Source organism: Solanum verrucosum, unplaced genomic scaffold (genome assembly GCF_900185275.1).
Source record: "Solanum verrucosum unplaced genomic scaffold, falcon-dt-bn FXZP01000106.1, whole genome shotgun sequence".
Taxonomy (NCBI): Eukaryota; Viridiplantae; Streptophyta; class Magnoliopsida; order Solanales; family Solanaceae; genus Solanum; species Solanum verrucosum.
Window position 1 is genome coordinate 1,139,079 of NW_026020130.1, and position 72,089 is coordinate 1,211,167.

A 72,089-nucleotide genomic window follows, 5' to 3' on the forward strand; every position below is an offset into this window, starting at 1 on the left:
CTCGATAGGGCATATACATTGGACTCCACATTTAGCTCATGTCATTTTGTGTCGGTTATTAGTAGCTCCCATAATTTAGTTAGATTCTATTGCATTGACCATGTTATCAGTACAGTCAGTATTCACTCCCCGTATGTTATAAACTTGGTCATTGCATTCAGTTAGCTCATGTTCAGTATTTTCAGTATTCTTATCATGTTCAGATTATATCATTACTTTAATGCTTTGTTTAGTTATGTTTTTATTCAGCTTTATACTATCCTGCATGCTCAGTACCTTTCAAGTACTGATGCATACTCTGCGCTACATCTTCTCGTGATGTAGGTTTAGGTCCTCAGCTTCCAAATCACGCCTAGATCGGTTCCCGATCACTAGTTCAACAACATCAGTGGTGAGTCCTCATTCTTCAAGGACGAGTGACATGATTATCTTCCTTTCCTTTTAGTTATAGTTTCAATTTTGCTAGATCTAGTTGGGGCATGTCCCAGCATTTCTAGTCAGTTAGAGGCTTATTTCAAACATAAATAGTTTTAGTTTTAGTTTTGAGTTTCATCTTCAGTTGTTATTGAACTCTTCTCAGATTGTTTATTCATATAGTATGTGGGTATTCCCCATCATTTCGGTTTAACTCATGATTTAGCTTCCGCATCGTATATTTTATTCAGAAATCTTTTAGTATGCTTATGATATGCCAGCTCAGGGTTAGTTTGGGGTCACTCGTGATCCTAGGTCCCGTGTCCGTATCCTAGGGGTAGGTTCGGGGCATCACATCTACAATTGATGTTACAAAGTAATATTGAATTAGAAGAAAAATATATGTCTCCTAAATCTTACTATTCACGATGGTCTCTTTCCCGTCGACTCAACATCCCAAAAGAACCTCAAGCCTACTTTGTAATCATCGATCATATTTTGATTCATTTCTAGTATTTCCTAACAACTTCTGTACAAAGGGTGGAACTTCATCCCAAATGTCTTCCAATGATATGTCTTTTCTTGAAAATTGCAAAAAAAAGGTGCGATCAAACACAACTCTAGTTTATACTTTAAACATCAAAGCCAATGCAATAATCATGCAATAGAAGCAGAAATAATTAACGTGTAATGGATTCACCATAGATGTAGCAAGCACAAATACTTGATGTTTGTTAAATATATGAATGAGTATTTTTTTTTTGATAAGTATTGGTGTAAAGTCACTTGCTTAAAGGAAGGTGTGCAACTACGATCCCTCAAAATGTAACTTTCTTATAAATAAAAAAATAAATGTATTTTTACATCTTCTAGCTTTAGAGGATATAGAAGATGCTATAAAATATCTCGTCATTATTATTATTAATAAGTTAAAATTGTTGTTATTAGTTGAATGTGTTTAATACAGATCAACAATTTGTACTTGCAAAATCTTAGATAAATGCATTACACCCTAATTATTTCTACTTCTCTAGTAGGATGATTGCGTTGGATTTGATGTATAAAGTACAAATCGGAGTTGTGTTTGAGCACACCTTCTTTTTGGAATTGGATAGGAAAGACATATCATTGGAAGACATTAGGGATGCGGTTCCTCCTTTGTACAGAAGCTGTAAGAAAATACTAGAAATTGATTTAAATGTGGTCGATGAAGATAATCTCGGTCTGTGGTTCTTTCGTGATATTGAGTCGATGGGCTACATATATTTATAATCTAATTAAACATTACTTTGTAACATCAATTGTAGAACATATCACTTTTTTTTTCTAGGTGGGGTTTGGCGAACAAAGTGGTATATACAAACTATGAAATATACCGCTAAGGTAATTTTTAAATTAGTGTTATGATTTCTTTCTTAGTGTACTGGATATCATAAATTTATGGATATGTATTGTCTTCTTCTTTCAGTAATAGTTAATTAATATTGATAACATAAAGTAACAAAATTAAGGTCCAAAGAGAACCTACTATTGTTTGATAATTGCATCTGTCCATAACAAAAGTCTCACGATCCAATAAACTTTTTAGAGATCTGCAAATCCCAGGGAAATCCAATTGATCAAAGGCTATGATAATCTGTAAGAATTTCTTGCCTGATGGTAGAAGACGCCACCCGTCCAAATCCAACAACTAAAATATGAAACAGAGGTAGCATTTGATAGTTTATTGGGCGAGTTTCAAACTCAATTCACCCCTAGAAAAATACACCCCTTTAAAATTGCAAAACCCAAAACTAGAGGAAATTGATCATGAAGTATGCTACTATGCAACATATTGTCATAGCATTAGTGTATTAGTTGCTAACACTTCCTTTCCTTGATTATATAATCAGTTTGTGTTTGATACAAAAATGGTGAGTTGTTGCGTGTAAAGAAAGCAATGACATGAAGGTTCAAAAACAACGGGAGATGAGAGTTGTTGAAGAAATTTATCTACCTAATCCTTCATTACTCCAAAGTACGATAATTTAATCTTGTGTTTTTTTTTATTTCTATCCAGTTTTGATAATACGCTCTTGCGTCGAGTGTCTTGGTTGAAACATCTTCTCTATCCTAGAAAGTTAGGATTAAGGTATGCGTACATTCTACCTTCCCCGTATCCTGCTTGTGGGATTACACTGTAACTGTTGTTATCATTGATTTGTTTCTTCTAAAAATATTTCCATTGATCTTATTTTAGTTGTGGATGTTACTTCTTTTAAATTGGTGTTTGGTTCCACGCAGTCCTTCTATAGGTTCTAGAGATGAGACTCTTCATAATGATCAACTTTTATACCAATAGCTCCTATGCTTGAACAAGAGTTATGGGTATACCAGATGTGTGCCGATCATTATAAAAAGTCTCGTCTCCCGGACCCATATAAGGACTGTGTGGAAATAAAAACCAATTTAAAAGAAGTAATATCCAAAAAATAAGATAATTGGAAAATATTTTATTTTAAAAAATATCTTTTAAGAAGAAACAAACCAATAATAACAACATACCCAATGTAACCCCCAAAGCGGGATATGGGGAGGGTAGGATGTATACATAACTTTCTCCTACTTTTGTGCCATGGAGAGTTTGTTTTTGCTAAGAACCTCGACACAACAACCAATTATCAAAACAAGACAGAAATTTAAAAAAATCCCCAAAGATTGAAGTAACATACTTTGGTGGAATTCAAGATTCCGTGGATAAATTGCTTCAACAACACTAATCTCCCGTTGTTTCTGAACCTCCATGTCATTGCTTTCTTCGCCCGCTACCACTCTCCATTTTGAATCCAACACAAACTAATTAATTATCAAGGAAGAGAAGTTTTAGCAACTTGTACACTAATGCTATGACTACCAGCTGCATAGTAGCATGCTTCATGATCAATATCCTCTATTTTTGGGTTTGACAAATTTAAGGGGGGTATTTTTTTATCTACAGATGAAGTGAGTTTGAAACTCCCCCAAAACAATTATCAAATGCTACCTCTGTTTCATATTATACATACTTAATAAATAACATGATAACTATTGAACAATTCAAGGGTTTTTTGGATATCTAAAGATGGGCTATTAAGCACTTTAAAAAACTATTCATGTGTCTTAAAGAGAATTATCAATGTAAATGCATCTCACATTGACAAACTATTTATTCTCCGTATTATAGAATTCCCTCCTTTTTATTAGAAATATTAAGGTGGAAGCTGACCCTTTAGTGCCAAAGAAATCTAAATTTTACAAATTATTTAATCTCAGTGTTTATCATCCAAAATTTTGTCGGAAAGGTCTTAATTAAATTACTTTCCACTTTGCAACTAAAACAACAATAACATACCAAGTGAAATCCCACAACCTTCCACTTTGCAATTACATTTCTATAAGAATGTATTTTTTTAACGTTAATCAAATTGTTATTATATCTTTCTATATATTATCACTACTAATGTTAATAAACCAAAATATTTAATAGCAATTAAGAAGTCCAAATTACAAAAACAAATATATCTTGAATTTTGTATAGGGTAGAGTATGAACAAGCCTCAATGCAACATGGACGTAAATATTTCTCAAGCATATCCGTCGACATGACCCTTAAAGATTAAACCCTTCATTATATGGGGCTGATATTTCAAGCCATACTTTACATTCATTTAATTTTATTTTCTATGGTCAATTTTTTTCAATTTCACATTGTTGATTTCCGTATGTTGAAATATCCCAAATTGATCTAATTCCAAGAACTCCAAGTTAGAGCAATCAAATAATACCTTTTCCATTACCCCCTCCATCAAATACCTGTATCTATTAAAGAGGAACGAGACCACTCCATTCATATTAGTCGAAGGGTTCAATTTGTGATACTCTAAAACCGAATTCTTCAAGGATGTATTCTTATATACAATTTGAGGAAACTCATATGTATCCTTAAATAATAAGTCCAGAGTAAATTTTTCAACATTAGCAGGTTTCGTTTTGAAATATATCAGTATATCAAAATCTTTAAGAAATTTCTCCAGGAAAATATAAAAAACCAAACTAAAATTTTGAACTTTTCTGGAAAAACATCCAATAATGAAGCTTGTTTCGAGTGGAAGTCACGAAATCTAGAAACTCAATTTGTTTTCTCACTAGAATGGGCTAAAAAAGAGATTAAAAATTGTGTGATACCTTAACGTGCTTGGAAATAAACCTCAATCGCATTGATATTACACTACATTTCACATTTTGTTTTGCTTCTGGCAAGATAGAGAGGATGTGGATTAGGATTGACTCCGGCTAATCACTAAGTCGGTATCCTCCCACCATGATTCTTCTGTGCAATTCCATGAAGTAAAACCTTCAATTGCCGTTTTGTATGGTTGGCAGCTCCTTTGAGTTTATGATGATATAACCTAGGTTTGTCCAGTTTAGACCAATTGAAAAAATGAGGCATTAATCTACCTAATGCTAGGTTTTCAACAAAATGTTATTTGTCTCTTTTACCCTTCAAATAGATTTAACACTAGACATGATAGTCATATTCTTATTTTCCTTATATGTAGAACTATGAAATAAACTAAATCTTTGTATACTAAATACTTTCTTATTTGAAATATGTAAGAAATCTTACCATTATATAGTATCAATTACATTATTTAAATCACTTTCAACTAGGTAGCATAGGGTGTAAAATATAATTATATTACCTTAAATGTTTATTTTTCTAATATTGAGAACCATTAATTAAAAAAAATAAATCTATTTATTAAATTTTATCCTTATTTGATAATACTAAAGTTTTGCCTATACATGTATACTTTGAGTCTTTGAATAAGACTCTAATTAGAACTTTGACTGAACCACATAGTTTTGATGACAACAAAAGGTCCAAAGATATCTAAATAGACCCCTAATAGATCAACCAAAACAATAAAACATTAGGAATACAATTTAAATGTCATGGCAAGGAAGTGTACGGGAATCAAGATAGATCAGAAGCCATACTTGATGTTATTCCATAATGTGCATCTAATTAATCAAAGACGAAAAAAAATTATATTTGATTGAATGAAAGACTCCAATGTCGATGTGTGAGAAACTAATTTTATCTTATATAAAGAAGAGTAATTAAATGTTCTTGTGGGTGACTTTTTCAGAATTATGTGGAGTGTTTAATTCGTATTTTTTTTTTGCAAATTAGCATGTTCTATCATTAGTATTTTATTTTTCCAACTCAATTATGAATCAAATCTAGAGATAATCGTGTTTCATTGTAATGACTCAAAAATCGATCATGAGTGTGGCTACTATAAACCCTAGTAGGCAAGACAAACCCAAGATAACATACAATAAATAAAACTAGAATTAACTATAGTGGAAGGAATAATTAGATAAGAAAGAGGCCTTGGCGTATACATATGCAAACCAGTATAAAAAAAAGATGCACCCAAAAGAGACTGAGAACGATGAATATACACAAGCACCATACTGGTTTTACCAGTATAAGAGCACGTAAAATACGAGGATAAGACTATACAAAATATAATTTTCTAACGAAATACAAAATATAGACAACAAATAAAAAAGGCAAAGAAGCAAGCTTCTAGATGCAATAACTCACAACCAAGAAAAACAACAGGGCCTCAAATGAGAGAGGATCAAGAAGGATGACTTGTACTTGGCATTGCATCAGAAAAAGATAAAGAAGTGTAGTATGAGTATCAAAATATGAGGTACTAAGTAGGCATCATGGCTGACCAAGATCAATAGACAATATATAATATAAAAAGCATGATAGTAATAACAATAAAATCCAAAACTATACTAAAAATTGAACTCACAAAAAATATATAGTGAACATAATAATTGTAAGAAAAATCATGCTTCATCTATGCATATATATAAGAGAATGCCATGCATTATGTGAAGGTTCAACACATGTGTGACTAATGCAGAAAAGTAAAAAGTCTCGAAACCTCCTTGATGGCTGTTTATAGGCTCCTCGAGACATTCGATTGATCCTGTTGGAGCTCAACTACAGATGGAATAAAGTAAGTCCCAAAATGATCTCTTGGGCAATCTGAAATGATTCATCAGACTCATAATAGAGAATAAAAACATGAAAGGATCCCTTAGCAATCCAAAATGTGTGATGGACTCATAAAAAATATAAACAATGTAAGAGTCTTGGTAGAGTCAGCGCAAACCATATGTAAACGTATCATATCTTTCAAAATCATAGAAAACCTAGTGAATTTAAGGGGAAATCTCCTTAAAACCTGAAGATCTCATGAAATTGGTATATCTTTCATAAAACCATGTTCAAAAATAAAATTTGTGATACGCCCCCTCAAAACTTAAATCTAGTAAAAATTGAGACATATTAGTCTTACAAGAATAAACTCAATATTTCTTGCCTCTAACTCATGTTATGTGATGAGTGGTAAATTTACACTCATTTAAGACCTATTTAGCTCAATAATTAGTTTCCTCAAAGTCTAATTGTGTCATATTCTAATGATGTTTTTATTATTTGCAACTATGAAGGCTAAAGAACAAAGCAAGGATGAATGTTTGAAAGAATGACAAAAAATATATAAAGAAGTGTAAACTCCACATTGTTGATCACCTAGAAAGAAGGGCGAATCTCCCAATGGGTATGAACTTGGCCAAATAGACAATGTATAACCCTTGAATTAATTGGGAAAGGTCAGCGAAAAATGGGAAATTCGAACTCGCCAAATAAGAAAGGAGAACATGATGATCATCACTAAAAAGAACAGTACATGAACAAAAATTGAATGCGAACGAAGGTGGTACTCGGTGATATGCCACATGTGAAAGGCAGACTAGAAAGAGCTTGCAAACTGAGGTTCAAACACCTGAATCAAGAGAAAGCCAATCTGGAGAGCAGTTTGCAATTTACCTTACATGATCGGTGAGCCCGACTAACCTCTCCCAATGGATCACACATTGAGTTTTAAGCCAAATTTTAGGGAAATTATAAATAGTCCAAAGAAGAGAGAAATTAAGAGTTCGGAAATTTCGAGTCCTGAAAAATAGTAGAGAATTCTTAATCTATTCTTAGAGAGAGAAACACTATACTTTGTGAAGAACACTTTTAGTTTTGGGGGGTTTTCCAACTTTGCTCCTAAAATTGATAAATTGAAGTTGAATTTATAGTGGATTTGCTTGTAATTGCTTAATTCCATAATACACATGGCTGCATTCATAAAAGATATAATTTCTTTACTCTTTTTGATGGGTGGCTACAATCCCATGATCTAGGACTGCAATAATGTGGTTGGGTGTTGATTTAATGTAGTGAGTATTGTGTTATGCTCTAATTTGCTATTTTTCATACATTGTTTTGGTCTAATTAGCATTGATTTAACTTATGGGTTAAGGTTGCAAACTTAATTTTATTTCCGATCTCCCATTGACGCTCGAAAGAAATTGATTGGAGTGGGTAATTAGTTTTATACTTGCAATTTAGGTTTGATGTATGTAACTTGCTTTAAAATAGAGGTTCTGGGTCGGATCTATTTGTCTTATTGTTGCATCGAAAGAGAGAATAGTGTAAGATATTGAATTGTTTAATATAGGACATAGAAGTGACCGAAAGGAGATTATATGAAATGATGCTATGAGATCTAAAGAAGATTAGTGTCATTTGACAATGACCCAACCTATCTATGGATTTTTATCATTATAGAGAAACACAATTATCCCTTTGTGACATCGATTTCCAATCCCCCCATCCTAGATTATTTTTTACCTATTTGAATTTATGAAATCTTAGCTTAATTGTGACTTTTGATAACAAATTCTGTTTATTAAATTTTGTGGAATCATCCATCCACTTGTTTAGAATTCCTTGTCTTGTATCATTCTCTGTGGAACTCGTCTCCGACTATTCTATGTTTTGATATTGAAAGATGCGGATTGGTAATTACCTTTCCTATGTCAAATTGATAATTGACTTTAATCTACTCCCCTGAGATTTAGACATAGCACCGAGAGGGCTAGAGGTGGAGGCTTAAATAGGGTAGTCTCTAGTAGTAACCTCTAGTCCCAAACTATGCGCCCTGTAGAATGTCTTAAATGACCTAACTAGTGGATCCACTTTAGCAAATGATGATATGTACTGATTCTACCTTGGCAAGTATAGATTCCCCTTCTTGCGGTATGAGGGTATAACGGATTCCATAATGTAGCTCTCATGGTCTTATTGTCGCTTAAAACCACGATCCCACAAATTGATTTTGTTTTCTTCAAGCTTTTGTTATGTCCTTTATTTCAAATGCATTGACTATATCTTATTATTTTCATGTTTTACTTCGTCATGTTTAAAATGTCCAAATATTTATCATGTCTACATGTTTTAAACCATTTATACAATCATGTTCATGTTAATGCATACTACATCATAATTAGTACATTCCATGTATAAATGCATACTTGTGCCTACATTATCTCATGAATGTAGGATCCGGCTTTCCTACCTCGCACACTCATGGATAGACATCTATTAGGTGGCTTAAGTGATTTGTGAGTCCTCATGTTCCGAGGACCGAGACACTTTATAGCTTCAAGTCTATTCATTTTAGACTTTGTATGTGATGTATGGGTTACACCACAATCACTTTTCTGATGTATTAGATGGCTTTGAGACTTATGTTACACTTCCGCCTTTTTCAAACTCTTTTGATGTATAAAAAACTATCCATTAAACTCTTTATTTCTATTATCTTGTATGATGTATGCTAAGTGACTTGTGTAGGGCTTCTCGGGGTATAATACCCCATGTCACGTCAAGGGTGTACTTTGGGTCGTAACATTCCCATTGTCTTTAGCTTATTGTTTCTTATTGATTATCTTCCACATGATAGCCCGTTGGTTATGATTCTGGGCTAAGAGTTAGGCTTACCTACTAGTGGAATGTAGTACGCACTATCATGACCTGACAAAACAGGTTGTGACACCCTAATACTCGACCTCGACCTGACCCTAATCCGGTTGATTTGAGGAAAATAAGTTGATTTGAAAATATTTTAAAAATAGTTAGGCCAATCAAACATGAGAATATTGGAAAACATTTTCCTTCATACCAAACACTCCCTGAACAAGATGAATAATTAATTATTGAAGGTGATGGCCTTGTAGAGATAAGATTTAGAAGCAAAAAAGTATTTAAAGTAAAGTACAAAAAACACATCTTAATCATTTCTAAACAAAGTTACAAATCCCAGCATAATAAAAAATTCAACGTTTCAAAGTAATGCAAAACTAAATTTAGAGAATGTGTGTCATGAATTAGAAAACACAAAAAGTCATATATCTTAAAAAAACAAATTATAAAAAAGAGCCTAAAATCCCCAAAAAAAATGATTCCAAAATTTAAAAAGATTAGTCAAGTCAACAAGAAACAATATATAAAATAATTTTTTTCACAAGACCTTAAACAAAAGACTCATTCCATAATAAAAATTAGACAAATATGTTCTTGAGTTAGCATTCTTATATGTAAAAAAGAGTTAGCATTCTTATGAAATTAACATTTACTTTCCTAAATACATAACTTTAATTTTTCCAAAGCTAAGAAACTTTGTTTCATCCTAATCTATCTATATAGGAGAGGAAAAAATGCCACATGTCAGCACCACAATTAATCTCAAAATTTCAGTATTTAAAAAGTCAATCTAAAAAAGATAAATAAAAAATATGATTTTCTTTAGAAAAAAAACACATGTCAGCAATTACTAAAAAAACTGCATCTTTCTGTTCTTCAAAATTTGATTTTAAAATATTTTTACAATGTAATTTTACAGTTAAAGCCAACTGTCAACAATAAAATATTAAATTAATGAATTATTAATATTAATTTAAAATCTGAAATTAAAATAAAAATTATTAACACTAAAAAAAAAAGATTTTACAAAAAACAAAATACAATATAAAATAAAATAAAATCAAAAAGTTACGTAACTACATCTTAGGTATCCTTTTTTTTACTTCATTTTTGAATTTTTTTGAAAATGATAGTTATCCAAATCAATATCCAAACGGATAAGTTTTTGAAATTTGAGTGATTAATTTTAAATTTAAATTTTAAAATATAAATAACTAATTTTATTCCTAGAAAATAGTTAACTGCATAACACACGTTTAAATAACAAAAATCATTCTTAACTGCACCATTTACATCTTCTCAAAAACTTACTCATTTCAGAATTCTTATTCTCTTATATTTATTCAACTACTTAAACATGGTAATATTTTTTGCTTTTTGTATTTGCTTTTATGATTAGTTCATGAGTATGAAGAGAAGATCATTTGATTTAGAAGAGTTCAAAAATAGATTCTGACAACATTGATATTTCTTTTAAGATAAGTTCATAGTTTTTCATATTAATGAAAAGGAGTATGTTTAATTTTGTTTAAGATAAGGAGTATGTGTTATACTATTAATCAATATGCTTATTTAAATATATACAATATGTATATTACATAGAAATATGACTTTGTTCTCTTATGAAAAAAGTATTCATCCTATTTCAATTTATGTGATGTTGTTTTATTATATTTAAGAAAAATGTGAATACTTTGTAGTGTTTCAAAACTATTCTAAAAATAAATAAATTTTTAAATACAAGACCTATTTTTATGAAATTATATCAAAATATTTCTAACTACACATTACTGTTTCATGTTGGATTCCTAAAAACCTGGAACCATAAATCAATGTATGTTTAGGACTTCTCTACTTTCTTTTTATTTTTGGAATTAATCAAACTTTTATATCAACTATTTAAACTAAAAATAAATTGATTATCTTTATATAAATTCTGCATACAAACAATTGTTAAAAACTTTCAAAATAGAAAATAAGAAAAAAGAATTTACAAGATTCTGGAAAAATATGAAATCAGAATAACTGAAATTTGTGCCATACTTTTCTACTTATAGTTATAGTTATTTTTATTTGATACTTTTTTTTCTTTTAAAAATTTCATAAAGGAAGAGTATTTTAATTTGTAAATTGAATCCAAAAACAAAATTTAACAAATTAAAATAAAACATTGTAAACTCAAAATTAACGTACAATACCACTAAAAATTAAATCACACTTTTTAAAACTCTATTTTATATCAAAATAGAAATTACTTTTTTATAACAATTGCAAGGTCAGTTTTATCTCCTAAAAGGGTTAAATTGATTATTTATAACAATTGGAAGTTTAAAATAAACGAAATTTTACTAGAAAAATTAATTGTATTGTATTAAAGGAAAGTAATAGACCAAAATATTAAAATATTGAATAACAATCATATAAATTCAAATTCAAAATTTATTTATACATATAAAATATTTAATTGATATTGCACAAAATATAAAAATAATTATCAACAAAATTGATATATCTTAGATCAATAATGAATTGGATATTAGAATAATTCCAAACAATAACTGAAAGTAATATTTAAATTTTAAAACTAAAACAAGCCTAAATTTGTGCCATACTTTCCTACTCATATTTATTTTCATTTCAATACTACTTTTTCCTTTTAAAAATTTCATAATTCAAAGTATTTTAATTTGTAAATCGAAAATCCAAAAAAGAAATACTTCTTTTTCCTTTTAAAAACTCATAATTCAAAGTATTTTAATTTGTAAATCGAAAAATAAAACATTACAAACTCAAAATTATAGATATCACTAAAAAATTAGATCACACTTTTCTTAAATCTATTTTATAGGAAATTAGCAACTACTTCAATATAGCAATTACAAGGTCTATTTTATCTCCCATGGGATTAAATTGATTTATTTATTTTTAAATTGAGATATATATTTTAAGTGTTATTGTAGTTACTTAGAATTAATAAATTATTAACATAGTTTTTTTATTCAAATGACATAAAAATAAAAAGTATAGACACGTAAAATTATTTGAAGTATTTGATGTTTGATTATCCTTGACAGAATTCAACATAATATATATATATAAAAAAAATATTTTATTAGTTATTTTTAATTATAAAATTATTACATTTTAAATCATCCGCGCAACGCGCGGGCATGTATACTAGTATAATCAATAGAAACATCATTCATGTTTTATTTGGCAAAAATAACGAACTTTCCTAGAATGATTACATGCTTGAGAAAATATTTTACCAATGGTAGTATTGACTTATTTCTACATTTTGGTAAAAAATAAGAAATGATATTGATGGTCTTCACTTGTAGAAATGGGCAGTTAAAATTACGTGTCTCAAATCTGCTGCCTCGTTCTCGGTTTGATTGCATGTTCTGCATGAAAAAATTCGCTACTTTTAGAAATAAAGTTACGCTGGATGTTGTATGAATTGATATGTTCCTTGAATCTAAAAGTTCATCACCACTTCATTTTATCCACAATAACCCTTTTTGGTTTTCAACATTTTATCAACAATCCACAATCACCATCAAGCGTTAAGTCGAGATCATCCAAATTAAGACACCAAAAAAAGGACTGGTACCTTGACGAGGTTGTAATATAAGAAACACGTTTGTGAAAACACGCAAACCTTCTCTGCAATTGATGTTACAAAGTAATATTGAATTAGAAGATAAATGTATGTCTCCCAATTCTTACGATTCACGATGGTCTTTTTTCTGTTGAGACAAAGCTAGATTTGGATCCATTTCTAGTATTTTCTTACAACTTTAGTACAAGCGTGGAACCACGTACCTAACGTCTTCCAATGATATGACTTTCCTAGGAAATTGCCAAAAAGAAGGTGCGATCAAACACAACTCTAGTTTGTACATTAAACATCAAAGCCAATGCAATCATCATACAATAGAAGCAAAAATAACTAACGTGTAATGGATTCACCATAGATGTAGCAAGCAAAAATACTTGATGTTTGTTAAATATATTTTAATAGTGCCCACTGGCTTCTTCATGTTTGAATTTGAAAATCTATGAGGCCATTTGTTTATTAAATTCAATCATGATAAAGCTAATGAGTCTTGTGTGTTGAGGGAGTTGTTTTTATTAGTATGCCAAGAGATCATCCACCCTTAGAACACTCTCTTTGTTGCTTTCTGAAACCATCATAAAGGTTTTTGCTCAAATATTCTTAACCTTTTATTTAATTTATATACGCTATAATTTTTTTTTTTTGTAATTTTGTTGTTTGTTTCAATATGAATGAATTTTTATTTTTTGATAAGAATAGGTGTAAACTTGATTAAAGGAAGGTGTGCAACTACGATCCCTTCAAATGTAACTTTCTTATCAATAAAAAAATAAATGTGTTTTTACATCTTCTAGATTTTGAGGATATAGAAGAAGAAGCTATAATAGATCTCGTCATTAATTTTATCAATAAGTTAAATTTTTTCTTACTATTTGAATTTAATTAATACACATCAACAATTTGTACTTGCAATATCTTAGATGAATTCATTACACCCTAATTATTTATGCTTCTCAAGTAGGATGATTGCGTTGGATTTGATGTATAAAGTACAAATCAGAGTTGTGTTTAAGCGCACCTTCTTTTTGGAATTGGATAGGAAAGACATATCATTCGAAGACATTAGGGACGCGGTTCCATTTGTACAGAAGGGGTAAGGAAATACTAGAAATTGATCCAGATGTGATCGATGAAGATAATCTAGGTTTGTGGTTCTTTTGCGATATTGAGTTGATGGGCTACATGAAAGGGACCAAGATTTACCCCAAAGTACCATTGTGGACAGTAAGAATCATGAGACATATATTTATATTCTAATTAACATTACTTTGTAACATCAATTGTAGAGCACATAACTTTTTTCCTAAGGTTTAACTAGTATTACCACTTGGTCAAGGCACCGGTCCTTTTTCAGGTGTCTTAATCTTGATGATCGTCCTTTAATGCTTTTTGATAAAAATGTAAAAAGCAAAGAAGTTGATTTTGGATAGAAAGAACAGGTAATGACCTTTTAGATTCAATGAACATATCAAATTCTTAGCAAATAATGTAAAGTTTTACGTGAACAACAACTAACCTAGGTGGGGTCTGGCGAACAAATTGGTATATACAAACTATGAAATATACCGCTAAGGTAATTTTTAAATTAGTGTTATGATTTCTTTCCTAGTGTACTAGATATCATAAATTTATGTATATGTATTGTCTTCTTCTTTCGGTAATAGTTAATTAATATTGATAACATGAAGTAATAAAAATAAGGTCCAAAGAGAACCTACTCTTGTTTGGTAATTGCATCCGTCCATGACAAAAATCTCAAGATTCAATAAACTTTTTAGAGATCTCCAAATTCCAGGAAATCTAATTGATCAAAGACTATGATAAGCCTGATGGTGGAGGCCGCCACCCATCCAAATCCAACAACTAAAATATGAAACAGAGGTAGCATTTGATAGTTTATTGGGCGAGTTTCAGACTCATTCACCCCTAGAAAAATACACCCTTTTAAAATTGCAAAACCCAAATCTAGAGGAAATTGATCTTGAAGTATGCTACTATGCAACAGATAGTCTTAGCATTAGTGTACTAGTTGCTAACACTTCCTTTCCTTGATTATATAATCAGTTTGTATTTGATACAAAAATGGCGAGTTATTGCGGGTAAAGGAAGCAATGACATGGAGGTTCAAAAACAACGGGAGATGAGAGTTGGTGAAGCAATTTATCTACGTAATCCTCCATTACTCCAAAATACGATAATTCAATCTTATGTTTCTTTTAGCCAGTTTTGATAATACGCTATTGCGTCAAGTGTCTTTGTCAAAACATCATCTCTACCCTAGAAAGTTAGTATTAAGGTCTGCGTACATTCTACCTTCCCCGTATCCCGCTTGTGGGATTACACTATATGTATTGTTATGGTTGATTTGTTTCTTCTAAAACCATTTCCATTTATCTTATTTTAGTTGTGGATGTTACTTCTTTTAAATTGGTGTTTAATTCCATGCAATCCTTCTATAGGTTCTAGAGATGAGATTATTCATAATGATTAACTGTTATACCTGATTAATGTTTCAAGGACACTTCATCCAATTCTAAGTGTCAACGATTAGTAGTCAGTATAATAACCCAACTAAATGAGTTGGGGTCGAATCCCACAGGGAGTGATATATGTTTAAGATTTAAGAGTAAAGTATAAATATGCTCAAGTCAATCATAGGAATAGACATTTACGAGTAAAAACATAATTCAAATTTGGGGTGACACGATTGTCAAATAAAGGGGGTTTTGGTTTTAACTATCAGCTACAACAACAACAAATAACATGAATTTAACAATAATGAGACGGGTTCTTGGGATGTGATTGGATTATAGGCTAAGGTAGACATGTGGGTTATTACAACTGTTAGAAAATAACTGTAAATCAATGAATAAGCTAGACTTTAGTGGGGATAAACTTTATCTCGAACAATTTACCCCGAATCAAGTCGGTTTCTCTCGAACACCAACAAACATGAAAATAAGAAAAACCTTCGCTTTAGTCCGTTCACTCTTTGGAGCTGAATGTGTGGAAAAAGGTTTAGGATTCACTCTCTCGAGCTGAACCCATGACAAACCAATATCCACATACCATCAATTTAGTAAACTTGGTTTTAAAACCTCTCTCTCGAGCAAGCAAAAAACACGAAGGTAGAGTTTCATTTGCAACTACAACCCTTTAAATTAAACCACAATTACTGAATGAAATCACTTCTAAACAACATTTAAACTAACAATCAGCAATACGCATAAGCTAAATCAACCCATAGTCACATAATCACACCCTAAGAATTGGGATTTTGGCAAGACATCATAAAAAGATAGAAATCGTTACCAAATTGTGTTCCATCAACTGGGTAAGATTAATTTCATCTTTACAAAGGTCCAAATTGAAGAATCTCAAATACCCACTTCCAATTTCTCAAAAATGGAAAACTTCAATTCTTCAAAGCTAAGGAAAAGTTTAGTCTCAATACTCAGAGTTCAAAACTGAAAATTCTAAAAATTGAAACTAAGATTATGATAAAAGGTCTTAAAATTAAAGGAAAAGTTTAGTCTCAATACTCAGAGTTCAAAACTGAAAATTCTAAAAATTGAAACTAAGATTATGATAAAAGGTCTTAAAATTAATGTTTGAAAATGTATTTATAGTCGCTAAAAATATGATATGAAGGGCCATTCGGCGCAGTAAGTTGGGATCGCCGATCAACTCAGCGATTCGCCCTTTGGCCAAGTTCATCGCCTTTCTGCTTTGGCCTTTAGTATACTCAAGTTCTATAACTTTGGGCGATCGAACACTGCAACACGGAACTACTCGGCGACACGCCGACTGCTTCTTTCTCTCGTCAAATTGATTTTCTCCTTCAGGGCTTGGCACACTCGAACTTTAGGCGAGGTAATGGCCATTCGGCGACTCGCCAAAGGGACTCGTCGATCACTAGGCTTTCATTTCTTTGCTCTTTCAGCTCGCTTCGTTCCTTTGTGCAAGTTAGTGTCCATGCTTTGTTCCTCGATCCAAATACCTAGAAATCAAGGGTTTTACATTAGTTATTGGCACACAACAAGCATTTGAGGACACAAAATCTATCCAAATAAAACCCTAAATGAGTCCAAATCGTGGACTCATCAACACCCCCAACTTAAACTTTTTCTTGTCCTTAAGTAAACCTCAATTTCAGCAGTTCAAAAAGGATGTCTCAAACAGTGCTACATAAGAATCAATCATGAATGCACACAGACAGACTCAACTTACTCATACAAGGATCAATTGTGCACTCAAAGTCTCAAGTTCACCATACTTGATTCAAATGCAAGTTCAAGCTCACCAAAGGTACTCAAATGACCTTACACCAAGGATGATTCCATATTCACACAATGGTTCAACAATTTATAGCTCCAGAATCACAATCAACACTCACACTCACAAAGATGAACACATGCATGACTCCACCCATAGGTTTGCCCTTATTTTCCAATCAACACTTGTTTCAACTCACTCAAGATCAAAAAGGTCTTTTCAAGGCTTGTAACATGGCTGAATGTAAATGTATGGTCATTTAGGCTCAGTGGCTGCTATCCTCATGAAATGTGGTATGAACAACACTTTCTTTTCTTTTCTTCATCATTCTCATTCATGCTCACAAAGTCACTCCATTATTCACTTTCCGTGAAACTTTGGACACCCCATTTTCTTTTTGCAACTTTATTTCAATCTTTTTAATTTTTTTTTAATTTTTTTTATTTTCTCTTTTTTTTTGTATGGAGGGGTTCCATCTTTTTCAAAGCCAAGGGTCAAAGGGAACTTCTTTACATTTCTTGATTTAGCTTCTCTTTTCACCACACCCCCAACTTAGGCTTTTGGCCTAAGTTGGCAATTCAAACAAACCACATTCCATGAGGATTAAGGGTGAAGGGATAGAGAAATGTCACAATTTCATTAAGTTTCTTCCAAGAAAAGGCTAAGGCTGAAAAGGTTCTCAAGCGAAGTTCACACACTCACAAGGTAGGCCACAAAAGAGGTATACTGTCAAATTGTTTCACTCTTTTAAAATTGTTGCCTAAGATCATTTCAAGAGCTCACATCACTTGGTCAACTAGACCAACAGGGAAAATTCTAGGTGTCATCACATATGGTTCACGGTAAGCTCATCACACAAGGCATTGACAACAATGTCAAACAAGACTCCACACTTTCGCTAGTATGCAATGTTCATCACAAGAAACTCAATTTGATAATCGGCTAGTCACAATGAGATGCAAAAAGTTCACATATTGCCTATACAACTTCATTTGGCCTCATCGTAGCCGCTCATTCACTTTTGTTCGATTGAGAGCACTATTCAAGTCATCGATATTGATCATAACTGATATTCAAATTTGTATAAGAACAACCACATTCAACACAATTAAGAGGTGGCACAAAATTTTCAAAAAGGGTTCAAAAAATCATTTGCAATTAAAACAAGGAGCCACAAGCTCAAATATCCACAAAAACAGTATCAAAAAACAATATATAGCTAAAAAAACCCAATATATACAGAAAATGTCATAAAAAAAGGTGGGTATGAAAGTACCTCACCCCACCACAAACAAAAAACAATTTGTCCTCAAATGCAAGAAAATATCCAAAAAGTCAATAAAAGAAGACAGAGATGGAGGTAAAGAGAAATCATGTCTAAACAGTCACTCCATTTGTCTGGGCATCAATGCTCGGTGCATCACTCTGATCTTGGGCATCAGTGCCCGGAGTAACCTCAGAATTACCGGATCCACTGGGAGCTGCCATGGATGTCTCTATCAGCGATGTCTAGATCACCGACTGTACAATCATCTCGTCTAGATCTGGCAGGTCTCCATATATGCTCTCCTCCCTTACCTCTATCTTCTCCTCATTGGTCTCGACCTCCAACTTATCAGCTACTATGCCATCCCAATGTACCTTCCTGGTGGTGATCGAAGGAATCTCAGAAGTATCTGGGGCATCTACATCATCCATTGCCTCCATTAGTGAAGTGAAGTCTATAGACTTTAGATAGTCTACATCCTTCCTCAGATCTGCCACTTCGGCTTTCAAAGCTGTAACCTCAGAAGTCTCCCCCTGTCTGCTCTCACAAGCCTCAACTCACGCAGTGAGAGTGTCAATGGAAGTCTGGAGGGGAGTCAGTGCAGCAAGGATGGCACTCTTAATCATCCATGGGACCACAACCTCTAATCAGGTCACCTTTACGTCAGCTGAATGAGCCAGGTGTCCTATCTTCAAAATCATAGCCTTAGTAATCTTGGCAGGCTGGGAAGATGTGGAAGTACTAGGGCCCTGGGAGGAAGAAGTGGGAGCGGATGTACCTGAAGGCCCAGATGCCGGAGTAGGAAAAGATGCCTCTGCAGGTATAAATTCAATGTCCACCTTCAGAGATGTATCTACCGGGGCTGCTTTCCTCCTATCGGCCTCCTCTTGTGTGTACTCGGCCTCTATACGCCAGATATCTGTGGAGAAAGTGGAAGTCACCTCAAAATCTCTCATTTCGTTACGAGGAATTCTAGCACGGCGACACAACTCTGTAATCAACATCAGGAATGGCACGGAGGTCTGCCTCTATTTGGCCCTCATGGCCATCTCTTGCTCAATAATAAGTCCCATGTCGATGCTCCTCTTAGACATAATCGACCCGAGGCAGGCCGCCTTAGAATGTCAGATAATGGACTCATTCTAGGATGGCATAATTGAGCTACTGATGAATCCAAACTAATATCATGCAGCTACACTCAAGTCCCTCTTTTCGATCGGGACTCCTGCCTCAATCGTGGTGTCAGAGACGAGGGGAGCCAGCCAACCCTTTAGGTCATCTAATGATGTGGTAGTGGTAGCCAGATTAGGGTAGTCAAAGTCTGACCCCCTGTCAAGTACCGCGTTAATGTGATCACGGCTACAGTGCACTACTGTCCCCCGTACCATAATGGATCCCACCAGTCTGAACTCACTAGCCTTCTTCTTTCTTTTAGGAAACAGATCACCATATGTTGAGTAAAACTCCCGGACCTATGTAGGGATGTGTGGATCCCGGGGCCTGGTGAACTGCCCAAAATGATGGTACTGGAGTGCCTTCCTCACCTCGGAGTATTTGCTCTCTGAGCCCTCTGTAGAAAGTAGCTTCTCCTCAAGGATAGTCCTTAATCCATCGACTTTCAGTCTGTTGAGTAGCCTAGGAGGAGGGACCAGTGGTGGCACTGGAGCTACAGGAGGTGCCAAAACGGGCAATGTATCTGTCGGAGAAGAGGCTGCTGGGACTCTAGCTAAGTCAGGATGAGATCTAGTATGGATCTCTGCTCTCCGAGATTGTAAGGGCTGTTCGTCCTCCAGTTCAAATAACACAGCTTGGAAGTTAGGGGCTTCTCCCTCACTGCTGGAGTTGCTCACCGGAGTCCCAGATACATAGGTCTTACCGTTGCCTTGTCCTCCCTTTGGAGGCTCTTGCCTTCACTTTTTGGGAGGGTTGGCTCCTTCTTCGTTTATAGTTATACCCCGTGCTCTTTTACGGGGTGGCATGTCGATGTTAGTCCTGGCCATATCGGCAAAAACATCATAGAAAATGAGAAACAGTTCAAGCAAAATTTGCAGAAAAATAGTTGCAGACAGACTCGCCGAATCACTTTGGAGAGCCAGATCGGGCTCACCGAAAGGATTGACTCAAAATTTTCTCAGACAAATGGCATGTCGGCGATTTGACAGCATTCGGCGTGCAATGATTAGCCCGCCAAAAGTTACAGTGCAATTTAGGGGTTAGAGGAGCAAAAAGGTCGATCAAGAAGGACTTTCAGTGAGTCGCCGACTGCACTCGGTGAACTCATGCTTCTCGCTGAAATTTACAGAGCCCAACTTCTTATTAAGCATGAAATTAAATGCGATAAGGGGGATTCAACGAACCGCCAAGTGGTTCGGCAAGCTCGACCCAGCTCGCCAAACGACTGAACGTGCTTATTTTCAACCCCAACTTCCAATTTCAACCCCGCAGCCCCCGAAACAAAATCAAACCATGCACCTATTCAATTAAACCTATATCCATACTACCCATGCCTTGGGTATACTCAGACTTCTCCCAGTTTGGCCAAATTTGACCATTTGACTACTTTTGCCCTTAAGAATGACGTCAACCGCTCCATCATTGGGCAAATTATGTCATTTGGCACAAATTTGGATTACTTAGAGTTCACCCGACTAGACCCAACATCAACAAAGCAACAATCAACAATTTTGACAAATTTTAAGGAATGCAACATTCGGGAAATCAACGATATCGACAACTTATGCAAGATATTCGAATTAAAATAGGCAATCAAGTATACAATTACGATCAGAGAGGCCCAACACTCAACACTAAGATAAGAACAATTGCAAAAGAGTTCAAATCACTAATTGTAAATTCGGGGTTCGGAAAACCAACCTTAGAAGCCGAATAAATACTTTGAAATGCTAGGTGACAAAGAAATCCAACTCCGAACACAAACTTGACAACTAAAATGCAATAAAAACACAAAAATATAGAATACTATAGTGCGGGTGTGAATTTGGAAAGGTGAAAAGTGAAAGAGTTTGAAAGTTTAAACTTTTGGCCTTTAAAAACCGTCCAGTTCTCGCCCATTCAACGACATAAGTTTTGCTCGCCAACCCACTCAGCGACTTGCCGAGTGGGCTCTTATCTCACCGAGTTTTACAGGACCTCCAGTTAAATTGGGGGTCGAAACGTCGACCGAGTGGTCGGCGATTATCCAATTTACTCTTGAGGTCACCGAGTTTTACAGACTCCAATTTCAAAATGTCTTGAGTCCAACGACGGTCCAAGTCGTGCTCTTCAGCGAGTCATCGACTGGACTTTTAGCTCACCAACCTGCACTTTTTAAACACCTTCCACACTTTGACCTGCATAATCCACACACTATTATTTCAAACTAAAAAAGAAAGCAAATAAAACTTGGGTTGCCTCCCTAACAATGCCTTTGTTAGCGTCGCAGTACGACACAAGTCCACGCTCATTCTTGGGGTTGGCCATAGTATCACTAGGCAACCTCCCTTGTTGTCTCAGATTTAAGTGAGATGATATATGACCCATTTGGGTCTCCAATTGCTTGATTGAGACGGAATGAGAGGTAACCGTCTGGCTAAGGGTCGACACATCTTCTTTCATTTCTTTCAAAATCTTGTCTGACCCCTCAACTTTGTTGAGGATACGAGAAAGTATATCCTCAGATCGAGCACCTTCCGAATCCTTTGGCTTCTGACGCTTGTGGGGAGGCACATACCTATCTTTCTCTCCATTCTTCCAATTGGGATTTTGATCCCTCAATTCTCTATCACGATCCTTCCAACCTTCATCCCTATTCCAACCTTGGTTGCCACTGATACGCTCAAATTACACCTCCTTTCAGAAGCATAAGCTATCGTTATCAAGTAAAGAACCCAACTTGTAGGTTGGGATCGATCCCACGAGGAAAATGGTTTAGACTTTACTTTTAACCAACAATTATATTCAATTAGTCAAATTATTTCCTAAAACAGGTAATAAAAGAGGGGGTTGTGCTTGTGTGAAACAAATAGTAAGAACTTAATAAGTAATCAATAATCAAACTCAACTTTGGTTGTTATCAAGATAAGAGAAAGAACTAGGGTATACGTGTTCCCCACAATCTCATAATGCAGTAATCCTAGTAATAGCAATCCTTTCCTAGTGTATTACATGCAAAGTGATAAGTTAGGTATCTCTAAATCCTTGGTCCGGCATCTAGAGAATTTCACCCCGCACCTTGGTACGGCTACGTGTGTATAATTTACTAACCCTTACCTTTACCTCATATTAGATATCATAATCGATGTTTGGCTTAGTTATTACTTCGCACCAATCGACACTAGCCTATTAGATAGTATCACACTAAATCTATGTTGATAATTCTTTTCTTGTTAATTATCTCCTTGGTCCGGCAAGTAGTAACAAGGCGAGTTCTAACGTTGGCCACCGTTAAAAAGACTTCTAAACGAAAGAATTATCAATGCACGCAAAATACTAGTCAAGAATTGCTTATTTACTATTCATACTTTGTTAATTGATCATGGTTCCCACAACCCTAGTTGTGGATTTAGTTACTCATATTGGCAAGAACACAATTCATAATTGTAGATGAAGAAATCATGAACTTACGTAAAGAGAATAATAAACCCAGAAAATTAACTTGAATTGCAAAGCCAAAATCTTCAAAACGAACTTGGGAAATCAATAATTGCTAGGGTTGCAAATTAATCTCCAAAGTTACAAAAGCAAAAATAGAAGAATAGTGTCTAACCCCCAAAAACGAGGTTTACATGTCCTATTTATAGAAAACAAATCCTAAATAAAAAAGGAAACAAATTAAGGAAAGTTTTGTTCAGGTACGCGTCTTCAATCCACGAGACCGACTTACGGACCGTCGATGGATCTACAGTCCGTAAGTCCTTTCCGTCACTCGGGACTTAGAAAATATTTAAGCATCCAAAAATCAGCTTCTCTGAAGCAAACGACGGACCAGAAGTACGGACCGTAGATTAACCTGCGGTCCGTCAATCCCCTCCGTAGCTCCATACTTAGAATCTTCAAAAATCAGGTACTGGAACCCTCGTAGTCTCACTCTACGGATCAACAGTACGGTCCGTAGATCAATCTACGGACCGTCAATGAGCACCGTGGTTCCACACTTGGTCAGACTTCCCTGATTTGTCCTCAATACCATGCCTGCTGATCTACAGTCATAACCTATGGACCGTGAATGGACCTACGGTCCGTAGATCACCTCCGTGGATGCCTTTTTCTGCATTTCCTTCAGTTGTCTCTAAACTTTCGCGCCTAAACACCTTTCCTGCAAAACATGATAAAACACATAAAAACCAATATAAAAAGGCCCTAGACACACACAACTTGTAAGTGAAATGTATTAGAAATACCGTAAACTCACGGTATATCAGCCACCCTGTCTTGTGTAGTTTGAACGATAACCACCACCTTGGTTGGCTAGAAAATTCACCTCTTTATTGTACAAAGCCTGAAATTTGGCCTCATCAGGGTTAACACACTAGACACCCACAACATTGACACTTCGAGCACCAGCTCCCATGACATTTTTGGAAAAAATGTCAAGTTGTGTCATGATCTTTGCCATGTTCTGGTCCCTCTCTTGGTCTTTCTCTAGCTTCTTCTTGGTCAGTTTAAACTTGAGAGGGGAGACCTGATCTTTGCGGGTGTACCAGGCTCGATTTATCGTGGTCATGCCATCCAAGAGTTGAGCTGCTATCACATAAGGTTGCTGCATTAAACCTTCCGGAGAAAGTTGGTTAGCAACACCCTTGTTTACCGAATCAAGGTTCCGGTAAAATTATTACAGCAAAACGTTGTCGGGTAAACCATGAGTTGGGTATTGTAGCACCAACTTCTTGAATCGCAGCCAAGTCTCATTAATTGGCTCACCCTCCAAACGCTTAAAGCTCTGAATGCTGTCCCGAAGAGTCATCATTTTCGAAGGAGGGAAAAATCTCACTTGAAATGCGGTTACCAGCTCTTCCCACGAAGTGATTGATTCTCGTGGCAATTCAGCCAGCCACGTACATGCTTCTCCCATCAAAGAGAATGGGAACAACCTCAACCGGACTGGCTCTTGAGATATATTCTTGAAGGAGAATGGTCCGCAAACAACAACAAAATTTCTTATGTGCTCATGAGGATCCTCATGAGCCAACCCACAAAGCAACCTTTTCAATTGCAAGAGCTGCAACATGGTACTTGTAATGTGGAACACATCGTTCCCTTCCACCGGAGTCAAGCAAATGGTACCAATTCCACCCATTATATGAGAGTCATTAGCATTAGACTCATTGGCATCGTTAAGGATTCCGATGTCATCTTGGTGGCCTACTTGGCTACCATTGCTTCCGTTCACACTCATACTTCCTGTTTCAAAACACAAACAAGAAAACCAAAACTAAAAGTAAGTAAGTTCAACTATAACTAACAAGAACGAAATTCAACTTAACTAAAGAATCTTAACCAACACCACTCCCCGGCAGCAGTGCCATTTTGATTAACGTTGCAAGGACACTTCATCCAATTCTAAGTGTCAACGATCGCTAGTCAGTATAATAACCAATTAAATGAGTTGGGGTCGAATCCCACATGACTGGTACGTGTTTATGATTCAAGAGTAAAGAATGAATATGCTCAAGTCAATCATAGGAATAGACATTTACGAGTAAAAACATAATTCAAATTAGAGGTGACACGAATGTCAAATAAAGGGGTTTTTGGTTTTAACTATTAGCTACAACAACAACAAATAACACGAATTTAACAGTAATGAGATGGGTTCTTGGGATGGGATTGGATTATAGGCTAAGGTAGACATGTGGGTGATTGCAACTATTAGTAAATAACTGTAAATCAGTGAATAAGCTAGACTTTAGTGGGGATAAACTTTCTCTCGAACAATTTACCCCGAATCAAGTCGATTTCTCTCAAACACCAAAAAACATTCACTTTAGTCCATTCACTCTCTCGAGCTGAATGTGTGGAAAAAGGTTTTGGATTCACTCTCTCGAGATAAACCCATGACAACCCAATACCCATAGACTATCAGTTCAATAATCTTGGTTTTAAAACCTCTCGCTCGAGCAAGCAAAAAACACGAAGGTAGAGTTGCATTTGCAACTACAACCCTTTAAATAAAACCACAATTACTAAATGAAATCACTTCTAAACAACATTTAAACTAACAATAATCAATACCCATAAGCTAAATCAACCCATAATCACACCCTAAAATTGGGGTTTTAGCTAAACATCTTAAAAGGATAGAAATTGTTACCAAATTGTGTTTCTATCAACTGGGTAAGATTAATTTCATCTTTACAAAGGTCTAAATTGAAGAATCTCAAAGACCCACTTCCAATTTCTCAAAAATGGAAAACTTCAATTCTTCAAAGAAGTTTAGTCTCAATACTTAAGAGTTCAAAACTGAAAATTCTAAAAATTGAAACTAAGATTATGATAAAAGGTGTTAAGATTAATGTTTGAAAATGTATTTATAGTCGCAAAAATATGCTGCGAAGGGCCATTCGGCGCAGTAAGTCGGGATCGCCGATCAACTCGGCGATCCGCTCTTTGGCCAAGTTCATCGCCTTTTTGCTTTGGCCTTCAGCATACTCAAGTTCTGTAACTTTGGGCGATTCAACACTGTATCGCAGAGCCACTCGGCGACACGCCGACTGCTCATTTCTCTCTCCAAATTGATTTTCTCTTTCAGGGCTTGGCACACTGGAACTTTAGGCGAGGTAATGGCCATTCGTTGACTCGCCAAAGGGACTCGACGATCACCAAACCTTTATTTCTTTGCTCTTTCAGCTAGCTTTGTTCCTTTTTACAAGTTAGTGTCCATTCTTTGTTCCTCAATCCAAATACCTGGAAATCAAGGGTTTTACATTAGTTATTGGCACAAAACACAAAATCTATCCAAATAAAGCCCTAAATGAGTCCAAATTGTGGACTCATCAATACCCATAGCTCCCATGCTTCAACAGAAGTTATAGGTAAACCAGATGTGTGCCAATCATTATTAAAAGTCTCGTCTCCCGGACCCATATAAGGACTGCGTGGAAATAAAAACCAATTTAAAAGAAGTAACATCCAAAAAATAAGATAATTGGAAAAGATTTTATTTTTAAAAAATATCTTTTAAGAAGAAACAAACCAATAATAACAACATACCCAATGTAAACCCCAAAGCGGGATATGAGAGGGTAGGATGTATACATACCTTTCTCCTACTTTTGTGCCATAGAGTTTGTTTTCTCTAAGACCCTCGACACAACAACCTATTATCAAAACAAGCCAGAAATTAAAAAAAATCCCCTAAGATTGAAGTAACATACTTTGGTGGAATTCAAGATTCGGTGGATAAATTGCTTCAAGAACACTAATCTCCCGTTGTTTCTGAACCTCCATGTCATTGCTTTCTTCACCCGCTACCACTCTCCATTTTGAATCCAACACAAACTAATTAATTATCATAGGAAGAGAAGTTTTAGCAACTTGTACACTAATGCTATGACTACCAGCTGCATAGTAGAATGCTTCATGATCAATATCCTCTATTTTGGGTTTGGCAAATTTAGTGGGGGTATTTTTTTCTAGGGATGAAGTGAGTTTGAAACTCGCCCAAAACAATTATCAAATGCTACATATGTTTCATATTATGCATCTATTGAACAATTCAAGGTTTTTTGGATATGCAAAAATGAACTATTAAACACTTTAAAAAACAATTCATATGTCTTAAAGATTATTATCAATGTAAATGCATCTCACATTGACAAACTATTTATTCTCCGTATTATAGAATTCCCTCCTTTTTATTAGAAATATTAAGGTGGAAGTCGACTCTTTAGTGCCAAAGAAATTTGAATTTTACAAATTATTTATTTTCAGTGTTTATCATCTAAAATTTTGCCGAAAAGGTCTTAATTAAATTACTTTCCACTTTGAAACTAAAACAACCATAACATACCAAGTGAAATCCCACAACCTTCTACTTTGCAATTACATTTCTATAAGAATGTATTTTTTAACATTAATCAAATTCTTATCCTATTTTTCTATATATTATCACTACTAATGTTAATAAACCAAAATATTTTATAGCAATTAAGAATTCCCAAATTGCAAAAACAAATATATCCTGAATTTTGTATAGGGTAGAGTATGAACAAACCTCAATGCTAACATGGACCTAAATATTTCTCAAGCATATCCCACGACACGACCCTTAAAGATTAAAGTCTTCATTATATGGTAGTGTAGGAGATGCTCTTAGCAGACTATTTATGGGTAGTGTAGGTCATGTTGAGGAAGAAAGAAAAGAGCTAGCAAAGGATGTTCACAGGCTTGCTCGCTTGGGAGTTCACCTTATGAGCATATCAGATGGTGGTGTAGTAGTTTAGAATGGGTCAGAATCTTCATTGGTAGTGGAGGTTAAGGAAAAGCAAAACAGTGATCCGATATTTCTTCAACTAAATGGTGCAGTCCATCAATAGAGAGTTGAGGTTTTCTCCCAAGGGGGAGATGGTGTTTTTCGTTATCAGGGTCAATTATGTGTTCTTAAGGTGGGTGAGTTGAGACAACAGATTCTTGCAGAAGCCCATAATTCCAGGTATTCTATTCATCCAGGTGCCACTAAGATGTACTGTGATATGCGGGAAATCTTTTGGTGGAATGGCATGAAAAGGGATATAGTAGATTTTATGGCTAAGTGCCCAAATTGCTAGCAAGTGAAAGTAGAACATCAGAAACCAGGAGGTATGACTTAAGAGATCAACATTCCTACTTGGAAGTGGGAAGTGATCAACATAGACTTCATTATAGGGTTTCCCCATACTCGCAGACAACATGACTCCATTTGGGTGATTGTGATAGAGTTACTAAGTTTGCACACTTTTTGGTGGTTAAGACTACAAATTCGGCGGAGGACTACACCAATCTTTACATTAATGAGATAGTCAGGTTGCATAGGGTTCCCTTGTGTATCATCTGGGATAGAGGTCCTTAGTTTACCTTTCATTTTTGGAATCATTTAAGAAAGGTCTTGGTACTCAGGTTAATCTTAGCACAACATTTCATCCACATACGGATGGTCAGGCAGAGCGTACCATTCAGACCTTAGAAGACATGTTGAGAGCTTGTGTGATCGACTTCAAGGGAATTTGGTATGATCACCTTTCTCTTATAGAGTTCGCCTACAATAATAGCTACCATTCCAGCATTCAGATGGTCCTTTATGAGGCAATGTATGGGCGTAGATGTAGATCTCCAGTTGGTTGGTTTGAAGTGGGTGAAGCAGCCTTGATAGGGCCAGATTCAGTTCATGATGCTATGGTGAAAGTACAACTCATTAGAGATAGACTTAAGACAGCCTAGAGTCGCCAGAAGTCTTATCCAGATGTAATGAGAAGGGAACTAGAGTTCCAGGTTGATGATTGAGTTTTCCTGAAAGTGTCACCTATGAATGGGGGTGATGAGATTTGGCAAGAAAGGGAAGCTCAGCCCTAGATATGTAGGCCCTTACAAGATCTTAAAAAGGATTGGTAAAGTGGCTTATGAGTTAGAGTTGCCAGCAGAACTGGCAGTAGTGCACCTGGTTCTTCACATTTCGTTGTTGAAGAAGTGTGTGGGTGATCAATAATCTTTAGTACCTTTAGAAAGTGTAGCTGTGAAGGATAGTCTCACTTATGAGGAAGTACTAGTTGAAATCCTTAAAACGTTAGGTTCTAAGGTTGAGAGACAAAAAAGTCACTTCAGTTAAGGTTTTGTGGAGGAGTCAGTCCGTAGAGGGAGCTACTTAGGAAGCAGAAGGAGCGATGAAGGCCAAGTATCCTCACCCCTTTCCTTCTGATTCCATTCCAGCTTGAGGTAATAGTTCCTTTTCAGATTTTTAGTCATTCATGCATATATTCAGTCTTAGTACCATGTTCCTTCAGTTTATACTTGCATTTTCAGCGTATTTGCATGTCCTTGGAACTTAGCTCAGCTAGAAATCAGTTTCTAGTGTTTAGTGGTAGGGTTTGCAGCTCTTTCCCTCCATATCCAGCTTGTTTAAACTTCATTCAAGGATGAATGTTCCCAAGGGGAGATAATGTAACACCCGATATCCTAGACAGACCAGATTGTTGATTTTAAAAGCTACAAGTGCCACTAATGGGCACCACCTACGGATCATAGGGTGACCCACGGTCCGTTCTGGTGGTTCGTGGATGGTAACCTGCAACCCTCCCCAGAAAAGTCCCCAAATTTTGGCTAAGTGTCAACCCACGCTGGGACCTACAGACCATAGGTCAGACCACGGTCCGTGGTCCATGGTCGCGGGTCAGCCCCCAGCTTCAGTAGTCCCAAAACTCCCTAGAAAAATCCTCTAAGTCTAAACCTTTGCCAGGACCAACAGATCGTAGGTCAGACCACGGTCCGTGGTCCAGGGCCGTAGGTCGGACCCTCAGATCCCAGCCCCAGTCGCCGAATGACAGATGACCAGCACAGACTGTCAATCAATCCATGGTCCGTGGGTTTGGTCCGTTAGTGACCCCGACTATTTTTAAGGCAGGGGTCATTTGGTTTTTTCGTTATGCATTGAACCCCTAAACTACGTCGCTTAACCCCTAAACTATGTAGTTTTGGTTAGTTTTAGCCTAGTAAACTAATTAGAACCTACCCTAGTCTCTTCATTCTAAAAATAATTGGTCAAAACAAAGAAATAGAGGAGAAAAAGTCGACCAACCCTAGTTCTAAGAACACAAAGGGTTTTCATCAGTTCCAGCCCCAAAATCGAAAGATTTCTCCATGGAATTCATCACCAGATATGTGGGATTTCACTAGTGGGTTCCTTTCGCCCATTAGGTCCCTAGAATTCAATAAGATGTTTGATTCCCTTAACATTATCTAGACCTAGGGTTTCTAGAATTTCAGTAGATCAGTATAATTTAGTTACTTTGATGTTCCTAATCAGATTATCATGATTTTTGTTTCGTTTAGTATAAATTCCTTCATAATTTCAGAACCCTAGCAATGTAGTTCTTTTAGTTCATGAATTTCACATGCTAAGTCAGTTTATTCAGTTATACATGCTCCAGTTATAAATGTTTCATTATCAGTATATTAATGTTGCATTTTCAGTTAGCATGTCAGTATTTTGGGCTACCAAAAATTACAACATTTCAGTGTTAAATTGCTAAATTACATAATCAATTAGGAGAAACTTAATACCGAGGGGACTAGGGTGAGTCACCGTCAGGTCTCAGAACTACATGCCCCGTAGTTTGTTAGTCCCCTCCGTGGGCATCATTTTAGTGATCACGCCAGTCATGCCTCTATACCTCTGGAAGAGTATATTAGGTCCTCTTGATGAGGCATATACATCAAACTCCACATTTAGCTCATGTGGTTTTATGTCGGTTATTAGTAGCTCCCACAGTTTAGTTAGATTCTATTGCATTGACCATGTTTTCAGTACAGTCAGTATTCACTCTCCGCATGTTATAAACTTGGTCATTGCATTCAGTTAGCTCATGTTCAGTATTTTCAGTATTCTTATCATGTTCAAATTATATCATTACTTTATTGCTTTGTTTAGTTATGTTTTTATTTAGCTTTACTCTATCCTGCATGCTCAGTACCTTTCAAGTACTGACACATACTCTGTGCTACATCTTCTCGTGATGTAGGTTCAGGTCCTCAGCTTCCAAATCACGCCTAGATCGGTTCCCGATCACCAGTTCAACAACATCAGTGGTGAGTCCTCATTCTTCAAGTACGAGTGACATGATTATCTTCCTTTGCTTTTAGTTATAGTTTCAAGTTTGCTAGATCTAGCTGGGGCATGTCCCAGTATTTCTAGTCAGTTAGAGTCTTATTTCAAACATAGATAGTTTCAGTTTTAGTTTTGAGTTTCATCTTTAGTTGTTATTGAACTCTTCTCAGATTGTTTATTCATATAGTATGTGGGTATTCCCCATCATTTCGGTTTAACTCATGATTTAGCTTCCGCATTGTATATTTTATTCAGAAATCTTTTAGTATGCTTATGATATGCCAGCTCAGGGTTAGCTTGGGGTCACTTATGATCCTAGGTCCCGTGTTCGCATCCTAGGGGTAGGTTCGGGGCGTGACATCTACAATTGATGTTACAAAGTAATATTGAATTAGAAGATAAATATATGTCTCCTAAATCTTACTATTCACGATGGTCTCTTTCCCATCGACTCAACATCCCAAAAGAACCTCAAGCCTACTTTGTAATCATCGATCATATTTTGATTCATTTCTAGTATTTCCTTACAACTTCTGTACAAAGGGTGGAACTTCATCCCTAATGTCTTCCAATGATATGTCTTTTCTTGAAAATTGCAAAAAGAAGGTGCGATCAAACACAACTCTAGTTTATACTTTAAACATCAAAGCCAATGCAATCATCATGAAATAGAAGCAGAAATAATTAACGTGTAATAGATTCACCATAGATGTAGCAAGCACACATACTTGATGTTTGTCTAATATATGAATATAAGTATAGGTGTAAAGTCACTTGCCTAAAGGAAGGTGTGCAACTACGATCTCTCAAAATGTATTTTTCTTATAAATAAAAAAATAAATGTGTTTTTACATCTTGTAGATTTAGAGGATATAGAAGAAGCTATAAAATATTTCGTCATTAATATTATTAATAAGTTAAAATTGTTGTTACTAGTTGAATGTATTTAATACACCAACAATTTGTACTTGCAAAATCTTAGATGAATGCATTACACCCTAATTATTTCTACTTCTCTAGTAGGATGATTGCGTTGGATTTGATGTATAAAGTACAAATCAGAGTTGTGTTTAAGCGAACATGCTTTTCAGAATTGGAGAGGAAAGACATATCATTGGAAGACATTAGGGACGCGGTTCAACCTTTGTACAAAAGTTGTAAGGAAATACTAGAAATTGATTTAAATGTGGTCGATGAAGATAATCTAGGTCTGTGGTTCTTTCGCGATATTGAGTCGATGGGCTACATATATTTATATTCTAATTAAACATTACTTTGTAACATCAATTATAGAACATATCGCTTTTTTTTCCACGTGGGGTCTGGCGAACGAAGTGGTATATACAAACTATGAAATATACCGCTAAGGTAATTTTTAAATTAGTGTTTGATTTCTTTCCTAGTGTACTGGATATCATAAATTTATGGATATGTATTGTCTTCTTCTTTCGGTAGTAGTTAATTAATATTGATAACATGATGTAACAAAAATAAGGTCCAAAGAGAACCAACTCTTGTTTGATAATTGCATCCGTCCATGACAAAAGTCTCAAGATCCAATAAACTTTTTAGAGATCTGCAAATTCCAGGGAAATCCAATTGATCAAAGGCAATGATAAACTGTAAGAATTTCTAGCCTGATGGTGGAGGCCGCCACCCATCCAAATTCAATAACTAAAATATGAAACAGAGGTAGCATTTGATAGTTTATTGGGAAAGTTTCAAACTCATTTCACCCCTTTAGTACCAAAGAAATCTGAATTTTATAAATTATTTTTTCTCAGTGTTTATCATCCAAAATTTTGCCGAAATGGTCTTAATTAAATTACTTTCCACTTTGCAATTAAAACAACAATAACATACCAAGTGAAATCCCACAACCTTCAACTTTGCAATTACATTTCTATAAGAATGTATTTTTTTTAACATTAATCAAATTGTTATCATATTTTTCTATATATTATCACTACTAATGTTAATAAACCAAAATATTTAATAGCAATTAAGAAGTCCCAAATTGCAAAAATAAATATATCCTGAATTTTGTATAGAGTAGAGTATGAACAAAACTCAATACAACATGGACCTAAATATTTCTCAAGCATATCCCACGACACGACCCTTAAAGATTAAACCCTTCATTATATGGGGCTGATATTTCAAGCCATACTTCACATTCATTTAATTATTTTTTCTATGGTAAATTCTTTTGAACTTCACATTGTTGATTTCCATATGTTGAAATACCCCAAATTGATCTAATTCCAAGAACTACAAGTTAGAGCAATCAAATAATACCTTTTCCATTACCCCCTCCATCAAATACCTGTATCTATTAAAGAAGAATGAGACCACTCCAGTTCATATTATTGTAAGGGTTCAATTTGCGATACTCTAAAACAAAATTCTTCAAGGATGTATTCTTATATGCAATTTGAGGAAACTCATATGTATCCCTAAATAAAAAGTCCCGAGTAAATTTTTCAACATTAGCAGGTTTCGTTTTAAAATATATCGATATATCAAAATCTTTAAGAAATTTCTCCTGGAAAATATAAAAAACCAAACAAAAATTTTGAACTTTTATGGAAAAAACATCCAATAATGAAGATTTTTTCGAGTGGAAGTCACGAAATCTAGAAACTCAATTTTTTCTCTCACTAGAATGGGCTAAATAAGAGGATTCAAAATTGAGTGATACCTCAACGTGCTTGGAAAGAAACCTCCATCGCATTGATATTACCGTACATCTCGCAACTTGTTTTGCTTCTGGAAAGATAGAGAGGATGTGGATTAAGATTGACTCCGGCTAATCACTAAGTTGGTATCCTCCCACCTGATTCTTCTGTGCAATTCCATGAAGTAAAACCTTCAATTTAAGTTTTGTATAGTTGACAGCTCCTTTGAGTTTATGATGATTTAACCTAGGTTTTTTCAGTTAAGACCAATTGGAAAAATGAGGCATTAATCTACCTAATGCTAGGTTTTCAACAAAATGTTATTTGTCTCTTTTACCCTTTAAGATAGATTTAACACTAGACATAATAGTCATTTTCTTATTTTCCTTATATGTAGAACTATGAAATAAACTAAATCTTTGTATACTAAATACTTTCTTTTTTGAAATATGTAGGAAATCTTACCATTATATATTATCAATTACATTATTTAAATCATTTTCAACTAGGTAGCATAGGGTGTAAAATACAATTATACTACCTTAAATGTTAATTTTTCTAATATTGAGAACCTTTAATTCAAAAAAAATAAATCTATTTATTAAATTTTATCCTTATTTGATAATACTAAAGTTTTGCCTATACATATATACTTTTAGTCTTTGAATAAGACTCTAATTTGAACTTTGACTGAACAACGTAGTTTTGATGACAACAAAAGGTCCACAAATATCTAAATAGACCCCTAATAGATCAACCAAAAGAATACAACATTAGGAATACAATTTAAATGTCATGGCAAGGAAGTGTACTGGAATCAAGATAGATGAGAAGCACATACTTGATGTTATTCCATAATGTGCATCTAATTAATCAAAGACGAAAAAAATTATATTTGATTGAATGAAAGACTCCAATGTATGTGTGAGAAACTAATTTTATCTTAGATAAAAAAGAATAATCAAATGTTCATGTGGGTGACTTTTTCAGAATTATGTGGAGTGTTTATTTCATTTTTTTTTTTTTTGCAAATTAGCATGTTCTATCATTAGTATTTTATTTTTCCAACTCAATTATGAATCAAATCGAGAGATAATTGAGTTTCATTGTAATGACTCAAAAATCGATCATGAGTGTGGCTACCATAAACCCTAGTAGGCAAGACAAACCCAAGATAACATACGATAAATAAAAATAGAAACAACTAAAGTGGAAGGAATAATTAGATAAGAAAGGGGCCTTGTACAAACCAGTATAAATAAAAAGATGCGCCCAAAGGAGTCTGAAAAAGATGAATCTACACAAGCACCATACTGCAGACCTGGTTTTACCGGTTCAAGTGCACGTAAAATACGAGGATAAGACTATACAAAATATAATTTTCTAACGAAATACAAAATATAGAAAACAAATACAAAAGGAAAATAAGCAAGCTTCTAGATGCAATAGCTTACAACAAAGAAGAATAATGGGGTCTCAAATGAGAGAAGATCAAGAAGGATGACTTGTACTTGTTATTGCATTAGAAAAAGATAAAGAAGTATAGTATGAACATCAAAATATTAGGTACTAAGTAGGCATCATGGCCAACCGAGATCAATACACACTATATAATATAAGAAGCATGATAGAAATAACAATAAAATCCAAAACTATACTAAAAATTGAACTCACAATGTATATATAGTGAACATAATAAGTGAAGAATACCATGCATTATGTGATGGTTCAACGCATGTGTGACTAATGCAAAAAAGTAAAAAGTCTTGATACCTCCTTGATGGCTGCCTGTAGGTTCCTCGAGACATTCCATTGATCCTTTCGGAGCTCAACTACAAATGGAATAAAGTCAGACCCAAAATGATCTACTGGGCAATCTGGAATGATTCCTCAGACTAATAATAGAAAAGAAAAACCTGAAAGGATCCCCTAGCAATCCAAAATGTGTCATCGACTCATAAAAAGTATAAACAATATAAAAGTCTTGGTAGAGTAAGCGCAAACCATATGTAAACGCATCATATATTTCAAAATCATCGAAAACCTAGTGAATTTAAGGGGAGATCTCCTTAAAGCCTGAAAATCTCATGAAATTGGTATATCTTTCATAAAACCATGTTTCAAAAATAATTTGTGATACGCCCCCTCAAAGGTTAAATATAGTAAAAATTGAGACATATTAGTCTTACAATAATAAACTCAATATTTCTTGCCTCTAACTCATGTTATGTGATGAGTGGTAAATTTACACTCATTTAAGACCTATTTAGCTCAATAATTAGTATCCTCAATGCCTAATTATGTCATATTCTAATGATGTTTTTATTATTTGCAGCTATGAAGGCTAAAGAACAAAGCAAGGATGAATGTTTAAAAGAATGATAAAAAATATATAAAGAAGTGTAAACTCAACATTGTTGATCACCTAGAAAGAAGGGTGATTCACCCAATGGGTATGAACTTACCCAAATAGACAATGCAAAACCCTTGAATTATTTCGGAAAGGTCAGCGAAAAAAAGAGAAATTCGAACTCGCCAAATAAGTAAGGAGAACATGATGATCATCACTGAAAGGAATAGTACATGAACAAAAATTGAAGGTGAACGAAGGTGGTACTTAGTGATATGCCAAATGTGAAAGGCAGATTCGAACAATCTCGCAAACTGAGGTTCAAACACCTGAATCAAGAAAAAGGCGATCTGTAGAGCAGTTGGAAATTCACCTTACATGATCGGTGAGCCCGACTAACCTCTCCCAATGGATCACGCGATGTGTTTTGGGCCAAATTTTAGGGAAATTATAAATAGTCCAAAGAAGAGAGAAATTAAGAGTTCAGAAATTTTGAGTCCTGAAAAATAGTAGAGAATTCTTAATCTATTTTTAGAGAGAGAAACACTATACTTTGTGAAGAACACTTTTAGTTTTGGGGGTTTTTCCAACTTTGCTCCTAAAATTGATAAATTGAAGTTGAATTCATAGTGAATTTGCTTGTAATTACTTAATTCCATGTTACACCTGGCTGCATTCATAAAAGATATAATTTCTATACTATTTTTGATGGGTGGCTAAAATCCCAAGATCTAGGACTATAATAATGTGGTTGGGTGTTGATTTAATGTAGTGAGTATTGTGTTATGCTCTAATTTTGTATTTTTCATACATGAATTTGGTCTAATTTGCATTGATTTAACTTATGGGTTAAGGTTGCAGACATAATTCTATTTCCGATCTCCGATTGATGCTCGGAAGAAATTGATTGGAGTGGGTAATTAGTTTCATACTTGTAATTTAGGTTTGATGTATGCAACTTGCTTTAAAATATATGTTATTGGTTGGATCTATTTGTCTTATTGTTGCATCGAAAGAGAGTATAGTGTAAGATATTGGGATGTTTAATATAGGACATAGAAGTGTCCGAAAGGAGATTCTATGAAATGATGCTATGAGATCTAAAGAAGATTAGAGTCATTGACAATGACCCAACCTATCTATGAATTTTTATCATTATAGAGAAAAACAATTATCCCTATGTGACATCGATTTCCAATCCCCCCACCCTAAATTATTTTTTACTATTTGAATTTATGAAATCTTAACTTAATTGTGACTTTTGATAACAAATTCTTTTTATTAAATTTTGTGGAATCATCCACGCACTTGTTTTATTGTTGCAAATGAATGAATTTATATTTCAAATTTTTGGATATAATTCCTTGTCTTGTATCATTCTATGTGGAACTCGTCTCTGACTATTCTATGTTTTGATCTTGAAAGATGCGGATTGGTAATTACCTTTCCTATGTCAAATTGATTATTGACTTTAATCTACTCCACTGAGATTTTGTCACACCCCGAGCCTAGACCCTGGGCGAAACTGGCACTCGAGAACCATTGCTGGCCCCAAGCAAACCCTTGGCTTGACTTACTTACTCAGCGGAAGACTTAACTCATGAATAAAAATACCTTTAAAGTAAACTGAACTGCTCAAAATATAACTTGGAATGTATTATAATAACAATCACTGCCAAGGTGGCAACTCGAGTCTCAGCTTAACTGAAGAGGAAAAATAAAGACTCAGAACTAACATCACTAACTCTGTCTATGAAGTCTCTAAACTGTGAGGGATTTCGGGACAAGACCCCCGATCATCCTAACAACTGAAATAAGCAAGCAATAAAACAAAACATAACCAAAGGAATCCTCCGGAAAGCAAGGAGGCTCACCAACTGACTCCGAGTGCTCAACTGGATCAATGATGCGCTGGATACTGATCTTGGTTACCTTTGTCTACATCATAATAAGATGCAGGCCAAATGGCATCAGTACATTGAATGTACGAGTATGCAAGGGGAAATCTAAAACAAGAAATAAGCTTGAAAGGAACTGAAGAACTTACCTGGCTCAACTGAATTGAACTGAACATAATTGATTTCAATATAAAGAAGTGTAATTAAATACAATATAAAGAAAAGCTTTAAAATATGGTTTTCAACTCTGTGTATTTAGAAATACAATAATAAGTCTGTATGTATGCAAAGATACAACATGAACTCTGTTTGTATATGAAAATACAAATATTTCTGATGTATATAAAAATACAAAATACTGTTGTGGAAGTTTCTCTAACCCACAACCATCACTTAAGAGCTATAGTGATGATACATCATTTTGCCTCAAGCTGCCAGGGCCGTCCTATATCTTGCCCGGGGTATAGAACCTAAACTACTAAGTAGATCCACTAGTCTATGCTAAAAAGCACTAAAGGAATCATCTAAAAAGTATGACCCTTTTCTACCCATGATGGCTACATGGTTTATGGCGGCTCAGAGTTTTCTGAACTCTCCCCCATAACGGTGCTCAATTCTAATCCCAAAATATACTAGCTCTTTATGTTTAAAAACATAACTTATTTCTGTGGTTTGAGATAATTGCTCAAAACTTAGATCAAAGGCTATCTTGGAAATCAAGGAAATTAATACAATGATCTTTAACAAGGATGAAGGATACGACTAGGTGTTGAAGTAATTGAAAAATGACTTCTCCACCTTATCTCAAATAGTGACCTCTCATTCGGTGTCTATCAAACAACTGGAGACTCAAATGTGCCAGATCTCTACCAATCACAATTCAAGTAAAAAAGGGAACATTGCCTAGTTACACCGTCCCAAATCCAAAAAATAAATGATGAGAAGAACTTTGTCGTGTCACAACGTTAAATAAGGCACATCTTGGGAGGCAACCCAAGCTTTTACCTTTTTATTTTTATTTTTTCAATAATGTGTATTGTGAGTGCAGGTTAAAATGAAGTCAAAGTTGTAACGACATGAGAGCACCCCCTAGTCGTTACCGGTGTATTCGACCTCGAAGAGGTCTTATACAAGCCTTTAGCATTTGTCATAACATGTATCATATAATAAAATCATGGAAAATTTAAAACTTTTACTTTGGAAATTCAACTTCACTTCATACATGAAAAATAGAATCTAACTTCGTCACAATGCACCATCTACACATAGAAGTATCGAAAATGGGACTTAGCCCTTACATCAATAAGAAGTCTTGAAACTAGGAAGTACAACAATGTCTTTCAACATAAGCAAAAAACTAAGTATAGAAGCTAGATCATAGGGTCTTGTCCTCGGACTTGAGGACTCACCAACTTGGGGAAGCAACTCCAAGTGTCTTGAGAAGTAAGCTTGAATCCTCAACGGCCCGAACCTAAATGTTTGGGAAAAGGTAGAAAATATGGGTTAGTACAACACACGTACTAAGTATGATTACTATGCGTAAAGACCATTGAAACATGCATAAAAGGACATTTTATTCAAAACATGCTTTTTGCCAAGTAAATCCAAGATGCACACAAATTATGTATCATAGTCCAAACCAACATAATATCATCCCAACATGTAGACATCCTAAGCAATACTAGTGCAATGCAAAGAATAGAACCCCATAACCCTATTCAAAGCCAAGTATCACATTAAGCAACCTACTTCATGCATACATTCATAAGATCATATTTCATCATAACTTACCACATTCATAATGATCATACATAACATAGCTTCAACATACATAAGTCATATTAATCATAATCATAATCATAAGAGAACACTACTACAACCATCTCTTAGGATCCCACAAGTGCAATGTGCAAGAGAAGTCCCATACCCTCCCTTACACTATGTAGAAACCCTTAAGAAATCCATAGTAAGAGTTCACACCTTTCATACCTTCATTTACTTTTACATTAGGGAAATATTGAAATAACCGACATAGACCATGAGAGCTACATGGAATCCGGTGTTCTACTCCCACACCGAAAAGAGAGGGTTAACACTTGCCTAAGGTGTAACCATTCATACATAGCTATCTAGGTGGATCCACTAAGCTAGAGTCCTATGTGGGCACATAGTTAAGGGTCAAGGAGATTTCTTCTAGAAACCCTAACTTACTAAACGTGGGGGTTTCCATCTCATGAGACAACACATACCGTAGGTAATCTGGACTTGCTAAACGTGAGGAAACCCATGTGGGGAGCCAGACTTACTAAACGTGAGACCCCCATCTCATTTACATGCCCTTTCGATGCTAAGCATCTAATTCCCTTTTGTAATCATCTTTAGTCAACACATAAGTTCACATTCGCCTTTAATAGACCCTTATATAGACATCTTACCATAATAGCTCATATGTGTTCATAAGTGAGTAACAATCCTTTCAATTTAGAGACACTTAGAAAGTGAGTAAACCTTTCACTTTACATTACACTACAATCATGAGAACTACCTTTCAATAATATAGCAATCATACCATAATATACATATATACTTCATAGCTAATTCAAGTGTAGAGGGTTAAGGATGAGGAAACTAGGTCATCAACACCACAACAACACATTAGGTATAACATCATTACAATCTATGTAATTTACCTTTCATACTTGAGTTCAAAGAAGAACCAACCTTCATACCTTCTTGCCCTTCGTGGGACATCCATACTTCAATTACCAAACAATTCATAACTAATACATAATACAAGGTAATTCATGAAGTAATAACATAATCAACATCAATATAAACAATTGACATATTCCCTTCATAGACTTCAAGGCTTCATTCAAAGACTCAACCCTAATTTCATGGAAATTATACATAACCTAGGGTAGAATCATCATACAAACATGAATTACATAACATCACATTCAATTCATAGCCTTCAATCATTATCCAACATAAACTAGGGTTAGAATTAGGAAAAGAAGGAGAAACATGGGTCTCATGGGAAATTCTTCAAGAAACCACCAATACAACATAAATTCATCCATAATTGTTCATATAACATCAATCAAAGTCAGTTTATAACATCAATTTTACTTTAGAAAGAAGACCCACGTTTTTGGATTGAAACTTATAAATTGGAGATTTTGAAATTCATCTTGAAGGGGCCTCTTGGGGTAAGGAATCCCAAGAGTGATAAGAAACCATACCTTATAGATGAATTAACAACGAAAATCTGAGTTGAAACCTTGGAGAGTTGGTCTTCTTCTTGAAGATCCAATCTTCTTCAATGGAGTTCTTGAGAAGAGAGAGAGAGTAGAGAGAAGGAGGAACTTTAGGTTTAGATCTTTGGGGTTTTGTGTTTGAGTGATAAAAGTGAGGTAAATTGACTTAAAAATTATTATATACACGTCCCCTAAAGTACTAAATAATCCTTACTTAATTGGACTCTTTAATGAAGTAAAAATAGATTTCTGAATTTCTGCATTTTTGTTGCGGAACAAGTCCGCGACGCGGAGCTGTTCCCTGAAGATATTTGGAATTAAATTTCGAAACAGTAGAGTCCGCGACACGACCACGTCGCGAACTGACTTTTTTCTCCTTGGGGGAGCAAGTGTGCGACACACCCTTATTCCTTCCAAGTGCAATTTGCAAGCTGCCTTGCTTGACTAAGGTTGGGGTCCTCCTCAGGGCCCCTTAGGGTGGCCCCAGGGAGTCGTATTCGAACGTTTTGACCCTAGGAACATATATTTACCTATTTTAAACCTTTTAACAAGATTATACCATCATACGACACTCCCAAACCTGCCCAAAATCTAAGGACACACTAGAACACATTCTTCTCTAGTTTTCGGATGTCGTGGTCGTTTCTTGACGTTTAAACTTTTACTCTTCCAAAACAAGTCAGTTACATTAGTTTAGATTTATAAACACCATTTTAACTATTTTTAAGTCATTATTCATAAGGTGAGGCTCTAACTTAAGTCATAGAATTTCCGGGGTGTTACAAAAGTGTTGTAAAAGACACACTAGGCAATGCCAAAACAACAATGGTGATCCTGCGAAGGCATTGCCAATACTCAATTCTTGTCCCCTTTCTAAACTAGAAAATGTGATAAAGTGTATTTTCAATTTAGGCGATTAGAGCTTGAAATGGCGATTTACAAAGTACACTATGCGGATTCCATCGAGTCCGTCAAATCAGCCTTTAGGTTTGGTACACGTTTAGGCTCCTCAGCGAGCTTCAGGTCCAATTAGTGATTCACCGAATGCAGTCAGTGACATTTGTCATGAGCACTGAACATGCTTGGTATAAAAAGGCAAAGGGTCTTTTCATTTTCAAAAAGAAAAGCCTTAGCTATCTTAGATGTTCTTTTCTTCCCTTAGTATACAAAGTCATACTAGTAGTGCGTTATCTAGTGTTATCTGGCATAATTTGTCAACCCAAACCCTAATCTCCCTCATTTTCTTCTGTCTGCTTCTTATTGAGGTTGGTGTTTTATTTCTATTTTAATATTTGAGGTTAAAATTGTCTTTTCTATATGGTCTATAGGCCATTTAATTCATGAAGTTAGTTGATTTTATTGGGTAGTGCATTATTGTCGGTATTGCGTTGTGCCCTTAATTTAGATATTAAAACGTTGCTTAAAATTGCAAAAAATAATTATGTTAGTTAATTTTTGAAATTGAGTCTTGATATTTGCTAGGTGTTGGTTGAATTGTGTATTGGTGAAGTTAGATTATCCCAATATTGATCCGATTGCATGATGTTGCACAATGATAGTGTAACACCTCGGATTTGAGAAAATAGAAAAAAATTGTAGATTTCCAGACCTGGTGCAAGAACCACGAAAGCCACCGACGGTCCGTGGTCTGATACACGGTCAGTAGGCGGGGTTCGTTGTTGAGCACCAAATATTTATGGTCTCTTATCCCACCCACGGTCGACCAGTACGGTCCTTGGTTGGACCTACGGACCGTAGGAGAGGGTCAGTAGCCATCTAGAAGGAAATTGTTCTTGGGTCAACTTCAAATGGTCATAGCCCTTAGCACAAAAGAAATTAAGTGGCCCATGACCTACCGAATGATAGATATTTGAATCTTCTTTTTAACGCCAGCGAGTTTGCTAAAATCCTCCTCCAGTAAAAAGTTATGCTCATTTTAGTGAAATCCTGTCAGGCAGATCATGAACGACGAACCCAAACGACGGCCGGTAGGTCAAACAACAAACCGTCATTCCCTTCGTGGATGAGCTTCGCTAGAATTAGGTCAGTATCATTTTGGTCCTTTACCTATGCGTTGGGCACTTAGACTACTTTGTTTGATGCCTAAACTACGTCGTTTTACTCAGTTTAAGCCTAATAACTTAGTTAGACTTACCCAGAACCCCCATTCTCTAAAATTCATCAAGCTTAGAACGAAAAGAAGAGAAAAGAGGCTATAGCTTTCTCAAGAACACACAACAGGTTTTTCTTCAAGTTTCAGCCCTGAAATATAAGGATTTCTCCATAGATTTCATCACCAGGTATGTGGGATTTCACTGGTGGATTCCTTTCATCCACTAGGTCCCTAGAATTCAGTCAGATTCTTGATTCCTTTTATCTTGTTTAGACCTAGGGTTTCTAGAACTTTAATTTTTTTTTGTGATTTAGCTGTGATAGTGTTCTTAATCAAATTATCATGTTTTCGTAACATTGTTGCTTAGTTCCTTGTATGAAACTCAAAACCCTAGTTGTGTAGATTCTTTTAGGTCATAAATTACACTTACTAGGTCAGTTTAAACATATATACATGCTCCAGTTAAGAATGTTTCATTGTCATTATTTAAATGTTGCATTCTCAGATTTGCATGCCACATCATTGAGCTAGTAGTATTTTAGTTTTGTTGTGTCATACACATTCCAGTTGGGAGTATGCTTAGACCGAGTTGGACTAGGGTTCATCGTACCCTCATAGTCCCAAAACTATGTTGCCCTATAGGTTTATTAGTCCCTTATGTTGGGCATCAACTTTAGTGATCACGCCATTCATGCCTTTATACCCCTGGCAAGGTATATTGGGTCCTATCGATGGGGTGTATACATCGAACAGTCATGCCTTTATACCCCCCGCAAAGGTATATTGGGTCCTCTCGATGGGCCGTATACATTGGACTCCACGTTTAGATCATGTGGTTTTATGTCAGCTAATAGTAGCTCCCATAGTCAGACTTTAGCGTATTTGACCAGGTCTTCAGTTATATTTCAGCATTCAGTCTCAGTATGTGATGTTCAAGATAAGTACTTGGTCATTGCATTTAGCTCAGCCTTCAGTATATTTTGGCATTTACATTCAATTTAGATTATGCTATTGCTCAGTATGCTTTGTTCAGTTATGTATTTTATTCAACTATACTCTATATCCTGCATGCTCAGTACATTCCAAGTACTGAGGCAACTCTGTGCTACATCCTTTCATGATGTAGGTTCAGGAACTCAACATCTAGATCACACAAAAATTGGTTTTAGATCTCCAGTTCAGCAGCTTCAGTGGCGAGTTCTCATACTTTGAGGACAATAGACATGCTTTACACTTTAGTCTTTTTATTCAGTTTTCAGTTTTGCTAGTGTTAAATGGGGGCATGTCCCAGCAACATTAGTTCGTTAGAGGCATTTTTCAGACATAGTACTAGATTCAGTTTTAGTTTTGAGTTTGATCCTCCAGTTGTTAATAAACTCATAGTCTTTTATATATTCAAATTAGAATCGGGTATTCCCCACTTTTAGTTATCACTGTTTAAGCTTCTGTATAGTATATTTATTTAGTAATCTTTTAGTATGCTTATGATATGCCAAGTAAGGGTTAACTTGGGGTCACTCGTGATTCTAGATCCCGTGTTTACATCTAGGGGGTAGCCTCAGGGTGTGACAGATAGATAGAGTGACTACTTCGTTAAAGGAAAATCATCAATTTGAGCCATACATTGTTATATTTAGGGAAAATATTGAGTACCCATGGGTAAAAAAGGATGTGGGTAGAGTGTAAAGTTAATTGGGAACTGGGTATTGTTGCGTATTGTGATTAAAGTCAAAAAATAGGCATTGGGCGGCACATTAACTATTTGGAGAATTTGTCTTAGCTCGCCAAGGCAATTAAGAGAATCGTTGAATAAGACCTAGATCGCCTTCCTTGCTTGAATATGTGACCTGGCCATTGTTCTATTTGGCGGGATTTTCTTAGTCTGTTGAAACTCATTTAGTGTATCACCCATTTGGAGTGGACATCACCCTTTATGCCTATAATTTTTAATTTTGCACTTTAAATTACAACATTCTTTTCTTAGCATGCCAAAATTGATTCGGCAAATCACCGAGTTTGAGTTGACTCCGTCTATTATGCCTGAGTTCTTTGAAATTGTGTATTGTCTATTTTGGTGAGCTCACTTGAGCTGGCCTAACCTGTTAGGCAGACTGCCTTCCCATTAAGCGAGCCTCATAATTTTTTTTAATATGCTTTCATTTGATTTTGACTTCACTATCCTTTATCGATTAGATGTTTAAATAAATGTGCTTTGTAGTTTTTGGCTAGAAATAAGGGTAAATAGGTTGTAACATTGGATACGGAATCAGGGGACTACTCTCCTCATCGTCCTCATCATTTGAAAAAAAAATGGTCATAACTATCAACAGGCCATCTAAGGCTCCTCACCCACAAACAACCACTCCACTCTTCTCTACATATGGAAGTGAGCAACCTAAAATAATGGTTGAAAGAAAAAGAACGGACATTAGGTAAAAACTGGTGCAACCCTCTTCTACTCAGTCACCCGTTTTCAGAATTCTGTCAATAATTGCTTTAAGATCTCTTAACTGGCTCGAAGGTGCTGGAGAGTGTACAATTCTTGCGGAGATATGGCTCTCCATAAATGGTGCATGAGTGACTACCCTGTGATCTGGGACACAGTTTAGTTTGACAAATTTTAGAGGTTCACAAAGCCTCATAATCCCTATGTCCCATTGTGGGTCAGATAATTTTACACTACCTACAAGCCTTACCAAAAAAGAGAAAAGGCAGAATTTAAAAGCCCTTGGATGAAGTTGAGGTGTGTGGTATGAAGTTACAATGCCATACACATGCAATCATCACGACCCTAGATAGTCCATCAAATTAGGATGTCATGTTCACAATATGTATGCACCATGACCTTGACTCTTTAACAGGTTTGTTTGTACCACTTATATCCATCATTTCTTCACCTTGGATGGATGACGGTATGAGAATAAAAAAGAAGGATTTGAATGATGGGGCCCGATATTGTTTCAACTTCAGTAGTAATAATATCATCCATTCACATAATAAATCACTCCTTCCACATCCCAATGAGGTGTTAGTTGGTACAATAATTGATAGGGATAAAATTAATGTGGGGTCGATTATTGTGGAAGAGATGTTGTTAAGGGCTAGGCAAGAACAAACGTCACATCCTTTTCTGGTCTTGATCACACAACTGCCTCAAGACACTAAAGTTCCTTTTCAAGGAAAAACTAATGTGTGGATCACCCCAGCCTCCTCCAATGACATCCAGAGGATTGATGCTAATTATCTATGGGATGATGTGGCTCCGAGAAATCCACCACCAGAAGACACTACATCCGTGCTTGATCCTACCACACTTGCTTCTAAGGCAACTCCATCCACACCTTTTGTGTAGTAGTTAGGCATACCCTAGCCTTCATCTGTACCTTCTATTTCCACTTCCATTGCTGCTGCACCTACCTCCACACCTATCTCCCATCCCCTTGACCTATGCTATGATTGATCAAACTTGCAATCTGGCTCGGTTTGTAAATTTTAGAGTTGCGAAGGTTGAGGCTGATTTGCCTAAGATGATTTTTAAGGCTATTGAGAGATTTTTATCTCCAGTAAGAGTTAGATTGACTCAGTGTGGGGTTTTGATTGATTCTCATGGTGTGAGATTTGATAACATTACAGCTAGTTTAGAAGCTCAACAAAAAGTTGAGGGTAGTGTGTTTCTTCTTTCTTATATGGAGGTGAGATTGACACTGTGAGGGAAGATATTGTCCAGCTGCAATCAATGGATATATATATATGCTTTGGGGAGACGTTCCCCTACATGATGCGCTTGTGTTTGTGCTCCCGACTATGCCTAGTAGTAAGGCTTCTCAGAGTGTGCAGCCAAGTGGGGAGGATGTTGCGAGAGTTGATATTGTAGCTATTGATGATTCTGATGTTGAGAGAGAGAATGATAAGGCCGATGATAATTTGGCCTAGGAGCCTAACAAGAATGAGTTGAGAAGAGAGGAGGATGAGCTAAGGATTTTTGTGACATTGATGGAGTTGCAGGATATAGAGGAGACGATGATCTATGTGGTAATAGGGAGGTCTCTTGAAGATACCTCCATACTGGGCACCAATGGGGTCTTTTCAGACTCCAGCATTCCTTCTATTGTCGTGTTATGCACTGATGCCTCCGATAAGCCTACATTGTTCCCTCCTTTAATCATATTGTTGGGCACTGATGCCCTAGATGATGGCATTCCTCCCGAGACTCCGAATGAGAGCACTCTACATGTATAGCCGGTCAGGGGGACTTTTTACCTTTCCTCCCATACACTTTTATTTTTTGCATTAAGGACCTTACTGCTATTATTTTTGTGGGGTGAGGGCAGTTGTCCGAATATTCCCCTTTTTATTTTATTTTGTATTTTTCAATTTTTAGATGATGTAGTATTTTGTTTCATTATTATTATAGTGTTTTGATTGGTTTATCTCATTTGGTATCTTTTTCTCTCTCTCCAATTTCAATTACCCCATGAGTGTTGGAGATCATAAAATGCTTGAGTTTTCATTGATAATAATTCTAGGATCGTTTGTGTTCAATATCAATGTCTTGCATACTACTCATGATCAACATAATGTATAGTGTTTATGTTGCAATAAATAAATCGTTGTGATTGTATTTTTGAGCTATCTTTCTGAATCTTGTGTTGACTAGCTTCGTTTTCTTGTGAGCCCTGCAATGAACATCACATGTAAGATTTTTATCTTTTCTGGTTATGCTAAATGATTTTGTTTGATGTGCCATGTTGAGTAAAACTTGTTTTACTTGGAAACATGCTTGTTGAATCCTTCAATTTGCATTGCTAGTCTAGTTGTCTACCTTTGGTAAGTGTAAGGAATGATCTTGGGGAGAAATTTTAAGAGGGAACCCAAATTTCCATATCCCTATGTGACTACTGTGTGAGGGTGTACATCCTTTTTTGCATTATTTGAGCCTAAACCATTTGTTGACTACCATATTGAAACCTTTGAGAAAAATAGCTCCTAACTTCTCACGCAAAATCTTTTTGGAAGCATTGTTAGGTTTGAATCGCCAACTTAGGCAAAATTCCTAAGTTATAAAAGGCAAAGAATGATAAAATGAGACTCAACTTAGAAGTATGTTACAAAAAGAAGGAACCACTCCTTACAATAAAAAAAGAAAAAGAAGAAGAGGTATTGTGATGAACAACCTTTGAAAAATGTAAATGAAAAAGAGAGTTAGTGGAATAAAAAGGGGTTCCCATAATGTGATTGACAAATCGATGCTTAAGTTCTCAAATGAAACAGAATGAAAAGAACTTGAGAAGTGGTGAAGATGATTGCAATAAGGCTAAAAAAAGTGAAGTCACTAAGCCATATTAAGCATACCTTAATCCTCAACCCCTTTACAAACCTAAAAGACCCTTTAGATCTTGCATGAAATAGGTCATGTGATGATTAGAAAATATAAGCAAACCTATGAGATAAAGCTTGCATGTATTTCTCTTCTGGGAGAGTGAGTTTTATTGATTCTTTACTTCTTTATTGATTTGCTTTATGAGAGCATGTAATCGTTCATAATGTGAGGGCAACTGAATGCATTTGTTGAAATATGATCTTGCATTAGAGTACAGGCTATAGTGAGCTTGAGCTTGAGCTTGGTTTGATACCGGCTAATAATCATTTGAAGCTTCTTGATCATGATTGAGGGTAGCATGTTATTTGGAGCAGCCTTTTAATGGAAGTTTCATGTTAGCTTGATGAGTCATAAATTTCGACTCATTTAGGGCTCATTATCCAATGAATTAGTATCCTTAATTCCTATTTTGTGGTCATAACTGATGTTAATGTGTTTATATGAAGCAAAGAAAACTTAAGAACAAGGAAAGGACATTACGATGCGAAATGGAGCGATAAAGTTAGAAAATTTGAAGAAAAGAGAAGCCTGAGCTCGAAAAAGCCACTAGGTGACTCACCGAGTGAGTCTACGGCTCGCCTAATCTCCCAGTAAAGTAGCCCATGGATCAAGAAAACCTGGCAAGTTGAAGTACACTTCAGCTTTGCGCCGAATGGAACAGAGACAATGATCCAGCTCGTCGAGTTTTCCATAACAAGTTGATGCAGATCTCAAGCTAAAAGGCGAAAAGATGTGCACTTTGGCGAATCGCCGAGTCGTTCGGTGATCTCAACTAATGCCGCCGATTGGACTTCGTGCAAAGATTTTTGAGAATTTTTTGGAAACATATAAATTTATTTTTGAATAGAGAAGAGGGAGATCCCGAACAATGTTGTCCCAGTTTTGAGTGTTTTTTCATAGTTTTACATTGTTGAACATTCTTGGAGAGGATTTGGATCTTAGATTTGAAGATTTAGGATTTTATTCTCAATGTTTGCATTGGGCATTAGAGATTGTTGACATATTTGATGGAATATCTTTTTCGTTACGATTTCTTGCTTTTTGCTTTGGTTGGCTAATACCACTTCCCTTAGGGGTGTGATCATGTAATGGAATAGATAAATTAGCTAGTGGGTATTGTTAATTGTTGAAGTTAATGTTGTTTTAAAATGGGTTCAATTGTTTATTTGTGTTTTATTTGTTGCACTGAAGTTGCAAATTCGGTTCTAGTTTAGCTCTGTATGATTCTTCGAGAAAGAGTTATATAGTAGAATGTATGATAGTTTTATTTATTTAAATGTTTACAACCCAGCTTGAGAAATTGGGTTGTTTCATTTTGTTTAGCTTGTTCAGGTTCTAGAGAACTCACTCGAAACATTATAGCTGATCGAGAGATAACTTTTATATTGAAAACCTATCATACCCATTGAGATTCAACATTTTAAAGAAATTAATAATTACCCAATTAGAGAAATGAGTATTCGATTGCTCACAATCCTAAGTCCTCTCTCTAATCTTTCGAATCTCGTGTTACTCATTTTTGTTAGAACTTGGTTACTAAAATTCCCCCTCTTGATATTCATAAATGAAACTTCGTGATTTATTTTATGTTGTGTATCCGTTTTACTCTAAAAAAGATTAGAGCAAATCTTCACTTCATACTTAAATTCTTTACTGTATCACTCCCTATGGGATCGACCCCAACTCATCGTTGGGTTTATACTTGTTAGCGACCACCTACACTTTGAATTGGAAGAAGTTAAGTTGAGCGCTATCAAATGTAGCGCCACTGCTGGGGAGTGGTGTTAAGAACTCTTTTATTGAAGTGTTTTAGTGAACTAATTTTATCATAGTAGAATTTTTTTACTTGTGTTTCTTTGTTGATTGCTCTAAACAAGTGAAGAGATGAGTGTGAATGGGAGTAATACAAGTAAACTTGGGAACAATGATTACATCGAAAACTTACATGATGTCAATGTGGATCAATTGGGATGTGCTAGTGCTATTTTATTGCCTCCCAATATTCAACGAAGACACCTGATCTTCCCTTGTGTACCATGCCCGATGTCAATGGTGATCCCATCCATGAAACATGGTTGAGGTTCAAAAAGTTTCTTCTTCAATGTCCTACTCATGGGTTGCCAGACAATGTGCTATTGCAATATTTTAACCGGAGTCTTGACGCCATCCACAACGGTGTTTCTGAGCAACTCATTTGCAGTGAAATCATGAGATAACCACTAGCGTAGCGTTAGCATTTCTGGATGAGATGACCAAAATTAATCGGGCATGGTATACAAGGGAAGATCAGGTGTCTTCGTTGAATATTGGGCCGACGAAAGAACAATTGGAAAAGAATCAAGAACGTGATGAAAACATGGCCAAGATAATGACCAAAATGGACCTATTGACAAAACATGTCATGGGAGGTGGTTATAAGGATATGAACGCGTTTGGTACTAATAGTGGTGTGAGTCCTGATGACGCACAATTTGAGGCCATGTACAACGTAGATGTACAATTCTTGTCAAAACAAATAGGGGATTCTCGTCCACGCTATCCAAGGCCGGGAGCAAATCATGGTTGGAACAGAGATCATGATGGTGGTTGGAGAGATCAGGATCGAGATTGGAGTGATAGGGGTGCAAATTGGAGAGATAGAGATGGTGACAAAGATCGTTATGTACCTCCTCATGAATTTCCAAAGCCGAAGGAACCGAAGACTGACCCTAAAAACTTTCGCATTGTGGATATGCTTACCCACATCCTACACAAGATAGAAGGATCAGATAAGGTACTCAAGGATATGAAGGATGATGTCTCGTCTTTAAATCAAACGGTGACCTAACACTCGGTCTCCATAAAGCAACTTGAAACTCAAATGGTTCAAATCTCACCTCACTAAATCCAAGACCGAAATGGGATCCTCCTAGTGATACCTTAGTCAACCCAAAAAATGAGGCTTGAATGCATCACCACGCCGTGCCACGACATTTAATAAGGCGCTTCTTGGAAAGCAACCCAAGTTTTACTTCATGTTATTTGAATAACGTTTATTGGATGTGCAGGTTGAAATTTGAATTTTGGAGAAAAAGGCAATTGGGTGAGCTCATAGCTCACTCGATGACTCGCCAAGTGACTCGGCGAGCCCGATGCAACTCTCCATTTGAACCAACTGAAGGGATGGTGTTCTAGTAAGTTCGGCGGACTAAGATCAACTCGGTGAGTGGATCGGTGACGTTACTAGGTTTCGCCGATCAAGGTGCGAACTATAGGGTAACAAACCCTTCAACTGTTTTAAATTCAAATCCTCATCTTATTTTGAACTTTTAAACTCTTGCACTCCTTCAATCAAACTCTAGATTATTTTTTAGCTTAAATTTTGTGGGTATCCTCGTTTGTGGTTGGAATCTAAATTATTGTCCAGCTTCCCCTCTTTGCCTAAGTATTTACCTGTCTGCACCCGAGGTTGGTTTTCCAAATTTGTTTTAATTTCAAAATTCTTACTGAGCATGCTTATGGGTAGTTAACGAATCTTTTGTGTGCCCCGATTGTGTGCCTAATCACTCGTTGAAATTTGGTTTGAAATCAAGCATGTTAGCTAACTTTTTTTGGGTCTAATTTTTTGGAGTTTCACGTTTGAATTGTTTGAATTATGGGTGTGCATGTTTGGTAGTGTACGGATGAAGTCTGAGTAGCCTAAATTTGACTAAAAAACTTGAAATTTCCCGATGATGGATTGGGTGACGTCTTTATTAAGGGAAAAATCAATGTTTGGTCAAATTTTAATCAATAGGGAGGAAGTCTGAGTACTCCGTCCTAGCAATACATGATGGGTAGGCTAATATTGCGTAGAATTGTACTTGAAATGATCTGTCATAGGTTGTTAGGATTGAATTGAAAATTAGGTTGGGAAGGCAACATGTTGGGCCATTTGGCAAGTTTGGTCGAGCTCGGTGAGTCACCTAATGACCCCCTTTATCATCCTGTTGACCCTAACAATTGATAAGTTTTCTGTAACTTTTGGCGATATGCATGTGCTCATCGAGTAGAATCAACGACTCTCTGAATTGCTTTGGTCTCACCTTTTTGACTTCCATTTTCGCTTTTTATTTCTATAACATTCGGTAAAGCACTCTCTCATCACCGAATAAACTCGGCATCTCACCGAATGGTTCTCTATATCGCCCTTTGTGCTAAATCTTTCTGTAACATTTGGCGAGTTCCCCTATACCCACCGAATAGGTTTGGCGACTAGCCGAACATGTCAGCGAGTTTTCCTGCAACTTTTTGAAAATGTTATTTCACTAACCTTTTGCAATTGCATGCATTTAATTTGTGTTGTTCTACAGATATGGCTAGACCGAAGCTTCCCGTACGAGGTCTAGCACCTTCGAAGAAGGCTAAAGGGGTTGTAATAGCAGTAGAAGTTGAGCCTTCCCTAACCACTCACCCAAAACTTCTTCAAGTGAGTGGTAAGGGCAACAGTAAGAAGTGGGTAGTCACTAGCTCGAGTCTGAGCTCATCGGACAATATAGGCATCAAATCCACCCATCTTATCAACTCTACACATCTCACCTTCTCTGAGTTTGAGAGAGAAGAAGATGCGGAGTACATGACTCTAATAAATACACCGACAAAAGAGGGAGAGTTTCTCAAACTGGAGCGCTCAGAGCTGCAATCTAAAGTAGTTCATGATCCATTGGCCAGATTTCCAGTACTTCTGACGCCTCTAACAGCTCTAGTCCCTCACACACTTTAAGTGCTCCCGGCCCTAGCACATTTGCCTCGGTCTATGAATCAACTGAAATCCATTGGCTTGAGGAATATTTTGAAGGAGAAGCCTTTGTCTATGGATGGTGTGGTGAAATGGTATCCAGTTGTATGGGAGACGTTGCATTTCCACAAATTCCAACAGTTCACTAAGCCTCAAAATCTATATGTACCTTTATCAGTTTGAGAATTTTATGACGGGTATGCAAATTTGATCCCGACAGGAAAGAAGAAAGCTTGGGCAATGGCATCGGTCAACTTTGTTAAGGTTCGAGGTAAGCAAATGAAGTGCAGCGAGACTGATATTAATGATGAGCTAAATTGCATAGTCTGCACTATTCACTCTTTGGCCGACATTGTCAAAATCAAGACGTTAGATGATTTGAAGGGGTGGTTGGCCCCGTTGATAAGTTATATCACACCTCCTTGGATAGAAACGGGGGTTATAATTGAGAAGAAGGACTTAAATATTGCTGCTCGATATTCATTTCGGTTCATCTCCAACACCTTGATGCCTTCAGTAATTAGTTTATCATCCGGCATCCAAAAGCTGCATTTCTGGAGTTTATTATTGCTAGGGAACGGCTGAATCTTGATGCTATCATTTCACAAGAGATGGAAATGAGGGCCAAACAAAACAAAACCTCATTGCCATATCCAATTCTTATTAGTGATTTGTGTAGCCGAGCTAGTGTGCCCTTTGTGGTGAAGATGGACGCAGACGTGACTCCGACATCGTCTACTAATATTCGGAGGATTGAAGCCTAAGTACATGAAGGATGAGGCCAAGTGGAGGAAAAAGGCTCCGGCAGACACATCTCTGAATGTCGATGTCGAGTCCATGGAGGCCGACACTACTCAGTCTACTCTGGCAAATGTGCTAATAGATATACCTAACCCCTGCACGTGTACTACACCTGCTTCTGCTATTGCTTTCCTTCCCGCATTGACGCAGTCCATGATATATAAAATGGGCAACCTTGCCCATTCAACTGATGTGCGAGCTTCTCGAGTTAAGGCGGTTGTCCCGTCTAAGATTGGTTCTCATTAAGAACTGTTGTAGACACCCTTGTTGAACTAATTGTGTTCTTTATTTATTTGACGACAAACAAAATTTTAAGTTGAGGGTATTGATAATTGGTAGATTTACACTCGTTTGAGGCCTATTTAGCTCAACAATATGTGTCCTCAATGCCTCATTTTGTCTCATTCTAAGGATATTTTGATGATTTGCAGCTATGAAGGCTAAGGGAAAAGGCGATGATAAATGTGTGAAAGAAGGGCCAAAAAAAATTAAAAGAAGTTTAAACTCCACATTGGTGATTGCCTAACATGAAAGGCAGACTGCCTAACCTCGCCCAAGTTGACAACACAAAAAAGTTTAATTAATTGAGGCAGGTCAGAGTACATAAAGAGGAATGTTGACTCCCTGAATGCAAAGAGCGAACATGAGGACAATTGCCGAAGGTGACATTATTTGAAGAAAAATTAAAGGCTTGGAAAGTGAACAAAGGTGCTACTCACGAAACACCAAATGTGAGAGGCACACTCGAATTAGCTCGTTGATTGAAGTTAAAACACATGAATCCTAAATCAAGAGAAGGCACAGCTGAAGAGCAGTTGGTGATTCTCCTAATATTATTGGCGAGCCTGACTAATGTCGCCCAATGGGTCACACATTGAATTTTGAGCCAGATTATGGGGAGATTCTAAATAGCCCAAAGTCGATAGAAAAAGTAAGTTTTTGGGGAAGTAAAATATTCTAGAATTGAGAAACTTAGAGAGAGAATCATTTTATTTTGCGAGGAACACTTTTCTAGTTTGGAGTTTTTCAACTTTTCTCTTGGAATTGACAAATTGAAGTTGAAATTTAAGTGGGTATTTCTTGTAATTGCTTAATTTCATGTTACCCATGGCTGCTTTGATACAAGGTATAGTTTATTTACACTTTCTGATAAGTGGCTAAAGTCTCAAAGATTAGGGGTACAATTATATGGTTGCGTGTTGATTTATTGTAGTGGGAATCGTGTTATGCTATGTTTTGTTGTTGTTCATAAATGGATTTAGGCTAATTAGCATGGGGTTAATTTATGGGTTAAGGTTGCAAACTTAATTCCTACTTCCGATCTCTGATTGATGCTCTAAAGAGATTGATTGGAGTGGGTAATTAGTTTGATATTTGCAATTTGGGTTTGATATTTACAATTTGCTTGAAAATAGACATTACATGTGACATCTATTTGGCCTATTTCTGCATCAAAAGAGAGAATAGTGTAAGGTATTGGTTTGTTTAGTTTTGCACATAGATGAGACCGAAAAAAGATTCTACAAATTGATGCTATGAGATCAAAAGAAGATTAGTGTAATTGAAGATGACCTAGCCTATTCCTGAATGTTCATCACTATATAGCAACACAATTACCCATATGTAATATCAATTTCCAATCCCTGCACCTCTTCATTACTTGTTACTTATTTGAATGTTTAGTTTAATTATAACTATTGATAACCAAACTCTTTTAGTAAATTTGGTGGAATTATCCACCCACTTGTTCTCATTACTAAAAATTAATTGTAACGACTTGTTCCCGTCGTTATATAAATGCCAACGGGGGAAAATTTGGGGACGAAAAACTTTTTTGTAGTATTTGGATTTTCCCAACCTTATCCAGATTTGGACGAAATGGGAGTCATTGAGGTGTAGGGAAATCTGGTAACAAACGGGTGAATCAATAATGATTTTGATTACAAGAGTTGTTAGATAACTCGTTAAGGAATCCATACGACTTTACATAATTGAATTCAGGCGAGTAGAACTCCTGGAATCGATTTTAGCGTAAAGGATATTTACTGAGCGTCGTGGGTTAGAGGTGTGTTGTGAAATGAGAATTTTGGAATTCTTGAAATAACTCTCTGTTTCGTTTTGGCCGCTTTGGTGGGGACTTTTGCCGCTTTGGCGTCACCGTTGTGGCGGGCCCGACGCGAATTAAAATTATTAATAAACCCCTAAATAACCTCATTATGCACTTTTTGACTTTTTGAGCTAAGGAACGACTCCTAGATGACTCATATTCATTTTTCACCATTTTTTAGGCAAAATGTAAGCTTTTCACTCCCTGAATCCGTTCTTCGATCCGTAGATAGTAATAGAATTGGTGAATATTGATGGGGGAGGGTTTAGTTATATATTCTATGGTGCAAACAACCCTAATTTGAATAATTGAGACCATGAGTTTGATCTAGGGTTCATAGAATTGTTAGTAATCCGAGTAATTAATGATTGTTCATTGATTCCCATATTATATTGATTGTTTGTAGATCAAGAACAAGCCGAATGAATCTGAAAAGGGAAGGATCAAGTTTCTTAGGGTTTGAAGCTTGTTTTGAGGTAGGTTATGGTTGTGATTCTATCATTGTGTGATGTATGCTTGTTCTTGCTTCATTATAATACTTGTATATGTATGAATGTTGCAATGTTGATCATACTTGTTGTAAATGAGATAGATAATTGATGAATGCCATGAAATAATGGCTTAAAAGTATGATCTTGATGATATACTTGTGATTATGATTGTGGTGTGTGAATTGGTTCAGTTGCCACGTTCCAGCATAACGAACTTGGATCGATTTCTATGTTCAGGCATAAAAATGGGATCAGTTGCCACGTTTCGGTATAAAAATGGGATCGGTTGCCACGTTCCGACATAAATATGGGATCGGTTGCCACGTTCCGGCATGCTAACTGTTTGTTTGGATTCAATAAGAGGACCAATGATTTGATATAAAATGTGAAGTTGCTCGTTGTTCGTAGATGTTGACAATATTGTATTTGTTGATATATATGCATGCGATTATAATATTGTCTTGACTGGTTTATGTTGCACTAGTGGGATAGCCGCGTGATCCTATCAGTACACTGTGATTGTGTACTTATTCTGCACTTGCTCTTATTTTTGTTGAGTACATGGCATTTTCAAGCGGCTACTAACAGACCTCGCTTAGGAGATCAGTGATCGTCACTTCGAATTCAAGGGTGAGCCAGTTCTTCCGGGATGCCATGGAATTCTCTTTTGTCTATGTCCACCATTTCCGAACTTAGACATTTGTTTTAGTTAGTTCATTAGTATGGGGTTGTATCCCTTCTTGTTTAGACTTGGATCATTGTTTGATGTTTTGGTACATTGACTTTCAGGTTCTAGGTTATTCTTCCGCATTGTTAGTTATTATTGTTAGACTTTTGTTAGAGTTTATGGGAACTCTATTTTTATTGCCTTAGTTTTTAGATTATTTGCTTGGTTTGGGTTGTAGTAGTGGTGCTTCCATCAGAGTGTTAGTGTGCGTGTCAATCACGACGGTCTACGTCGTGAAAAAGTTGGTATCAGAGTCTAGGTTCATTTGATCTCGATGCACCAAAACGAGTCGAGTAGAGTCTCGCGGAACGGTGCGGGGAAACCTTTACTTTTCTTCGAGAGGCTATAGGACTTTAGGAAATCTCTCTATTTTCTCTTGTCTCATTTCGTGCTATGACTTGATTCCAACTGGTACTTGGCAATTCAAATTGGTATCTAACCTCCTTCACTCTTCTATCCGCAGATGGTTAATACTAGATTCAATGGCGTCAGGCCCGTAGCTCCGATCAATGCTCCAGTTGAGGAATCTGCAGCGAGAGGTCTTGGTCGAGGCAGGGGTAGAGGAAGAGCTAGGGGTAGAGGCCATGAAAGAGTAGCGCCTGCTGAAAATGAGGTAACTGTTGAGAATGTTCATGTGAATGAGAACCCTCATGTGCATCATGAAGAGATAGAAGTGGGTTTTGAGGTTGACAATGTTGATGAGGTTGGACAAGAGGAAAAGGTGTAGATTGAGGCTACATGTGTTCCTCCTTTGGATCCAGTGTTAGTTCAACATATTATGTCGTTCATGAAAGGATTGGCTGGTCCTGGAGCGCTTCCATCTGTTCAAGCAACTCAAGCTCCTACTAATTGTCATGTTGCAAGCACTGCTCCCAAGGTGGGTGGGACTGGAGGTAATGACGCTTTCTTCCGTCCTCTGTTGGGTTCTATTATGACTGATAATGAGCATGAGATGTTGACTAAGTTTCTGAAGCTAAAACCTTTGGTGTTTCTTGGTTCTGAGAATGAGGATGCTTATGAGTTCATTCTGGATTGCTATGACATAATTCATAAATTGGGCATTGTTCATCAACATGGTGTTGAGTTTGTGTTCTTTCAATTTCAAGGTGAAGCCAAGCAGTAGTGGAGAGCTTATATGGAGTGCATATCTTCTACTTTACCTCCATTTACTTGGACCCAATTTCATTCTTTGTTCCTAGAAAAGTATGTGCCTAGAACTTTGAGGGATCACAAGAAGGATAAGTTTATTGCTTTAGAGCAAGGTGGTATGTTTGTGGTTGCTTATGAGTCCAAGTTCCATGCTTTATCCATATGTACTACGCACTTGGTTACTACATATGAGGAGAGAATCCGATTACTTATTAGGGGATTAAATTCTGAGTTGAAAGTATTATCTGTTCATATGACTTCTGTAGGGAGGAGCTTCAATGAGGTAGCAAACTATGTTAAGAAAGTCAAGAGGGTAAGGCGGGACGGTCAAGCTAAGGCATGGGCAAAAATAGCCAAGAACTTGGGTAACTTTCAAGGTTCTTATTCCAAGGGTTTCGGAAGAGTAACGCTTGCAACCAAGACAATTCAGTCCACTATGCCCACCTCTACAGGTAGTTACTCAGAAACTCTATCTCATAATTTTTAGGATAGATAAGGAGTCACGCCTTCGACGGGCGACAGACCATCTTTTGATCGTACTTGTTACAACTGTGGAGAACCTGAGCATATGAGGAGAGATTGTCCCTACCCACGTATGTTAGATTCCACGCAGTAGCAGTCTAGAACAGTGGTACCCGCGGGGAATGGTAATAATGGTCAAGGGCGACAACAAGGTGAGCGAGGAGGTAATCAGCAAGGCCGTTGTTGTGTCGTAATTTTACTGTATTCAGAAAAATCACTTTTGAAATGTTCTAAGTATAAAACAATTTGAGAAAAATACTTAGAAAAGAGTCGCCACTTAATTTTTTAAAGAAATTAAGAAAACTTCTAATTTTCAAAGATTTAAACAGAAAAAATCATTTGAAAATACCAAAGAGGGTTCGGAGTTCAATTTACACTTCGAAAAAGGTTTAAGCATTCGAAGTGTCCGCTAACATGCGGTTGACCTGCGACTTGACTAATATATATTTTGACTATTTTTAGGAAAATAATGATTTAACATAATAAATAATAACTTACAATATTTGATTAACTTTGAGAAAATAATTAAATAAATGACACATTTTATTTTGATATTTTAGAGAAAAGGGCTCAAAATGGAACAATTGACTCGAAATACGAGTGATTCGAATATTAATAAAACTAGACTAATTAGAATTTATTTAATTCATTTTGAAATAACAATTTAAACCAATTTAATAAATTAAAGCATGAACATCATTTTAAATTAATTGACTAACCCTTTTTGGGAAAATGACTAAGTAATGTTTTATATGTATATATTTTTTATTAATTGGAAAAGTTTTGACTAACATTTTTAAAGCTTATTTAAGAAAAATATTTTAACTAATAATAATAATAATTTTAAAATGAGTATAATCTGAATAAGTGAAGAGGCGTTAAAACATATATCTTAAGAATAAAAGGTTCCACTTAATTAGAAAGTATAATTTGATCAACATATTTAATTAATAAAGTAAAATAAATATTAAAAGTTAACCAACACAAAGAAAATAACTTATCTTTTGGGGAATCTAATTAGATTAATTAATAATTCTAAAGTTAAAGTCAATGATAAGAAAATAGACAATAAATAAAGACAATAAAATAACTTAAAGGCAAAGGGGAGATGAATTTGGGCTTTTGGCACAATCCTGTTTGCGGTATACAGTTGTTGTATACGAGTGTATATTTGATGTATACAACCCTTTTTTCTACGTTCCGGAACCTGTACGTCAACTCCAAAGACTTGTTCTTCAATTTCTCAAGGTTGGATGACTTGATAAAAGAATCTTGGGCCTTTATGGCCCATCCGAAATATGAAGTGGAGAAAAATGGAGTCCAAGGGAACTCGGATCAAAAGTTCATGCGAGAAAAGGGATAAAGGTTAATGATTATTCATAATGAAACTCTACTAAAATAATTAAGCATGTAAGATAATAATAAGCTCAATTACCTTAAAATAGCTAAATGGAAGCGCAATAGTTAGAATACCTTTATAATCTTAGAATGTTTAATAGTGTGAATATTAAGTGGATAAACACTAAAACAATTACACCATATTATACCACAATATATGATGAGTAAGGGATCAAATCACCTATAATGGTAACAAACTTACTGATTTTGAATAAGCTCACTGGAAAAGAAAACATAAGGAAGAATGCATTCTTTAGTCATGTGGAAGACACATTTAACAATTATTTCGACTAATATGCAAAAAAAAAAAAAAAAAAATCTTTTTATTTTCAAACAAATAAATTTGATGGCTACCACACTTGAGGGCAAAGCAACACTACAAATGCTAGCAATACAAGGACAAAGATTTAACTGAAAATTCATTAAAATAATAATAGTAGTAATGACAACATATTCAACTAAGCAAAACAAAATAAAATCTGAAACTCAAAACTACGACTTCCTGGAGAAGAGAAAATTATAGTTTTAAGCAAGAGGGGAAAATCATCATTCTTAGAGAATTTCAACAATGGTAATACCGAGATCATTCCAAAATATTTGCAATTGAATTAGAAATAAGATAAACAATTAGACTAAATTATCCTACGTGGAAGAATAAAATCACTATGAGATTCAAAAGCCATTAGTTGATACAGTAATATCAAAACACATTAATCCATTAGCTTAGACAGTCAGAGAAAATATATATCCGAGATTTTTTTTTCCAAATTTAGTAATACAATCAATATTAACTTAAACAAATGTGGAGAAGTACACAAGTCACATCCACAGGTTAAAACAATTCAAACCTCAATTCTAGAGATTTTAGGAAAAAAAATCTCAAATGGGTTAGCTATTGAAAGAATTAACAATTTCATGCCATTGGGGTTTCCAAACGAGAAAAGGAGTTTATCACCGTGGAAGAAATATATGCTCTTTTAAGTTTACAATATAGTCCGAGATACAAAGTGCAAGCATCCGACAAGATACATTGATGATTTTAAACCAACTCAAATAACCAAACCGCCAAATAGGTCCAATCTCAAGTTCATTCAAAAGATAACAAAATTACATTGTAAGGCACATGGAGAATTAAAACAAGCCATTTATCTAAAACTTAGAAGATAGCCTTAAATACATATATCATATATGTTAACAAAACATAAAAGAAACTTGAAAACTCATAAAAATAATAAGACATTTAGAGATTTACACGTCACTATTTGAAAGAAAACTTATGCACATGCTTCATATAATGTAGTATACCAACACTAAAAAAAACAGTATGCACGAGAACATGAAGTAAACCTGCAAATGGGTTAAGCAAGATCAACACAGTATTCTAACTAAAAAAAAAAGAAACCATCTTTTATAAAATATGAAAATTTGCTTCTGCCTTAAAATGAAATGCACGCAAATATAAGGCTATAAATTTCTTACTACATAAGAAGTATTTTTATGACAAGAATGAGTTTAAACCGTGATTACTTGACAATGTCACGCAGTAATTGCCAAATATTTAGAAGAAAACTTATACTTACGATTCCACTAATTACAGATTAGGGAAGGAGTTTAAAGTCTATGTTCATATCTATATGGGAACCAAACTACAGGGAAAACCTACACACATAGTTTTATTTACATTTTTTACTCAAGAAAAAAAAAACATGTTACTTCCATAACATTTCCAACTAAACAAGAACAATATTCATCTCCTTTAAAACCATTTTTAAATAGGAATATATGAACTGAAAATTGCTTATCACATAGAGATACAAATAAACGCCAAACTTGGAACCAAAAACAGATTACATATCATCATCTGATTTCAAACGAAATCATATTTTTTTTATTCGAAATAGCCAAAATGTGAAAAAAGATATGAACTCAATTATCTCCAGGCCTCAAACTAAATCAAAAACATAAAAAAAAAACATCACTTTCATGATAACTAAAACAAATGAAAATTATTCTTGACACATGATTTTTCTTACAACAGGCATAACATTTATACAAAGACAATAATAGAAGTAAAAGTAAGGGGACGAAGATCACCTGTTGCGGGGCAGCGTCTGGACGACAACGAGCTTGAAAGAGAGCGACTTTTCTCACAACTTCGACTAGAGCAGCAAACCAAGAATTTCAAAGTAACTTCAAATGAGACCTTTCTCATAACTTAGAATTAGAAAATCGTTTTAAAGATTCCTTGAATGTAAAATGGGTATTGTCAAAGAACCAAGCTCTAAAACATGTTTTCTCCCAATTTCCAAAACTTGTTATTTTCTCTCCCCTAAACACATAGAGAAAACGATCTTAAATAGATAAGGAATAGGGGTGATTTTTAGAGGAAAAACGGATGGATTGGAAGAATTTGAATTCGAAATTCAAGTTCTCTTTTGGATAAGGATGCTGGATTTCTGCGATTTGGTGGGATTCACTGCACTGAACTGCTGTTTGTTTCTGGGTTCTCCGCGATTTCGGCTGTTGTTCGTGATTTCTGGGTTTGCAGCGTCTCAAATTTTTGTTCTCGCGTTGAGGAAGAAGGAGAAAAAGGGTCCGGTCACATGTGGTATTGTTGTATGTATTTTGGATTGCTGGTTGTAATTTTATGTTGGGAAAATGAAGTGGGCCTCCGAGTTTATTTGGGGAATTAATCTGGTAGGTATGGGAATAAGAACTGGAATTTGGAGTGGGCATTCTCATTTGGCCCAATATTTGATCTCAAAATGAATTAAGGACAATGTGATAAAGTGGCTAGCATTGCAATTCCGCAATAGCCAAATTAATTTTAATTGTAACCAAATTGAATTTAATTGGTGAATTTGATCGACATTTAAACAAGACGATTTTCATAAATTAATTAAGGAGCTTCTTAGTCTTAACGAAATAAAATAATTAACTTGATTATAAAGTAATTAATTTAATTGTAACTAATTAACTCAAAAGTATAACTATAATTTAAACTAAATTAAATTAATAAAATATTTAACTAAAATGTAAAATCTTTTGTCATGATTTTCAAATATTCTTAAAATATACTAATTATATACATAATTATATAAAACACATATATTATTTACAAATTATAAAAATGACACAACTATTTAAAATAACTTGCAAACTATATTATTTTTCTTTTGTGATTTTATAAAACTAATTGTTTTATTCGTTCGAAACTGAAGAAGCTCAATAATTAATCTCTAATGTGGAGGTCTAAAATTGGATGTCAACAACTGTCCCTCGTTTGACTTGGAATGATGAAAGAAATTCTAGGCAAATGAAATTGACGAATCCAATTTTGACCGACTACATCTTCATTTTTAGGAAAGGGATTTTGGTATGGTCTTTAGGAATTATGGTCGAACCTCAGTATCAGGTTTCCTACATATCTCAGGCTATATGAGAAATCAGGCCACTTGTAGTTCAATATGCTTGATTTGATGCACGATTTTGAGAAAATTCAAAAGTCATCCCAATATCAAATTATGAAGAGATCGGAATGCTCGAGAATAAGATTTTAGAAAGGATGTCGGAATACAGCCGAGTTTTCAACATTGAGCCCGCCTACATATCCTTAAACCTTAGGAATCAGGCTATATGTAGTTCGACTCAATCGATTGAAAAGGAAATCTATTATGCTAGATAACCTTTGTTTCTGGAAGAGTGACAAGTTAGTCAAGTATGGAAAGGAGGCTTGCAATCTCTTAGCCATGAATGTGGCGCGCTTCACATCCATAATTAAGAACTTACATGGACATAATTTCCAAATCTCTTGGTGTATTGTCACTCAGATTGGAAAGCTTCTTTCGGAGGAAACCAAAATTTTCCGAATGCGAAATTGGAACTGATAAACCCAAGGAAATGCCCACACGCCTTTTGATAGGGGTGTGATTTGATTGTGGTGGAAGTTGCTCCTCAGCTCACGTCTTAAGAGTTTGGTATTCCTCTTTAGACTATGTCCCAGTTCGCTACTAAGAAAAGTTCTACGTTGTGCTGCATCTTTTTTTTATGTCGTCTGCACATGTGGTTTGATTTGAGTATTTATCCTCTCGGATGCTCTCGACAAAGACTGACATAAAACTCATTAGTGTAAAATATAATTCAAATGGAGAGACAGTGACATTTACCATGTTGGCAATTAATTGTTCTTCTTGAATATTAAACGTCAACTTCTTTCAGTTTGATGTAAAGAAAATAAAATTTGTATCTCATATTTGCGACATGACTCTTCACTGTATTTTTCTTCTAATATCGAAGTAGTAAAATTGACTAATGTAATATGTTGATGGTTCTCTTAATGGTTGAATATGATGGCCCTCTTCGCCATTTAATTATGAATGACCCTCTTGACGGTTTGAATATGCAATGGCCCTCTTGGCAGTTTGAATATAAATGCCCCTCTTGTCATTTTGATAAGCAATGACCCTTTTGTCAATTTAAATATGAATGGCCCGCTCGGCAGTTTGAATATGCAATGGCCCTCTAGGCAGTTTGAATATGCAATGGCCCTCTTGGCAGCTTGAATATGAATGGCCCTCTTGGCGGTTTGATTATGCAATGGCCCTCTTGGCGGCTTGAATATGCAATGGCCCTCTCGGCGATTTTGAATAGAAATGCCCTCTTAGCATTTTGATATGCAATGGCCTTCTTGGCATTTTGAATATGATGGCCCTTTTGGCAATTTGATTATGAATGGCCCTCTCGGCAGTTTGAATATGCAATGGCCCTCTAGGCAGTTTGAATATGCAATGGCCCTTTTGGCAGCTTGAATATGAATGGCCCTCTTGGCGGTTTGAATATGCAATGGCCCTCTTGGCGGCTTGAATATGCAATGGCCCTCTCGGTGATTTTGAATATAAATGCCCTCTTGGCATTTTGATATGCAATGGCCTTCTTGGCATTTTGAATATGATGGCCCTTTTGGCAATTTGATTATGAATGGCCCTCTTGGAAATTTTAATATACAATGGCCCTCTTGGCCTTTGTATAGGATGGCCCTCGCGGCAATATGAATATGAATGGCCCTCTCGGCAATTTGAATATGTGATGGCCCTCTTGGCCTTTATATAAGATGGCCCTCTCGGCAATATGAATATGAATGGCCCTCTCGGCAATTTAATATGTGATGGCCCTCTCGGCATTTTGAATATGCAATGGCCCTCTTGGCAATTTGATGTGCGATGGCCCTCTCAACATTTTTAATATGAAATGGCCCTCTTGGCAATATGAATATGAATGACCCTCTTGGCAGTTTGAATATGATGCCCTTCTTGGCAATTTGAATATTGAATGGCCCTTTTGGCAATTAGAATATGCAATGGCCCTCTTGGCAATTTGAATATGAATGGCCCTCTCGGCAATTTGATGTGCGATGGCCCTCTCGACATTTTGAATATGCAATGGCCCTCTTGGCAATATGAATATGAATGACCCTCTTGGCAGTTTAAATATGATGCCCTTCTTGGCAATTTGAATATTGAATGGCCCTTTTGGCAATTAGAATATGCAATGGCCCTCTTGGCAATTTGAATATGAATGACCCTCTCGGCAATTTAATATGAATGGCCCTCTCGGCGGTTAAATATGCGATGGCCCTCTTGGCAATTTGAATACGAATGGCCCTCTTGGCGGTTTGAATATGTAATGACTATGAACGTCGTCTTTTATCAATATTTGATATAATGATAGGTACTTTTTATCATAACATCATTTTCATCGGTATCTCGCAACCTTAAGTGGTAGATACTCTTCTTTAATCTGTCAAATACCTCTTCGATCAAATGAATATGTTACATTCACTAATAGATATTCGTTGGACATGTTCTCCTGAACTAGTTGGTTGATAAATATAGCTCCTTTGATGATCTTATTATACCCTGCATCCACAGAAACATGTTAGTTTTGGAATACTGATCTGTGTTGAAGTCGCCTTGCTCATGGTCTCGTTATTGCTGGAACTTCGTCTGGTAGATCCAATGAATCACAGTAGAAAAAGACAAGATCATATTTAAATTAAAACATTTGCTAGGTATGAAGTTTTGGAAAAATAGTTTTAAAGAAAATATCTGCCGATTAACTGTCACGACATGCACGACACGAACAAAACCCTTTGTCTCAGATTTTGACATGAAAGGTAGCTTGCTGGCAACTTAAAATCCTTTAAGAACACGTCAATTTGAGGCGATTGAAGTTGACTTCGAAGGTCCGAGTATCCTTGATGGAATTTTTGAGGTCCTTCTCAAAAATTATGTCCCAGTTAGATGTTTCAAAAACAAATCTGATGATGATCACTGGAGTCTTGAATTTGAGATCTTCTCACAATTATTTCCAGTTGCACATTTCAATATGATCCTTGACTCTTGTTTGTAGGAAATGACTCTTCTTGTAGAATTTTTGAGGTGCTCTCAAAAATTCTGTCCCAGTTTCCATTATGAGGGGAAATGGAAATCTTATTGGGAATATGACCGAACCCTTGTGGTGCCTACGTATCCCATTGAGGCAGGAATCAGGTCAAACGTAGTTCCCATCTCAAGAATTGACAAAAATAGAAAATTTGATAAGGAAACGATCGAGGCCGACATAGACCGCCTACATATCTCATTCTCGAGAATTCAGGTCGAACGTAGTTCAAGTACAAGGGGAATGTTTCAAAACATAATGCGACAATGATTACAAGCAAACTGCAATTACAAGGAAATAAAGAAAAGAAGTATCATCCTTCAAATGTAGTATCTCTTGACGGCATCTGAATTGATAGCTTTGCGCCACACCTGACCGTCCATCTCTGCTAGAACCAAAGCTCCTCTTGATAGTACTTTGTGGACAACATACGGTCCTTGCCAGTTAGGTGCAAACTTCCCTTTGTATTCATCTTGATGAGGGAAAATGCGTTTCAACACCAATTGGCCTACCTCAAATGTTTGAACTCTTACTTTCTTGTTGAAAGCACGTGTCATTCTCTGTTGATACAGCTGGCCATGACAAACAACACTCATTCTTTTCTCATCAATCAATGCCAATTGCTCATATCGGTCACGAACCCATTCGGCATCACTCAATCCAGCTTCCTGAATAATCCTTAAAGATGGTATCTCAACTTCAGCTGGTATCACTGCTTCTGTTTCGTATACCAATAGGTAAGGAGTTGCTCCAGTTGAGGTTCGGATTGTGGTGCGGTAGCCTAGCAAAGCATAAGGCAAATTTTCATGCCAACATTTATAGTTATCAATCATCTTTCTCAGTATCCTCTTGATGTTCTTATTAGCAACTTCCACAACTCCATTCATCTGAGGGCGATATGCAGTTGAATTGTGGTGGGTAATTTTGAATTGTTCACATATCTCTTTCATCAAGTGACTATTCAGATTTGCTCCATTATCTATGATGATAGACTCTGGAACTCCAAAACGACATATCAAATTGTTGCGAACAAAATCGGCCACAACTTTCTTTGTTACAGCTTTGTAGGAAGCAGCTTCGACCCACTTTGTGAAGTAATCAATGGCGACCAAAATTAACCTATGACCATTGGAGGCGGCAGGCTCAATAGGTCCAATAACATCCATGCCCCAGGCTGCAAATGGCCAAGGGGAACTCATCGCATTAAGCTCGTGGGGTGGTACTTTGATCAGATCTCCATGTACCTGGCATTTATGACATTTTTGGACAAACCGGCCACAATCATTTTCCATAGTCATCCAGAAGTATCCCGCCCTTAAGATTTTCTTTGCTAATGTAAGCCCATTCATGTGCGTCCCACACACTCTAGCATGCACTTCTTTAAGAAATTTTGTGGCTTCTACAGCATCCACACATCTCAGTAATACCAGATCGGGTGTCCTCCTATAAAGAACCTCTCCATTCAAAAAGAAGTTGTTTGCCATTCTTCGGATTGTTTTCTTCTGAATACTTGTTACCTTTTCCGAATATTCGCCACCCTCTAAGTACTTTTTCACATCGATACACCATGGATTCCCATCCCATTCTGTTCCACATGTGAACAATGTGCTGGTTGTTCTTTTAAAACTATCTCAATTGGATCGATATAACTCTTTTCTGGATGTTGTATCATGGACGATATCGTTGCAAGGGCGTCAGCAAGCTCGTTCTATATTCTCGGTGTGTGTCTGAACTCGGTCTTCCTAAATCTTTTGCATAATCTTTGTACCAATTGTACGTATGGTAAGATTTTAGGATTTTTCATCGCCCATTGTCCTTGAACTTGATGAATCAATAAGTCTGAATCACCAATTATCAGTAATTCTTGAACATTCATGTCAAGAGCCATTCTAATGCCAAGAATACATGCTTTGTACTCAGCCATGTTATTAGTGCATCGGAATCTAAGCTTTGCTGTTGCTGGGTAATGTTGCCCTGATTTAGATATCAACATTGCTCCAATTCCTGATCCTATAGAGTTTACTGCTCTATCAAAGAACATTCTCCACCTAGGATATGATTCTGGTATGTCTTCCCCTACAAACAATACTTCTTCATCAAGGAAATATGTTCTAAGCGGTTCATATCCATCATCTACTGGGTTTTCGGCAAGGTGATCGGCCAAGGCTTGCCCCTTGATTGCTTTCTGAGTCATGTACACAATATCGAACTCACTCAACAACATTTGCCATTTTGCTAGCTTTCCTATGGGCATTGCTTTCTGAAATATGTACTTGAGCGGGTCCATCCTCGAAATAAGATGTGTTGTATAAGCCGACAGATAATGTCTCAATTTCTGAGCAATCCAAGTCAAAGCACAACAAGTTCTCTCTAAAAGGGTATAACGAGCCTCATAAGATGTGAACTTCTTGCTCAAATAGTTTATAGCTCTCTCCTTTCTTCCGGTCACATCATGTTGTCCCAACACACGCCCGAATGCATTGCCAGAGACAGATAAATACAATAGCAAAGGAGTGCCTGCACGTGGTGGCACCAACACTGGTGGACTCGAAAGGTAACTTTTGATGGTGTCAAAAGCCTTCTGACATTCTTTGGTCCATTTGGTTGGTGCATCTTTTCGTAGTAACTTGAATATGGGCTTACATATCACCGTCGATTGAGCTATGAATCGACTGATGTAATTCAGTCTCCTCAGAAAACTCATTACTTCCTTCTTAGTCTTTGGAGGAGGTAAGTCTTGAATTACCTTGATTTTGGAAGGATCAAGCTCGATACCTCTTCTGCTAACTATGAATCCGAGTAACTTCCCTGCAGGTACTCCAAATGCACATTTGGCTAGGTTCAACTTCAAATCATACCTACGTAACCTGTTAAAGAACTTTTCCAAGTGTGTCAGGTGATTCGAACTCTCGCGGGATTTTATGATGACATCGTCCACATACACCTCAATTTCTTTGTGGATCATATCATGGAAAATGGTGGTCATAGCTCTCATGTAAGTGGCTCCAGGATTCTTGAGGCCGAACGGCATCACTCGATAATGGTAGACTCCCCAAGGTGTGATGAATGCTATTTTTTCTGCATCTTCTTCATCCATTAGAATCTGGTGGTATCCCACAAAGCAATCTACAAAATATTGCAGCTCATGCTTAGCACAATTATCGATGAGTATGTGGATGTTTGGCAAGGGGAAATTATCTTTCGGACTTGCTTTGTTGAGATCCCGATAATCCACGCATATCTTGATTTTTCCATCTTTCTTCGCCACTGGAACAATGTTAGCCAGCCAAGTGGGATACTTGGTCACTTCAACGACTTTTGATTCGATCTGCTTCATGACCTCCTCTTTTATCCTTAAACTCAGATCTGGCTTGAATTTTCTGGTTTTCTGCTTTACTACACAATACTCTGAATTGATAGGCAGGTTATGGGAAACAATATCAGTGCTTAACCCTGGCATATCATTATAAGACCAGGCAAACACATCGATGTATTGTCTGAGCAGCTTGACCAATTCTTCCTTTTCTGTTGCTGCCAAATGAACACTGACTCGGGTTTCTCTGATCGACTCGTCATCTCCCAAGTTTACTGTCTCTGTTTCATCCAGGTTGGGCTTTTTATCGTCTTCAAGTTACCTCAAGTCCTCGGTAAGGTGTTCAGGCATCATAGTTTCCTCATCATATTCTTCACACTCATCTTCATCGACCTTACTTGGTTCGCCGTGTTCGTGACATGTCATGACATTGGCAGGTTTAGATTCATTTTTACTGAAGAGAACAACAAATCAACCATGTTAGATAGAAAGAGTTTAAATGTATTTGTTGCAGAATAATTCGCAATGACAAGATAATCAATTTAAAATAAACGAGGTTTTCATTGGAATTTTAAAAGGCGTACAAACTTTGGTCATGACTCATGAGTCATTTCCTTTTTAAACATTACGATGAAAAATAAAGTGACATAAATGGTGGTTTCGGGCCTCGTACGAACAACACCGATTTTCAAAAATAAAACTTCAAATCTTGTCTTTGTCTACCAAGTCATTCGATGGATCACAAGTGGAGTGGCCATCCAATTCTGCGGCATCTCTCCAGGTTCGGCATCTCGGATGGTAGGTGTTGTTGTGCATTCTGCCGAGATCACAACACAATCTTCTTCATCAAACAATTTTCCCATCCCTTCCACTAGATCATCAATCTCAGGCTCTAAAGCTTTAGCAACAAATGACTGGTACAATGCTGGAATAGGCTTCGGTATATCATAGTCACGGTTCTTCCTTGTTTCTGCTTCGAACAATTCTTCCTCTGCTGGGGTATAACCGACACCGAATCGGAAATTTTGAAGTGGTATAGGAAGAGGTTCAGATATGCCATCGAAATTCTTGCCTAACCCACGCCCAGGTTCAAAACCACTTCTCAGCATAGTTGCAGCTAGCATTTTATACACTTGCGACATTGGTACTTACAGTGTCGTGTCTTCAAAAGCACCATTCATTATCTCCACCATGTGAAAGTCAGTACCTTGAGAAGACTCTTCAATAACTGGAATGGAGAAACCAGGGTAACTATGATTACTCCCTTCACCATGGATGACAATTTCATGGTCCTCCCAGATGAACTTCAAAAGTTGATGCAATGTGGATGGAACTGCTCCAACAGCATGGATCTATGGTCTTCCTAGCAATAAGTTGTAACTCGTAGATATACCTATCACCTGGAATTCAATGA